The sequence below is a fragment of the Pleurodeles waltl genome, chromosome 11 (genome assembly GCF_031143425.1).
Source record: "Pleurodeles waltl isolate 20211129_DDA chromosome 11, aPleWal1.hap1.20221129, whole genome shotgun sequence".
NCBI classification, from domain to species: domain Eukaryota; kingdom Metazoa; phylum Chordata; class Amphibia; order Caudata; family Salamandridae; genus Pleurodeles; species Pleurodeles waltl.
The window spans coordinates 829,259,048-829,331,136 of NC_090450.1; positions in this window are offsets into that span (position 1 = coordinate 829,259,048).

The following is a 72,089-nucleotide window of genomic DNA, read 5'->3' on the forward strand; positions in this document are numbered from 1 at the left end:
CACTTGGCTATGTTGGGGTTGCCAGAGTGGACATGCATGACAGGGTGATCAGACAGACCTGGAGCCTGAAACAGTGGCCCAGGTGAGTGCCAAGAGAAAGGGCAAGGGACGCAGGAATCCCGCCCCAGAGGGTCCGAAGGTCTGGGAGGAGGCTGACCTCAAGTGGTATGCCTCAGCACCTACAAGGGAACAAGTGGCCGAACTGGGTGAACTACCTGAGCTGACCCATTGGCAGCAAAAAAGGGGTCCCACCAGGGAGGAGATCTGCGCAGAGCGGAAGGTGTGCCCTACTCTTGTGGGCCTTAGGCAGCAGGCCAAAGACCAGGCAGCTGGCGCTGAGCCCAAGGATCACCTGATCTTCTGGGAGAATGATCTCCTGTATAGCAAGCCTAAGGTTGCTGATCCTGGGGCAGCCCATGTGCTGGTAGTACCCCAGCACTTTAGAGCCTTCCTACTGGGTTTGGCTATTGATGTGCCTCTAGCAGGACATTTGGGGCAGGGCAAGACCTTTGAAAGGCTTCTCACCCACTTCTATTGGCCCCAAATGAGAAAGCATTCAGATGCGTTCTGTAGATTCTGCCAGACTTGCCAACCAAGTGGCAAAAGTGGTGGGAAATGTAAAGCCCCCTCCAACCCTTTCCTGTCATAGGCACCCCTTTTGAGCAGGTAGGCATCAACATAGTAGGGCCTCTGGATCCCAAGACAGCCCTAGGCAACAGGTCCATCCTGATCCTGGTGGACCATGCCACCCAATACCCGGAAGCTATCCCTCTGAGGACAGTGATGGTGCCCGTTGTGGCCTGGGCACAGATGGGGATCTTTACCAGTGTGGGTTTCCCCAAGGAGGTTGTATCTGACCGGGTTACCAGCTTTATGTCCGCAGACATAAAGGTTATGTGGAAGGAATGTGGAGTGAACTACAAATTCAACACTCCTTACCACCCCCAAAGTAACGGGTTGGTTGAGGGATTCAACCGAACCCTGAAAGGCATGATTGGGGTTTGTCAGACTCCATAAGGCGTAAGTGGGACGTCCTCTTACCATGCCTTCTTTTTGCCTACCGGAAAGTACCACAGAAGGGGATTGGCTTTAGCCCCTTTGAACTGTTGTATGGGCACCCGGTCAGAGGACCTCTGAGTCTGGTGAAAGAAGGCTGGGAGCAAGCTTCTTGGAAGCCACCCCGGCATGCTTTTAGCTACATGCTGGCCTTCAGAAACCAGACCGCACACTTCAGGAAGCTCGCACAAGAGAACCTAGAGGAAAGTCGGGAGGACATGAAACGCTGTTATGACCAGAATACCTCTCTGGTTGAATTTCAGTCTGGCCAAAAAGTGTGGGTCAAGGCACCAGTAGAGCATTGAGCTCTGCAGGACAGGTGGTCAGAGACATTTGAGGTGAAGGAGCGCAAGAGTGATGTCACCTATCTGGTAGCCTTGCAGACTCCAAGGAACCCCTTGAGGATTCTCCATGTGAACCGCCTAAAAACCCCACTTTGAGAGGTCTGAGTTAACCATGCTTCGGGCTACAGATGATGGGTCAGAAGAGGAGAGTGAACCTCTCCCTAACCTCCTGTCTGCCAAAAAGCAGGACGGGTCAGTAGAAGGCGCAGTCCTCTCTCCTTCTCTGACTCTAGAACAGCAGAGTGAGTGTTGCCAGTTACTGGCACACTTTGCCACTCTGTTCTCACTCACTCCAGGTGTCACCCATCTATGCACCAATGAGGTGGACACTGAGGACAGCCTGCCTGTGAAAAACAAGGTTTACAGGTTGGCTGACCGAGTGAATGCCAGCATCAAGGAGGAGATCTCCAAGAAATTGGCTTTAGGGGTGATTGAGCGCTTTAGCAGCCATTGGTCCAGCCGAGTGGTTTTGGTACCCAAGCCTGCTACACCTGGTGCCACACCCGAACTTCAGTTGTGTGTGGACTATCGGGGGCTCAATACCATCACCAAAACGGACAGATTGCCTTAACCGAGGGGGGCAAGGAGAGGTCAGCGTTCTCACCCCCAGAGGGGCATTTCCAGTTCCGGGTCATGCCCTTTGGGTTGAAGAATGCCCCTGCCACTTTCCAAGGGTTGGTCAATCAGGCCCTGGCTGGGCTTGAAAACTTCAGTTTTCAAGTCCACTCTGACAACATTGCGGTGTTCAGCTCCAGCTGGGAGGACCACATGCCCCAACTCTGGGAAGTGTTGAAGGGTCTGCAAGCCACAGGCCTCACTATCAAGGCAAGGAAGTGCCAGATAGGGCAGATAGGGCAGGGTCAGTGGTGTACTTGGGACACCAGATAGGGAGCGGCTGGGTGGCGCTCCTTCAACCCAATATTTATGCCATTCGGGCTTGGGCACCCCCAAGACCCAGGCAGAGCCTCCTTAGGTCTCATCGGGTACTACAGATTTGTCAAGGGGTATGGCACCTTTGTTGCCCCCTTGACAGAGCTAACTTCTAAGAAGCAGCCTAGTCAGGTGATCTAGACTGAGGCATGGCACACTGCGTTTGACACCCTGAAAGAGGCCATGTGCATGGCACCCGTGCTGCTGGCCCTGACTTCTTCAAGGAGTTTGTGGTACAGACAGGTGCTTCAGAGCATGGCGTGGGAGCAGTACTCTCACAGCTTAATGAAGAGGGCCTAGATCAACCCGTAGCCTTCTTTAGCAGGAGGTTACCACCAAGGGAACGTAGATGGAGCGCCATAGAACGGGAAGCCTTTGCTGTGGTCTGGGCACTGAAGAAGCCAAGACCCTACTTGTTTGGGACTCACTTCTGAGTTCAGACCAACCACAGGCCCCTCAGATGGTTAATGCAGATGAGGGGTGAGAACCCAAAACTGTTGAGGTGGTCCATTTCCCTACAGGGGATGGACTTTATGATGGAACACCGTCCTGGCACAAAACACACCAACGCGGATGTTCTGACCCGGTTCTTTCACCTTAGTGAGCAGGACTCCACAGAGGTTGGGTAGTTCCCCCTACTCTCAGCTGGAGGGGACATGTGTTAGAACTGGCAGCTTTTTGGCATGTCTCCCCTGTCTTTTTGCACTCTGATCTCCTGTTTTTATGGTTTACTGGACTCTGTGTTTGCTGGTTTATTGTCTCTGTGGACTTTACCACTGCTGATCAGTGCTGAAGTGCAAGTGTTCCCTAGGTAAATTGTACTGTTGACCTGTTTTTCAATGATTGGCATATTTGATTTACTGGTAAGTGCCTAGTAAAGTGCACTAGAGGTGCCCAGGGCCTGTAAATCAATCACTGATTGTGCCACCCACATAAGTAGCCCTGTAAACATGGCTCAAACCTGCCACTGCAGTGTCTGTGTGTGCAGTTTTAAACTGCCAATTCGACCTGGCAAGTGCACCCACTTACCTGGCCCAAACCTTCACTTTTTGTACATGTAAGGCACCCCTAATGTAGGCCCTGGGTAGTCCCATGAGCAGGGTGCAGTGTATTTAAAAGTAGGACATGTACTGGTATGTTTTACATGTCCTAACAGTGAAATACTGTCAAACTCGGGTTTCACTGTTGCAAGGCCTATCTCTCTCGTAGGTTAACGTGGGGGCTGCCTTTAAATCACTTTAAAGCACAGATTCCCTTTGAAAGCAGATAGAAATATGGAGTTTAGGGTCTCTGAATTCACAATTTCAAAATACAACTTTTAGTGAAGTTGTTTTTTGGATTGTGAGTTTGAAAAGGCCACTTTTAGAAAGTAGACATTTTCTTGCTTAAACCATTCTGTGACTCTGCATGTTTGTGGATTCCCCTTCTGGGTCAGTTTGACAGTTGCGCTCTTTACACCTCTCCTCTAGACAGTGACACAAAGTGAGCCATCTGAGCTAGAGTGGAGGGAGGAGTGGTCGCTTGCACCTGAAAGGACTGTGCCTGCCCTCACACAATGCATTCTCCAACCTCCTGGTGTGTGTCTGGGGCCTGGCCTGGACAAGGAAGGATCTTGCAAACACTTGAGACTTTGCTTTGAGGTTTGTTAACTTCAAAGGCAGAAAGGGGTTTAAGAAGAGGAACCAAAACCCCAGACTTTTAGAATCTTTCTGGAATCAAGAGGAATCTCTGTCCAGGAGAAGAGCTAAAGATCTGGAGGAGGACTACTGTCCCTTTGCTGTGTCGCTTTGTTGGACAGGCGCGCAGTTGCTGCTTCTGCCTGAAAAGAGTGCAAAGGGTGAACTTTTCTGTGTGTCCTGCTTGAGAAAGTTCTCCAAGGGCTTAGAGAAGACCTTGCCTTCTGTTGGAAGCCTCAGGGACACCAAAGACTTCAGCTTTCCTCGACCTACAGCACTGGGAACTGGGTGTTTTGTGCTGTTCAAGAGGAGAAACCACTGCGACGCTGCCAACGACGCCGCTGGCCTGCACCGGGACCTGCCGATGCCACATGAAGACACACTTCCCCGATTTGCACAGTGACCCTGGTCTCACAGATGCCGTCATCGGACCACTTCACCTAGCCGCTGCTGGCACCGCGTACTGTGGGCCCCGCACTCCAGCATCACCTGCTCACATTGCAGCCTGGGCATCCCCGATGACAATGTTCCTGCTGACACCAGCACCGCTGCCTGCACCGTGGCCTGTGGACACCGCTCATGACGTACACGAAACACCATTCCACACCGCAGCCCCAGTCCACCAACGCCAGCATCATCGACTCCAGTGTCGTCACCAGGCATCCTTCCCTGTCCCGTGAACTGTGGACCCCGCTCGTGAGGGTCACAAAGCATCATCCCGCACCGCTGGCTTGGGCCTACTGACAACAATCCTTCAGCAACAACGATGAAGCTGCCTACACTGTGACCTGGTGACACTGCACGTCGCACCACCCGCTTCACACCGCAGCCCTGGTCTCACTGACGCCGCTGGACGCCGTCACTGAGTCCCTGCCTGTACCGTGACCTGTGGGCACCGCACGTCGCATCGTCCTGCTTTGCACCGCAGCCATCCACGCCAGCTCTCCTGACTTCATCAGCCCGGAGTTCAATCCACACTGCGTGTGACTTCAAGGGCCCAACGACTCACGCACCGACTCCAGAACTGACACCGACACCGTGACGCCAGCGACGCTGCTCTCTGGAGCTTGCCGCGAGGATCACGACGCCCTGAAAATCCAAGGTACTGTTTGTGCATCTTCCCGACACTGTAGCTGGACCGCAACACCGCAGCCAGCCTGAACTGTTGGTTTTGTTGAATACAACGCCGTGATAGCCCCAGGTGGAGCTATCGACTTCACGGTACTGTATTTTGGAGTAAATTTTGCAGAATTCATATTTTTATTACTGTATGTTGGATTTTTATCATATTTGGTCTTGTTTTATATAGATAATTATTGGCTATTTTTCTAAAACCAGTGTGGTGTCCTTTTGTAGTGTTTTCATTTATTACTGTGTGTTATGTTTAAATGCTTTACACATTGCTTCTGAGATACGCCTGACTGCTTGTGCCAAGCTACCAAGGGAGTGAGAAGGGGTTATCTGAGCGAGTATCTCCCTTATCCTGAGTAAAGTGAGGGTCCCTACTTGGACAGGGTGAAAACCGACTGCCAACTAGAGATCCCATTTCTAACAAAATGACATATATGTTGGAAAACATTTAGTTGGGTTTATAATTGATACGCAGAATGCAAGTTGACTTAATGCGGATAGTGCTAAAACAAAGTAATTGAAAAATGTTTGATTAATAGGCAGGTGACAGCAACAAGGGGGGAAACCAAAGCCCTTGGCAGCAAATTAGGCACCTTTAGGTGCCAGGCCAGGAGAGACCACTTCACTCAGTTGCCTTACGGGAACTGTAAATATCCAAGAAAAAAATTAATGTGATCGTCAGCAGCGTAGAACAGTGCTAATTGTGCCTGGAGAATTGGAAACCAAACACTGGCTAACGGTGTCCCTCCTATTACATGGATAGTCTATAGTCAGTTGTTTCCCTCTCGCAGTTCATGCTCACTTGGGGAACAAAGGATGATGATTGTCACTGGTGAATGCAAGGTTCATTGTCATGGTAATTACAGCTTGGCCTTCGCACAGGATCGAACTGCCTGTATAGCAAGCAGGCAAGACCCTCAGGCATGGTCAAATAGATCACCGTGTGGGCCACGGCAGTTAGTGGGTCTGTTCTAAGTGCTGGTAGGTTGGCATGCACTGATGGTATTTTGGGTATTATCACAAGCATGACCTTCACCAACTACGAATGCATGCAGTCTCTTGCAAAACAGGTGCGTATCTCTACTAGTTTAAACCAACTGATTTGCGACATGGTTTCTGTTCCAAACCTAACCCAGTGTTAGGTAGAACAAAGAAGAAAGCAACCTTACCAAACTTTCAATTAAATAGGTCGGGAGCTTGATGTCTTTCCCTCCCAAACGGCCGGTCTGTGTGTTCTGTACTGTATAAGAGGTGGGGCCTCTCTCGGTCTTTTGTGGACTCTTGAGTTAAGTTCTCCAGCTACATAGAGAACTACCCACAATAATTGCTACGAAGAGCCTGTGTGATTATGACACCTTTTGTTCTGGCTCGTTGGCCACTTTACCTCGCTTTCTTGACATTTTTCTGTTACAGTATGCAAAACATAAATTATGAGAAACCTGAGTTAGTTAGGATCAAACAACAGTAATGTGAGGTAAAGCTAAACAAGCCTGGAGTGACATGGGTTGGTAGTCCTGCAGCTCTCACTGTCAAATTAATCTCCTCCAGGCATGTAGGAAAATTTGGATTCAGTATTTTGTGTAGGCTGCTGCATTACGCGTCCCGCCTTCAGACTGTTGGCTTTTATTTAGTCACAACATCACAACATTGATCCAACCACGGCTGGGGAGCTAAATAGAGCACAGCTCGGTTTAGCAGTTGAAATCTTCTCAGTGAAGCACAAGTTTAACTGGCATACATGGGGGTTAGTCTAAATCAATGATGAGTCTCGGCAGCAGCTCAACATAAATGTGATCCGGGCAAATCACATAGGCCCTCATTACAACCCTGGCGGAAAAAGACCGCCTGGGTTGAAGTGGCAATCATATCGCCAACAGGCTGGTGGTACAATTTGCCATATCTTCATATGCCTAAACATTGAAGCTAGCCTTGAGTAATATAACTAGCGTTCATGCGGTAGGTTGAAACACACCATTTAGAGCGGCCGGTTAACCTCATTGTGTTTGGGGCTCGCATTCCTCAGATGTTAATGTTCCAGTGTTACACTCTCGGGTCTGGGCGCACGGGGGAAGCCATCCTCCAGGTGACCTAAAGGCAGCTACTGGGAGACGGAGGTGGAACCTTAATTGTAGCCGCTTTAAATGTGTCAGGTAATAAGCCCACTTGCAGCTCATATTACTAGGCTCCAGCAATAGAATGGCTTGGTGTTCCAAATATCTGTTATTCAGATCATCTGCCTCTACAGATCTCCTAGTTATTTTTGGGTGCGCTCCCAAAGTGGTTGGAAACTGTCTTCCACTCCCATTGATGCTTCTAGATATGGTTGCATGGATGCATCCTTGTAAGGTTCCAAATTTGCAGCTTAAATACTGCATTGGATTTATAGCTCAGTGCTAGGGGCTTATGCCTATTGTGGGACAGGTCCTCCAGGACAAGGGTTCAGATCCCACCAATGCTGTTGAGGTGTTGAGCTGGCCAAATATCAAGCACTTTCACTACCCCCCACCCCAAAGCAGTTATTAATTACATGCTTGCACACAACACTGTTCTGGAGATCCCTTGATTTCGTAATCAGCCACTCATCTACAGTTGGATACTGCCACTGAGTACCACTGGTGGTGATAAGTTGTCACTTTGAGATCGCACATGTAAGGAACTCCTCCGGCTGCTTTCCCATGGCCGCCCACAAGGTAAATGGGGGTTTAAGGATAGGATCAGGAGTGTAGTGCATGGTAACCAGGCAATTTAGCAAAAGGATAGTGGAAAGGGTGGCTAGCCGATTGGCAGTTCTCAATCAGAGAGGCTGATTTGGCACCTGCCACATAACACATCTTTCCTAGCAAAAGTGGAAGTGCGTATGAAGTAGCTAAAATTGCAGCCTTCTGGGGCTGCGCAAGAGCATACCAGGGACAAAAGGCCCCTTGCTTTCCACTTATGGCTTGCAATAATCAGGATTATACTGGAACTAGCAAAAAAAACATTCATTCAGGACAGTGCCCTGTCAGAGGGGGGACCCTGTATGGCTGCTGAGTCATAGGCTCCATCTTGTCACATGTAATGCCATGAGGCGCATGGCTCCTGGGTTGAGCTTGCACAAGTGGAAGTACACATCACTCAACATCGCTAGAAGGATCAGAAACGTGTTAAGATCACCAAATGCAGTGACTGTCCTTCAGTTGTCCCATAGCTACAAGCAGAGGCAGGTAGACCTATGGATCTGGAAAGGAGTAACACACATAAGGGTGGCCAGTGGGCCATTAGAAGGAAAGAAATGTCATGACAGTGGTCCTTGGGAGGCCTGATGGCTGGGACACTGGGGGGCAAAAGAGACAACCAAAGGGATATCTGTAAAAGCAGACACAGCAGGTGCAGCGCAGGCATGGCCAGAAATGGCCTCCGATGTCACACATCGAAAAACAATTGACACTTATCTGAGGTAGGAGTGGACAGGTTCCTGCTAATCATAGTGGGGCACTGGAACTGCTCAGTTTTTTCGAAGGGAGCTGCAAAGGGAGGAGCTGCATGTGGCTGCAAAACCACAGGCAGCGTGACACAAAGCAAAAAACACATACGGCCAGAGACAATATAGCCTGAAAGAAGACTTGCTCAAACAATGTCCTTGGGATGCCTTACGGCAGTGGCATGGAAAGCAATCAGGAGCCAGCAAAGGGTCAGCAGGGGGCTGATATGGCACTTGCAGCCCAGGCTAAGCCGGGGCCCCCCACAGAGATTGGTAGCAAGGTGGAAGCCTAACCGCCAAACACTGGATACCTGACCAAGGGGACGGTGGCGAGGATGCACTGCATATACACTGGCTATACTATTTACTATTGATAAACAAACACAAAGGACAGGCAAGAACGATGAGAAACAAATAGTTCATACATGGAACGTGTTTGTGTCAACTAGTTTATATTTTTTATAGGCTCCATGTAATGTATAATGTAATAAAACTGTGGCCGTTAATACTCAAGCACGTCTCCCCTTTTGTTTGTTGAGGAAGAGGGAGGGGGTACTGGGAAACGGCTGTGGAGTACATGGACAACAGAATGGCCGGGAAGGGGTTGGTGGTCTCTTGCACATCTGGGAGGGGTTATGTTGCTCAGTGTTTGTGTTCTCTAATCAACTCTGTACAACGTGTACCATACAAGTCTATGCTATATTGGGAGGTAACTCTAAGCTATGTCCCCACTTTGAGTATGACAAACCCTACCAAGTCGAATTCCTTCCTAATCTGTCATGTAGGTTGAGGTCCAAAGCATTGCATGTATGCATGTACTATTACCAGTGACTGATCCCTTTTGAGTAGACCATGGATGTAGAACATATAGGGCACTAGTGGCACTAGTTAGTAATACCCTAGTACAGGATAGCAAGTTCACCCTTATGAATAATGCAAATAATTAAACGTGACCAAGAGAAACGCAGCAGGCACTGCACTGTGTGAGAAATGCGCACGCTTGACTCATCGCCCTCCCTGCAGCCGAGAGGAGAGTTAATGCACCAGTCCTGCAACATTATGAAAGTGGTGGAAAAATCAGCGTGCTGCACTCGGACCTCACAGAATGGAAGTATCAGATGTGGTCAGATCTGTGTATAAACAGCTGCAATTATGGGTTGCAGATGGATTACTAGCACAAGCTGGGTAAACAAGAGCCAAATTGTGTCCATGTGGTCTCGGACCCAGCGGAGTTTGTGAATGCTAAGAAACAGACTTGCTGTACATCTTTCTTGATCACATGAGCTACACTGAAGTGATGTAAGCTGCTAAGCATTATTTGACATTTTATGCAGTAGGGTGTTTTAGAGCAATCTAACTACAGTGTAGGCTACTGATATGAATTCGAAAATTGCCATTTCTTCGATTTACCTCGTCGATGTTCCTAGTGGGAATGTGCCAGGCAACATCCATCCTCTGCTTTAAAAAAAAGTGCTCAGAACTACACATCAAACAACAAATTATTAGTCTAAGGTCCAGATGAGCACCACCATTACCCTCGCCTTAGTCCCTTCTGGCACGGAGGCTGCCTGCCGTACACCCCCGCCATCCTACATGGCATGCATCCTGCCAAATCACACTAGGTAGCTCTTCAACTCTAGGCTGGCACATGACCCAACGCGCCCACCATGAACCTCCATTCTTCTTTTCTTTACCATATCCTGCTTTTATCCAAACACCCATTCTCACCCTCTGCAATACAGAGATGGCCTGTTTTGTAGCTACATTTGCACTTTCTAAGCCCACGTGACTCAAATATAACAAAGAGGGAGAACTGGACTCACGATAACGAAGATAACCAGCATGTAATCAAATCACACTTTCCTACATTTGTTGCTGCTCATACTCGTTGCACCAAATATATATGGACAGTTGGGTGAAAGAATTCTACTCTGACTAATGAAAGTTACTTTCGACCAATCAAGACATTGCAGAACTTATGCAACATATGTAGAAGACTATGGGTAGCAACAGAGTGATTAAGGGTTTGGCGTGGATTTCAATTTCATGTGGTCTTAAATATGTGTAATATTGACATTGCTTTTGATTGCTCTGAGTCTTTTGCTGTTATAATTCTATATCTTCAGAGCAGCAATGCTCTGTATTGACAATCCTTAGGCCATCGCTCCTCCAAAAGTCAATTCTGAGATGGAGTTCCTTCTGATTGGAGCATGTTTTTTTTGCATTTCATGAAATTACTGGGAATGTGCCTTCTAAGTCTGATTGACAATCTGATTGAAACTTTCAACTGATGGATACTTAGCACATTCGCAAACCCCTGAACTCTGTTACAGAGAAAGGTATGCAACATCCTCACAATATTTTTTACACTTACCCCATGGTGTTAAGATACAAGACAAATATTCTTCTAGCTTTTAATATCATGAATATTGTCCGGTCAGAAACATGAATCTGAGATGTAATTAAGGATAAATAAGTAAACGCCTATATATATATATATATATATAAATATATATATATATATATATATATGCACACACACACACACATATATATATATATGTGTATATATATATTTATATATATAAAATGCCACATGCACACAGATGATGTTTTCAAACCCACGTACGAAATAACATAGTAGTTATTGGGGAAGCCAGTGAGAGTCTGAACACAGTTCAATAGGAAAAACATACCAGCACCAAATTATCTGGCTCGAGTGGACCAGAGCTGCGCTCGTAAAACAATCCTTGAAGCACATATACTATAAAGCCTAACTTTCAAGCTGCTTCTTTAGATTTTCACTACAATCAACGTGATTGAAACAGATATAGTTATGTGTATCTCTGTTACAAAGCAGCTCTTTCCTGTGAGGACCCAGTTTTGTGTCCTTGAGATGTTTCAAAACATGGGGCGGTAAGCACTGGTTTCAGCAGCTAGAAAATGTAGTACTATTCAAACCAGCCAAGTTTGAAAACTAGGCCATGCTTCTGTACAGTGAGGCCTAAAGTGCAGCACAAGGACAATGAACTACAGTGCACAGTTTAGAAGGGTGCAAGGTGAAAGTTAGAATATGCCTTTACAGCAGGTTCATGGAAGTCTTCAACCATTTTTGCCCTGGTGATAAAAACCCTAAAGTACGCATTCTTAAAACTACATGTTCAAATTCAGACCTTATTGTTACTGTCCTTTTCATTAATTTGTACAATTAGCAATGTGGTAGAGTCTTTGTTTCTAATAGCTCTGACAGTGCAGGAACGCAGTTGAATGTCAGATCTCACCTTAGTTCTGAAGGAGTGATAGGAAGTTCACAACGTAAGTTCCCAACTTCACTCACCACCAAGTTAGCCTAACACAAATAAAAGCCAATCTAAAAAAGGTAGGAGAGGACTGTAAAAGCAAGAGACGAGGATGAAAGCCATAAGTGCAAAACAAAAATGGGAACACAAAATAGAAGACTGCATGCCATTATTGTAAGCAAATTCATCCACCCATAGATATGTGTCCCAATCAGAAGTAGAATGGAACAATTGGCACAGTAGATATTGTTCGATGCGTTGGTTCACCCTCTCAGTTTGGCCATCTGTTTGGGGGTGATGGCTAGAGGACAACCGAATATTAGTCTGCAATATGTTACCCACCCCATCCAGAACTTCAACACAAATTGGGAACCCTGCTCTGAAACAATAATAGACGGAAGACCATGTAAATGTACAATGTGCTGTAAAAACACAGTAGAAGGATCTTTAGAAGCAGGCAGACCTTTCATAGGTATGAAGTGGGACATTTTGGCCAACAAATCTACCACCACTAAAATAGTAGTAAACCCCTGTTTGGTTTCAGGCAGTTCCATGATAAAGTCCATAGAAATTGTGTGTCAGGAGAAGTGGGTAAAGGAGTCAGTAACCCAGCAGGTGCTTGATGCAAACTCTTGCTTAGCACACATGTGTGGCATTTTTGCATGTATTGTTTAGTGTGTGTGGAAAGAGTGGGCCACCAGAAATATTGTCTAAGAAGATCAATGGTTTTCTTTTCCCCCGGATTTCCAGGTAGCATATGGGAGCGACACCCCTCAAAAGCAAGTTGTTGCAATGGTACGGTGGGAATAATTAAACCTCCCTGGATGTATAGAAAATCTCGAACCTTGTGTGCATTATGTTTTTGTGAAATGTCCTAAACTTCTTTGGATTGCTGAGCCCGCAGGACATCCTTAATGATTTGTTCTTTGGAATACAAGGCTCCCAAAATATGCTCCTTAGATATTATGGGTGGATGTTCAGTAGGTGTTTCAAATGAGTCATACACAAATTATGAGAGAGCATCACCTTCCCATGCTGTCTAACTGCCTGGAACGGATAACAAAATCAAAGTGGCTAAAGAATTGGGTCTAGCTTCATTGCCTCAAATACAAGGCACGAGCCGACTTCAAGAACTGTATATTCCTATGACATATAAGGACTGCAACTGTATGCAGGGGACCAGTAGGAAATGTTGCCATTCCTCATAAGCCTTTTTAATGGCAAGCTGCTGTCTATCCCCAACGGAATAGCTTTATTCTGCAGGGCTCAGTTTGTGGGAAAATAAAGTGACAACCGGTAGACAAAGAGACTCCTTATCTCTCTGAGACAACCCCCCTCCCCAACCTCTACCTGGAATGCATCAGCCTCTTCAAGAAAGGGTTGAAACGGGTATGGGTGTTTTAGTATGGGGCCATTAGTAAAGGCTGACTTCAGCTGTTGGAAAGCCTGTTCTGCTCCTGAAGTCCAAAATAATGTCAGTCCCTTAAGCAAAAGCTTAGTAATGGGAGAAGCCAAAGCAGAAAACCCATCAATACAATGTCTATAAAAAATAGCAAAAACTAGAAAGCTTTGCACTCTTTGACTGAGGAGTCCCCCCCCTGCACTGTGTGATCAGAGATACTTTGCGTGGATCCATGCTTAGCCCCTCTGTGGTTAACACAAGCCCTAAGAACGAAACAGTAGGCACATGAAATTCACATTTTTCTAGCTTTACATAGAGCTTATTGTCCTTTAACCTTTTTAGGATGGCCCTGATGTGTGTCTTGTCTTTGTCTACAGAAGGGGGGTAAATTAGGATGTCATTGATATAGGAAATTGCACAGATTTCCAGGTATTCCCTCAGTACTTCATTAATGAAATACTGGAAGGTCGCTGGCGCATTGCAAAGGCCGAAGGGCATAACCAAGTACTCATATAACCTACATTTGGTACGAAAGTCGGTTTTCCATTCATCAGGTTCCTGTACTCGCACCTCATAAATCAAGTTTAGTAAATATTTTAGCATCCTTCACTTGGTTGAGTAAGGTATGAGTCATGGGCAAAGGGGACAGTTTTTAATGGTAACATTGTTAAAAGTCCTATAGGAATAAAGCTCTTCTTCTTTCCGGTGTACAAAGAATAGAAAAGATGAGGCTGGTGACCAAGAAAGCCTAATAAACCCAATACTGAGGATTTCATCAAGATAAGCCCTGAGATGTATGTTTTCTTTTTCCGTCAAAACATATATCCTGCTACACAGAATGTGACCTCTGGGTATTAAGTCAATTCGACCATCTTAGGGTCGATGAGGAGGCAGATCAGAGGCATTGGTCTTATCTAACGTTAGACTGGAGTTGCAGACCCAAAAAGAGTGACAGGAGAGAAGGTATTCCCAGAGACCTCCTGACTAGTCCCAGGAGTCTGGTTAGGGGTACTACCATGTTATAATCCATCTATTCTAAGAGTAAGAGCTTGTGTTTCTTTTTGTAAGTTGCATATCTGTAGGAGGCTGGCCTGGCTTTAAGTGGGTACCTTGTGGTACTTACACCTTGTGCCAGGACTAGTTATCCCTTATTAGTAGATTAGAAGTGTTCAAGCAGCTTAGGCTGATAGAGGTAGCTATAGCAGAGCAGCTTAGGCTGAACTAGGAGACATGCAAAGCTCCTACTAAACCACTTATATAATATAGTACTATATCATAAGAAACACAATGCTCAGAGTTACTAAAAATAAAGGTACTTCATTTTAGTGACAATATGCCAAAAGTATCTCAGAGGATGTACTCCCTTAGGAGGTAAGTAAAATACACAAAATATACACACAAACCAAAATCAGGTAAGTAAACAGTTAAAAAAGTAGTGCAAACACTGTAGAACACAATAAAATGCAATAGGAGACAATAGGCCTAGGGGCAACACAAACCATATACTCCAAAAGTGGAATGCGAACCACGAATGGACCCCAGGCCTAGTGTAGTGTGTAGAGGGTCACTGGGAGTGTAAGTAAACACTAAGGGTGTCCAAGATACCCAACCCCAAGACCCTGAAAAGTAGGAGTAAAGTTACCCTACTACCCCAGAAAGACAGTAAAGTTGAGATAGGGGATTCTGCAGAGACAACAACTGACTGAAAAGCACTGAAGACGGATTCCTGGACCTGAGGACCTGCAAAGGAAGGGGACCAAGTGCAAGAGTCACGCAAGTGTCCAGGGGGGGGAAGGAGCCCACTAAACCCCAAATGAAGGTGCAAAAGGGCTGCCTCTGGGTGGAAGAAGCCGAAGATTCTGCAACAACGGAAGGTGCCAGGCACTTCTCCTTTGGTCAGAAAATGTTCCATGGTGTGCTGGAGGATGCAGAGTTGCTTCCACGCAGAAAGACCACAAACAAGCCTTGCTAGCTGCAAGAGTCACAGTTGAAGGTTTTGGATGCTGCCAGGACCCAGGAAGGACCAGGAGGTCGCCCCTTGGAGGAGCAGACAGAGGGGGCGCTCAGCAAGAGAGAGAGCCCACGCAGAACCAGGCAGCACCCGCAGAAGCACCTGAACAGCACAGCGGCCATCTCAGCACAACAAAAGAGGGTCCGACGAAGTCGGAGTCCAACTCAGCAAGTTGGGCAATGCAGGATGGAGTGCTGGGGACCTGGGCTGTGCTGTGCATGAAGGAAGTCTTGCAAAAGTGCACAGGAGCCCTAGCAGCTGCAGTTCACGCAGTACACAGGATTACTGTCTGGCGTGGGGAGGCAAGGACTTACCTCCACCAAATTTGGACAGAAGGGCCACTGGACTGTCGGGGACACTTGGATCCAGCTCCTGTGTTCCAGGGACCACGCTCGTCAAGATGAGAGGGGACCCAGAGGACCAGTGATGCAGAAGTTTGGTGCCTGCGTTAGCAGGGGGAAGATTCCGTCGACCCACGGGAGATTTCTTCTTGGCTTCCAGTGCAGGGTAAAGGCAGACAGCCCTCAGCGCATGCACCACCAGGAAATAGTCGAGAAAGCTGGCAGGATTAGGCCCTACAATGTTGCTAGTAGTCTTCTTGCTACTTTGTTGTGGTTTTGCAGGCGTCCTGGAGCAGTCAGTGGTCGATCCTTGGCAGAAGTCGAAGAGAGAAGTGCAGAGGAACTCTGGTGAGCTCTTGCATTCGTGATCTGAAGAGAAACCCACAGGAGAGACCCTAAATAGCCCTCAGAGGAGGATTGCTACCTAACCATGTAAGAGCCTATCAGGAGGGGTCTCTGACGTCACCTGCTGGCAATGGCCACTCAGAGGTCTCCATTGTGCCCTCACACCTCTGCATTCAAGATGGCAGAGGTCTGGGACACACTGGAGGAGCTCTGGGCACCACCCCTGGGGTCGTGATGGAAAGGGGAGTGGTCACTCCCCTTTCCTTTGTCCAGTTTCGCACCAGAGCAGGGGCTGGGGGATCCCTGAACTGGTGTAGACTGGTTTATGCAAGGGGGGCACCATCTGTGCCCTTCAAAGCATTTCCAGAGGCCAGGAGAGGCTACTCCTCTCAGGCCCTTAACACCTATTTCCAAAAGGAGAGGGTGTAACACCCTCTCTCAGAGGAAATCCTTTGTTCTGCCTTCCTGGGACTGGGCTGCCCAGGCCCCAGGGTGGCAGAAACATGTCTGAGGGTTGGCAGCAGCTGTAGCTGCAGAGAAAACCCCAGAGAGCTAGTTTGGCAGTAACCGGGGTCAATGCTGGAGCCCCAGGGATGCATGGAATTGTCACCCCAATTCCAGAATGGTATTGGGGTGACAATTCCATGATCCTAGACATGTTACATGGCCATGTTTGGAGTTACCATTGTGAAGCTACACATAAGTATTGACCTATATGTAGTTCACGCGTGTAATGGTGTCCCCGCACTCACAAAGTCGGGGGAAATTGCCCTGAACAATGTGGGGGCACCTTGGCTAGTGCCAGGGTGCCCTCACACTTAGTAACTTTGCACCTAACCATTACTAAGTGAGGGTTAGACATATAGGTGACTTATAAGTTACTTAAGTGCAGTGTAAAATGGCTGTGAAATAATGTGGACGTTATTTCACTCAGGCTGCAGTGGCAGTCCTGTGTAAGAATTGTCTGAGCTCCCTATGGGTGGCAAAAGCAATGCTGCAGCCCATAGGGATCTCCTGGAACCCAATACCCTGGGTACCTAAGTACCATATACTAGGGAATTATAAGGGTGTCCCAGTGTGCCACTCAGAATTGGTAAAATTAGTCACTAGCCTGCAGTGACAATTTTAAAAGCAGAGAGAGCATAAACACTGAGGTTCTGGTTAGTAGAGCCTCAGTGGTACAGTTAGTCACCACACAGGGAACACATATAGGCCACAAACGTATGAGCACTGGGGTCCTGGCTAGCAGGATCCCAGTGACACATATCAAACACACTGACAACATAGGGTTTTCACTATGAGCACTGGGCCATGGCTAGCAGGATCCCAGTAAGACAGTAAGAACTCCCTGACATATACTCACAAACAGGCCAAAAGTGGGGGTAACAAAGCTAGAAAGAGGCTACCTTCCTACAATATCATGTTCGCAAAGTCAGCTAAAGTGACAGAGCGTACTTCCATATCGGTCAGGCAGAAATTTGAGATGGGCTTATTATTCTGTCAGATCTCACCTTAGTTTCTTCAGGAGTGATAGGAAGTTCACGTTGTAAGTTCCCAACTTCACTCACCACCGAGTCAGCCCAACACAAGTCAAAGCCAATCTAGGTTAAGTGAGAGAAGAGGGGATGGAAGAGAGAGAAAACAAAGGTCCCACGGAGTCAGTGCAGAAATGTGCATATACCCAGTTAAGCTCTGTATGTCTTCCTGAGTGAAATAGAAAAGAAAGAGGGAATCAGTGACTCTGCCTAGAAGATAGAAGCAGTACAGCATGTGTAGTTTAATAGATAACAACTACTTTTAGAACTCCCCAGTGAAACCCCTCTTCCATTCAGATAGACAAATGGTGGCATAAGATTGAACGTGTAATCTAAAGGAATATAACAGAGCGTAAGTGTTATATGATAAGAGACTTAAGGAACCCATCATCCTCATATACCCATCAGAGGGTTAAGCATACCTTACAGCTTTCTGTTCAGGGCAGTAGTAATGTAACTCAAACAAATATAGAAAAAAACTATATAGCCTTTCTTAGAGTCCATAGTACTTATGTCCTAATAAAAGTCCAGAACAAGTACTAATATGTCTTGTTTTGTTTTCACAGTATTATTATCTCCAATCACCAAATTAGAAGGTCCTAAAGGCAGGATGCCGACATCAGCTAAGTATATGCAGTCAATTATTCATAGAAGTGCAGCACGCTTTACTGCTATGTTAGGTGAAGGGTACAATGCTTTAAAGTCCTGTTTTGTCCTTTTAATTTCTTTACAGGGTTAAATTAGGGAGTTTAGCAGGAGCAGCCTTACCACAAGTCCCAGGATCCAAGAAGCAGGAGGAAAACCAGTGAAGGACCACCAAAAATGCAGAACACGGCGTGCTGTGACCCAGAAACGGAAAGGTAAGTGAGCCCCACAGCAAAAAACTGCAAACCTGTGCACTAGAATGGCAAGCAGTTTTCTGCAGGGCGAGAGTAGTTTTATTTCTGCCGCACCCCGCCCCTGCCACATCCGGTATACGGATTGCGGCAGGCACGATCGACATTGAGCGAGTACTTAACGTAAAAGTAGAATCACAATAACTGCAAGTTATGATTTCAATGATTTTCATTTCCCAAGGCCCCAAAGATGTCTGTGAGCCAGGACCACATTACTCCTACACTAAAATATAATTTCCTCTGTATGTAATGCAGTTTCCTAGCACTATTCATTATGTGGTCTATCTGATTGTATATGCTAAGGGAAGTGATGGAAGATGGGTGTGGCATTCAGTACCTACAATAGCACAACCCCCCTTTTTCCCACTAAAAGGTGGTCAAATGCAATCTGATTCTGTATCAGAATCTTGGCATTGCATCTAATTGACCTACCACCAACCCCAACGCTAATGTGGAGGAGTGGCCAATTTTCTCTATGACTTCTGCATTCTGTCTGGCTTCTTCTAAGGCTTTAGTGATATCATGCATTGGAATGAAAGCACAAAAGAACCTAGGGCCAGGTGAACGAACACATTTTCTGGTTGCAATCCGTGCAATTTTGTAAATTGCATTGTTTGTGGCAATAAAATGTGTTTTTCATATGTACTAAACTCATTTAGCGATTGAGTAACATGTTACCCAATCTCTAAGTGGGTTCAGGAAACTTTAGGAATCCCTATTTGGAGGAGGCATGCTGAGAGTGTCCTATCCAAACAGTGATTCTTTATGGTATGTGTCAATGTTTTGCAACCAAAATCCAGTTGCAAAACATTAATATTTAACAGACTACTGAAAGTACTAACCTGTTTGCAAACAAGAAGGGGTCCCCATTGGACCCCTTTCCCCTTGTGAATGGCCAAAAAAGCATTTTTCAGAAAAGGCAGTGGTCCATGGGACCTTAACCTTTCTTTTTTAATACTTGTAAGTCACCCCTTGGGTAGGCTCAAAATGCTCACAGACAGGGGGCATGGTAATTAAACATAGGACATGTATATGTAATGTTTTACATGTCCTGGCAGTGAAAAACCTTCAAAGTTTTTCCTCACTGTGACAAGACTGGCTGTCACATACTAAAACACTGGGCTACACTATAACAACATATAGTGCTACATTTCAGTTTAGGAGCAGCTAGAAACATGACTTAATGGTCAAGTCAGATTTTAAATTACTATTTTAGAAATGACTCTTTTAGAAAGTTGTCCTTTCTCTGTCTAAGCCAACAGGACCTTTTTTACAATGTCTAGTGTCACTTGACTGTTGAATGACTGCCCTATGAGGAAATGTGTGTTGCTCCCTGGCAGTGAACTGAAGGCTTGGGTGTAAATGTGTTTTTCCTCCTTGAGCAGAATTGCTTGGGACGGCTGTACCCACCCCCTTCCTGAGCTTCAAAGGATGCCTACCATGTCACTGACAGTTGTAACTCAAACCTAGACCCACCTACATTTGTCTTCCTAGACAGCTTGGCTCCAGACCCAGTAGGAATGGTGGAGCTGCCCCAGAACTGGTTTGGAGTGACTGCAAGGGAGAGTTTGCCCGTTATCATAGCCACACTCCTGGGTGACCAGTGGAAGAAGTGTCCAGCCATACTGATCTTAATTAGGGAGGGTCACTGTTGGATAGTTACTGTAAACCACACAGGAAGTGTAGCAAAAGTGGGTAGGGTCACCCCTGGTAGAAGAGAAGAGAGTGGCCATGCTGGCACTGGACATAGAAGTGGACCCCACTGATCTCTCCTGAGAACACTCCAAGACCTGTAAAGACCTGATTAGAAGGACTGTCCTGCTCTGTGAAGCACCTAGAGAAGGCTGTACCTGCTTACCTTGAACCCAGTACCCCAGAAGTGACTCAAAAGCTCAGTTGACTGACCTTCTGTCTGAACTCTTGGTGGCCCACCACCCTTGGACCACCCCTAACACCCACCACCCACGCATGCAATCTTGCCATCATACTGGACTCATCTTTCTCCATGACGCAGCAAATCAATGCCATATCATCCTCCTGCTTCCACACCCTTTACATGCTACGCAAGACTTTCAAATGGATTCCTTTAGAAACAAGAAGAACAGTCACCCACGCCCTCATAAGCAGCAGACTGGACTATGGCAACACCCTCTATGCAGGGACCACAGCCAAGCTTCAGAGAAAACTCCAGCGAATCCAAAACGCAGCCGTACATCTCATCCTCAACCTCCCTCGCAACAAACACATCTCCGCCCACCTCAGATCCCTAAACTGGCTCATCAACAGAACGATAATTTTCAGAATCCTAGTCCAGGCTCACAAAGCCCTCCAGGACACTGGACTGGCCTACCTCAACGAACTAATCAACTTCCACAAACCAACTCGTCAGCTCCGCTCCACCGACCTCACCCTCGCTACTGTCCCCTGCATCCAACGCACCGCCTCTGGTGGCAGATCCTTCTCGCACCTCGCCGCCAAAACCTGGAGCTCCCTCCCCACCAACCTTCGCAAGACCCAGGACCTCCTAACCTTCAGAAAGCACCTCAAAACATGGCTTCGGGTGAGTAGTGCACTTAAGAAATATATTTGATTGATTGATTGATTGAGCTACAGGGACACAACAAACTTCCAGAATTTTTTACCATAACTGCCCACTGACCGGCACCAACTGGACCTGCCCTGGACCCAGCTGCTGGTGTCTGTTGAAGTGAGTCCTCATCTCAAGTGGTGACCCACAGGTCTTTTACCCTTGGCTGATGTTAGTGTGCACTCCTCCTATCCACACTGCACACTGGGACTTAGAAGCATTTAGTCAACTCACTGACTAGAGACCACAGCCATCAATATTAAATCACTAGTCAGCCTCAGCTTGCTGGTTTGGCCTGCAGAAGGCAATCTGAATTCAAGTAAAAGGTCTAATTCTGAATATAGAGGGCTTCATCAAGACCACGAATGAACAACAATCCCTCAACTTTAAAGCCTTTGTGAGCATAGACTTCTAACTTCACCTGCTCTGAGCTTTTCTGACTTAATCAACCACTCCATAACAACTCTGCTCCTCAGCAGCCCACTGTCAGACAGCCCCACCTCAGATCCAGTTTGCAGCCTGCCCTGCAGACAAGTATTTAACTACCATTATTTCTCCATAAAAGTTTATAAATCAAAAAGTACATTTCCACCCAGATGAACGTGGTCCTGTATCAGACCTGTACTCCATCTCAGTTAGCTTTAATTTTTTACTTTGACCCAGTCTAGTGCTACCAGGTAACCACAGTTGGTGCTTTGTGCTATTTGATGATATTCTTAATTAGACATTTCAAAATTCCTATCTCCAGTTCTGCCTATTGGAATGTTGTCGTTTTGGCATCGTTTTATTTACTAACATTTACTCATTTTTCTTTTATTGTTTTGGGATTTTTCTTGTGTTTTGTTTTCACTTTATTACTGTTTGAGAGCTGCATAAATACTTTACACATTGCCCCTAGGTTAAGCCTGATTGCTTTGTGCCAAGCTACCAGAAGATTAATCCCAGGTTTATTTAGTGACTTTAATAGTTCACCATGGAAAGAACTGTGAATATTATTTGAGGTGGGCTTTCACCACCCTCAACTAATAACTCAATTTCTTACAAACATGATGTAGAAGGGACTCCAAGGGGATTTGGAGAGATGGCAAGGGGTGGGTGGTCACACCAACATTCCTGTTCTTGAACCTTGCCAGGATGTATCACGGAGTTGCCCATGTTGATAGGGACGTCATGCTACATGTTGCTGCAACCCATTTGTATGAACCCTTCTCTCTTTCTATAGCCTAGAATTATTGACCTTCCTCTGCCACCTATCAATCTCACAATGTAGGTAAGGGTGTAAAGACCACTCGCAATGCCCATCCACCCCCTTGAGGTTCATTGTTTTCCCTATATATGGATTTTATCCAGCTGCCCAAATGTGCTTTCTGTTCATGAGTTCTTGTTATTGTATACATTGTATGTATTGTATGAATGTATGCAGGTCGAAACACATAAACCTTATATGCACGTGCCTTTTTTCTTTAATACCATGCATCTTGCTGTATGAGCCTTTAGGGACTACCTTAAGGGTAACTTATATGTATTAAAAAAGGAAGGTTTAGCCCTGGCACAAATTATTAGTGACTTATAAGTAAATTAAATGTGCCAATTAGGTGTAAGCACAAGTATTTTACCACCAGTTAGCAGAGGTTAAGTGCACAGAGTTCTAATGCCAACAAAAACAAGGTAAGCAAAACAAGGGAGTGCAGGCAAAATGTTTTGGGGAGTACCATTCCAAGGGTATTAGGTTTAATACTACTTTAATCCAAGTCTGCTTTTCAGATTCAGAATCTTTCTCCTGCAGGAGAGGCAAATCATTAAGAATAGTTATAAGAAATACATCCGTTTTTTGCATCACCTACATAGTAACCTCACTGGTAGGAGATAAAGCAACTTCCTTTGCACCCCTATCCGCTACGACATTGCAGTTAGTCACAACACCAACAACTGCCTGGTATTATCAAGGCATAAAGCAAACAATGAACATATTGTCCATTTTTTATCAAAGTTTCTGCCAAAGTAAGAAAAACCCATTGCATGACCAAAAACCCAAAGTCATCTGCAACTCCAAAGGCATACTTTGAGTCAGTATAACTGGCCACAATTCGTTTGTCAGCCAAAATGCATGCTAAAGTAAGAGCATTGAGCTCAGCTACCTGAGCAGAATACATCTGGGGCAATTTACAGTTCTCATTGAGCTAAGAGACAGTGCAAAGAGCATATCCAGAAAAAAAGATCACGGAGAAACAATCTATCAACAAAGAACGCAATGTCACATTTTGCAATGGGAATGTAAGTTAGATCTATGCAGGGCTTCGTGACCCAGCCAGTGACCTCAAGGCAGTCATGAGGTTCCCCTTCCTGGGAGGTAGGCATGAGGGATGCAGGATTTAGAACAGGACACTGGATAAAGGTAATGCGTGCTGCAGACAGCAACAAAATATCATAGCAAGACAGGCATGCATCCGATAAATGCAGTGTTGTGGTGATGAGGAGAAGTGCTACAGCAGAGTGGGTACAGCTACTATCAGTGAAGAACCCAACACTATATTTTCAGTGGCCTCAACCAAATAGGTAGGAGCCCTGCCACAATGAGGTCTAAGAGGCCAGAATTATGAGCAATGAGCTTCTTCTGAGCCCTGTGATTTTGCAATATGCCGAAGGTAATCTCACTTCGTTCATGACAGTACAGCGTAAATGGTTTAATGCAATCATGCATCCCTAATGTTCGTGTAATAAGGCTTGCTTGATTTTCACAAAGGCTACTTCTGCTTAATCAGACCAAAGTGGACCCATCAGGGAAAAATACACTGTCTAAGTCACTTTTAAGAACTTGGCTGAAAATTAAGGGAGACTCAGCAAAACCTGGTGAAGTCAGGTCCACAAAAGGCGCCCCTCTTCAAGAAAGAGAATGCAAAAGGAAAACAGCATTCTTCAGTGATCAGGACCCAGAAGTAAGTTGAACTTAAGTCAACTACTGTAAACCACTGGGCTGAAATGGAGATATAAGTTAAGACTATGGCTGCATTGGGCACCTCCGGAAAACAGGAGATGATTATTTTATTGACCACACACACAGGTCCTGCACAAAATGATACACATTGTTTTTTCCTGGTTTAAGGACAGGCAACATTGGTGAGTTACATTGGCTCACAATGGGCACTAGAATCCCCTGCTGAAACAGATTCATAACAGGGCTTCTGCTTCTTTCTTCAGAAGTTACTATGGGGCACAAGGTCATTTCTTAGTTGGATTATTATTAATTGTGTCTGGTTCCACAGAGTGCATAAACTCTAGAACCTGGAGACCACAATTGTTCGGGTACCCTGGAGAGTAACGCTGTCAATTCGGCTGACTTGTCATGATTCGTTTGCACATCTTTACGTCTGCATCACACAGTAATGTGTCCTGTGGGACATTAAGGTAGACCCCGTCAAGGGTACAGAATACAGTGCAGCAAAGCTTATCAGGAGCTTCCTACCAATCAGGTTCATGGGAATGTAGGACTGAGGAGAAATGTTTAGCAACCAGCGATAAGACTTATTCGGACAGAAACAGGAACAGTGAGGGATGTGATGGGGAACTTTTATTAGACTTGCCAACTGCTTCAATGGAAATGTCTGAGCGAAGAATAAAAGGGGAATAGAGGGAATCTCTGAGTTTTTTTAAAGCAGAACGACTCGCTCCAGTGTCAATTAAACAATTGGTGGACTAAATGTTTATCACACAATCAACATACACACCCTGCGGTCTACAGGGATTGGAGTGTTCATTGCAGAGGGATCTCTTCCTGGACTGTCCTAGTAGTTGGGATTGGGATTTGCATGGTCAGGTCTTGCATAGGAGTGTGCAGAGACTTTGGCTCAACCTGGTTTACTTTCAGACACTCCCACCTCCAATGTCCCTGCTGCTCACATCAAATAAATGGGCTCTACGGGCCTCGCTGATCACCCATCTCTCTATTTAATGATCGTCTACCTTTACCCCGCATCCGCTCTCGCCAGTGCATGTTCCCTCCCCTTCCTTTTACATTTTGTTGCATCATCTGTATCTTCAAGAGCATCAGCTTCTGCTCCATCATTTTATTCTAGTGTTTCGGTGTGTAGTGGCAGTGTTTTGAAATGTCCACAAATTCAGCTGAATTCATGGTTTACCACCCAATACAAATGGTCATCAATTGGTTTTTGATATGAGGTATCAGAACCTGTACCAAAGCTGTACCAAGAGCCTTATAAGCAAGTTCCCTGCCGATCAGGTTAATGGGGAGGTAGGATCTAGGAGAAATGTGCAGCAATACGTAATAAGATCCCCTACTGACCGAAACAGGATCAGTGAGTGATGTGATGGGGAACTTGTATTAGTGATACGGACTGCTTCAGTGGAAATGCCTGAGAGAGGAACACAAGGAAACTCTGAGGTTTTCAAAGCAGAACGACTAGCTTCAGTGTCAATTAAACAAGTGAGTCACTTACTGTTTGTCACACAAGTCGTTCACAGTCGTCTCCTCTTGGAGTGTTCTAGTAGCTGGTAATGTGGGTTTTGCATGGTTGAGTCTTAATTAGGAGTGTGCAGAGCCTTTGGCTCAACCTGGCTAAATTTCGACAACTTCCGCCTCCAGTTTCCTAGTTGTGCATATGAAAAAAACATGCCCTGAGTGACTTGCTGACCAACCTTCCCTCTATTTAAGAATCGGCCACCTTTACCCCCCTCCTTGGCCTCATCTGCTCTCTCACCACCGCATATTCCCCTGACCCCTTCCTTTTACATTTCGATGCTTCATCTGTATCTTCAGGGACATCAAAGTCTGCTCCGTCATCTCCTTCTTGCATTTCTGTGTGTAGTGACAGTGTTTTGAGATGCTCAGAAATTCAGCTGAATTCCATAGGATGAGAGAAAACCTTTCAAACATACACTTCAACCTATATAAATAATCAGCTGGTGCTTCACCTTTATTCTGTTTACAATTCAATATATTTGTCCAACTTGTTTTAAAAAGGCAATTCTCCATTACAACATTCAATAGAGTATCGTTAGTGGTTTTGTTGTATCATAATGGTGCAGGCCAGCAATCAGCCACCCCATTGTCTTTCAATGGATATCTTACTTCACTTGGTACAACAAGTCTGGATAACTGATTTCCATCAGCCTAATTCACTCTATATATTTCAAACAGCATTTGCAATTCCTCACAAAATGTAGCTGAGTGCTTTTGATTATTTGGACGCCCTTTCATTATATTTGTTATCTCCAAAGGGGACCATGGAGCATGCACCATAATTCTACCCCAGGCTGGGGTATTCTCCATATATTAATAGTGTTTGGAATGAGGATGGGACCTTCTCATCTGATTGGTCTTCCCAACTCTCCACCTCCCCGCTGATAGGTGGGGTAGCCTCTCTGTGATTGCTGTGCATCGATTCTCTCGGAAGTCGGTCATCCTATGACTTCTTTTGGTTATGGTGAGACTAAGGGGCATATTTATACTCTGCTTGCATCAAATTAGTGTAATTTGTTTTTACTCTAATTCGGTGCAAAACTTACTCCATATTCATACTTTGGTGCTAGACCCGTCTAGCAACAAATTTATGGAGTTAAAGTCATTTTTTAGAAGTGGAAACCTACCTTACCTTAATGAGATGCAAGGTAGGCATTCCGGTGCAAAAAATGACTCTATGGCCTTAACGCCATATTTATACTCCAGTGCAAAAATAGTGCATAGGAAGGAGGAGGGGTCAAAAAATGGTGCAAAGCTTGCTTTGCCCCGTTTTTTAACTCCTGGGTCAGGGCAGACATTAGGGGACCTGTGGACCTATTTCCATGGTGGAACACCATGGAATAAGCTCACAGGTGTCCTCCCCAGCCCCCAGGGGCACCCCCACCCACACCAGATGAACTGCTGAGGATGGGGGACCCCATCCCAGGTAAGAACAGATAAGTACAGGTAAGTATTGCATTTTATTTTTTTAAGTGCCATAGGGGGGCCTTTAATGGGCCCCCATACATGGCACAGGGTGCAATGGCCATGCCCAGGGGACCCTTGCCCCCTGTGCAGGCCACTCGGGTGCTGGGCATGACGCCTGCCTTTTCTAAGGCAAGAGTCATGGGGATGGTAGGTTTAGCACCATAAAATGATGCTAATCTGGTTAGAGTCATTTTTTTACTCTAACCTGCCTAAAGTCATTTTTTGGTGCTAAACCTCCTCTTCTATACCACCAGCCCCACCCGACTAAAGAATTTTTTTTGACTCTAGCTTACCCTTTGCACCGGCTTGCACCATTCCATAAATATGGTGCCCGGTTGGTGCACAGAAATGGTGCAAGCCGGTGCTAAACCTTTTGGTGCAAAACTGCTTTAGTGCGAATTTGCACCAAAAAGTATAAATAAGGGCCTAAGTTTTTCCAACTTAAGGTAAACTACTTTTGCTGCAAGAGTGGAGTCAGCTTCCCTTAGAGTCATGTGTGCTGCTCTGTCTATCTCTCCTAGTGTCAGTCACTTGTGCTATCGCACTCACAACCTCTGGCTCATTACCTTGCAATACTGCTGCCTGAGGGTCCACTGGCATCATTCTGTTTCCAGGCACACCTGCTGGATCACCCACCTGCATGGGAAATATAAATGCATCCAACAAATCCTCCTCTAGCAAGAGGAAGTGGGATAACAAGAGGACGCAAGATGGCACCGGTGTAAGTGACCCGTTGTGGCTCAGCTCCTCCCTGCCTCTGTGAACTTGTGGAGACATATCATGGTTAACTGTGTTCGTCCTCTCATGCGAATGAGTGGATACTGCAACGAGAACCGGGACTATCAGCCCTGAGAGAGGAAGTGCAGATTCAGGGCAGTGATAATCACCACTGTCCTGCCCCGAATTCTAAACTTGTGCTTTGCTTGGTAGGCCCGGCAGCTTCGCTCCTCCCTGTGGTCTTTTGAAGCCTTGCCAGTCTCGCACGTTAATTATGGGAATTGGATGCCCTCTACAATGCTTCCAAACCACTATGCAGCTCCCGGAAGCAGGTGGAGGACGGCTCAGCTAGAACCAGGATGCTCGATGTCTCATACTTGAAACCGAAACTCAGAAGCAGCGGCCAGGGTTTGCTGAAACATGGTACAAGGAAGACAGACGTTCAGCAGGCTGGCAAAATATCTGAGAGGGTGAAAGGTATTGAGGTAACTGGTGCGAGCCATGGCTCAGCACCACAGCCCTCCATAGAAGACTTTTTGGCGGTGGCTGAAGGACAATGCCTACAACCCACTCCCTCTGGCACTCAGGAGCTGCAGCCCCCAACTGGCTCCTGTGCCCCTGGTGATGGATATATTGGTCAACCTGGCCCTGCAGCAACCCTTTTAGGGGATATTCACTCGAATCAATCAACAAACCTAACAACTCAGTTTCCATGTTCAGGTACAGCTGGTTCAGCAGGGCCACAGCAGAGGGGCCTAGCCTGCCTATTCTGTCCAGCAGTGAAGTCACAGGTTAGTGCGAACTCTATTGTAATGTGCAGCAGAGAGAGGCCCATTTCAGCAAATGCAGGCATGGTAATGGCAGACCTCAACCTGGCAGCTGCTTCTCCTGCTATACCTCTGGCTATCATCCCACAGTCATTGATACTGCTTTCAGTAGAGGAGCCCTCATTAAGCCTACTAGTGGTTCCCCCCTCATCATTAGTTCCCTCTAGGCCTAATTTAGCCAACTTGGGATTTGGGGGGGGGTAAAAATTCTTGAAAATTTGGGTCCACGTAGTAAGGGGAGGTCAAGCACAGGGGATAGCCTGACTGCTCCCTCTATGGACAATGATATTATTAACTCTGTTACAGATATGTAGATTAAACCTAGCCTTTGTGAAAGCAGCTTTAGGGGAGGTGCCCTTCATCACTTAATGCACATTCATGGGTTAACAGATGCCCGGCAGAAGCTGAAGGCCCCGTACCCTGGGTATACTTGTTTTTCAACACCCCATAATGCACATACACGGCTTGATTACTTTCTTATCTCTGTTGGTCACAGTAGTGAAATTTCAATTGAAAAATGTCCATGGATTATATTGAGTCACAATCCATTGGTAATTGGGATCTCTTCTGTGGGTATGGCTGCTACTTTCCAAAAGTGAACTTTTGGAAGAAGATTTCCAATAAATCTGAAGTATGCTGAGCACATGAATTGTTGGATCTATGAATTAGTTGGAAATAACATAGATCCTGCCAATATTGGGGGGTATGGGATGCGCTTAAGGCAGGAAAAAGAGTGGAAACCCTTAGTTTTTGCCTAAATCTTTAACCCCTTCTGGGCCCAGGAAGTAATGGTTACGTCCTGAGGCACAGTGCTCGTGTGCCCAGGACGTAACCATTACGTCCTGGGCACAGAGCCCAGAGGGAGCGCTAGCGCTCCCTCGGTGGGGTTCCCCCCACCCCTCCAAGGCAGGGTTGGAAGGGGAAGCCCTTCCCCCCCGTGACATCAACGCGCGATCGCGCGCTGATTGTCACAGAGGCCTCCTCCCATCGCGCTGGGAGCTCAGCTTCCAGTGCGATCGGAAGAGAAATGCTTTGCATTTCTCTCCCGATTACGTGGAGGAGGCTGGAGAGGCTTCAAAGGGAAGGAAATGAATTTCCTTCCCTTTGAAGTCTCTCTGAGAATTTCAAAAGCCAGATTATAAAGCAATCCGGCTTTTGAAATGCACACTAGACACCAGGGATTTATTTTCCAAAAGGAAACTGGCATGAGGGGAGCAACCCCTTGGGCAGGGGTCGCTCCCAGGGGGGGGGGGGCATTTTTTTAAGGCCTTTTCTGCCCCCCCTCAGGACAGATCAGCCTATTACTAGGCCAATCTGCCCCCAGTGGGGGCAGAAACCTCTACGCACCAGGGATATCTTTCTTTTTTTGTTTTGTTTTTGTTTTTAGAGGTGGGGAGTGACCCCTTAGGCAAGGGTCACTCCCATAGGGGGCAAATTATATTTAGGCCATTTCTGCCCCCCCGGGGGCAGATCGGCCTATTGTTATTAGGCCGATCTGCCCCCAAGAGGGGCAGAAACCTCTATGCACCAGGGCTCATTTTTTTTGGTGTTTTTTGTTTGTTTGTGTTTTTAGAGATGGGGAGCAACCCATTAGGCAAGGGTCGCTCCCCTGGGGGGCAAATTGTATTTAGACCATTTCTGTCCCCCTTGTGGGCAGATCGGCCGATTTTAGGTCAATCTGCCCCCAGAGGGGGCAGAAACAACTAGGCACCGGGGATCTTTTTTTTTTAGCCAATGTCACGCAAGGGGAGCGACCCCGTAGGCAAGGGTCGTTCCCCAGGGGGGCTGGGGATGTGGGGGGCAAATTTATTTTAGGCCATTTCTTCCCCCACTGGGGGCAGATCGGCCTATTGTTATTAGGCCGATCTGCCCCCGGGGGGGGCAGAAACCTCTAGGCACCAGGGCAAATCTTTTTTTGTGTTTTTTTTTCTTTGTTTGCTTTTTCAGAGATGGGGAGCGACCCATTAGGCAAGGGTCACTCCCCTGGGGGGCAAATTGTATTTAGACAATTTCTGCCCCCCTTGGGGGCAGATCGGGCGATTTTAGGTCAATGTGCCCCCAAGGGGGGCAGAAACAACTAGGCACCGGGGATCTTTTTTTTTGCGCCAATGTCACGCAAGGGGAGCGACCCCGTAGGCAAGGGTCGCTCCCCGGGGGGGTTGAGGGAGCGTGGGGCAAATTTATTTTAGACCATTTCTGCCCCCCCCCTGGGGGCAGATCGGCCTATTGTTATCATGCCGATCAGCCCCCAGGGGGGGCAGAAACCTCTAGGCACCAGGGCAAATTTCTTTTTGTGTTTTTTTTTGTTTGTTTGTTTTTTTAGAGATGGGGAGCCACCCATGGGGGGCAAATTGTATTTAGACCATTTCTGCCTCCCTTGGGGGCAAATCGGACGATATTAGGTCAATCTGCAGAAACAACTAGGCACCAGGGATTTTTTTTTTTGCGCCAATGTCATGCAGGGGGAGTGACCCCGTAGGCAGGGGTCGCTCCCTGGGGGGGGCTGGGGGGGCACATTTATTTCAGGCCATTTCTGCCCCCCCTGGGGCCGGCTGAGCTAGAGGCCAAAATCCTCTGTTTTCTGTGAAAAATTGTGATGTGTCCACGTTGTGTTTTGGGCCTTTTCCTTTCGTGGGCGCTAGGCCTACCCACACCAGTGAGGTACCATTTTTATCGGGAGACTTGGGGGAACGAACGCTGGGTGGAAGGAAATGTGTGGCTCCTCTCAGATTCTAGAACTTTCTGTCACGGAAATGAGAGGAAAAAGTGTATTTTGGGCCAAATTCTGAGGTTTGCAAAGGATTCTTGGTAACAGAACCCAGTCAGAGCCCCACAAGTCACCCCATCTTAGATTCCCCTAGATGTCTAGTTTTCAAAAATGCTCTGGTTTGCTAGGTTTCCCTAGGTGCCGGCTGAGCTAGAGGCCAAAATCCACAAGTAGGCACTTTGTAAAAAACATCTCTGTTTTCTGTGAAAAAATGTGATGTGTCCACATTGTGTTTTGGGCCATTTCCTTTCATGGGCGCTAGGCTTACCCACACCAGTGAGGTACCATTTTTATCGGGAGATTTGGGGGAACGCTGGGTGGAAGGAAATTTGTGGCTCCTCTCAGATTCCAGTACTTTCTGTCACCGAAATGTGAGGAAAAAGTGTTTTTTTGGTCACATTTTGAGGTTTGCAAAGGATTCTGGGTAACAGAACCTGGTCAGAGCCCCACAAGTCACCCCATCTTGGATTCCCCTAGGTGTCTAGTTTTCAAAAATGCGCTGGTTTGCTAGGTTTCCCTAGGTGCCGGCTGAGCTAGAGGCCACAATCCACAGGTAGGCACTTTGCAAAAAACACCTCTGTTTTCTGTGAAAAAATGTGATGTGTCCACGTTGTGTTTTGAGCCATTTCCTTTTGTGGGCGCTAGGCCTACCCACACAAGTGAGGTACCATTTTTATCGGGAGACTTGGGGGAACACAGAATAGCAAAACAAGTGTTATTGCCCCTTGTCTTTCTCTACATTTTTTCCTTCCAAATGTAAGGCAGTGTGTAAAAAAGACGTCTATTTGAGAAATGCCCTGTAATTCACATGCTAGTATGGGCACCCCAGAATTCAGATATGTGCAAATAACCACTGCTTCTCAACTCCTTATCTTGTGACCATTTTGGAAATACAAAGGTTTTCTTGATACCTATTTTTCACTTTTTATATTTCAGCAAATGAATTGCTGTATGCCCAGTATAGAATAAAAACCCATTGCAAGGTGCAGCTCATTTATTGGCTCTGCGTACATAGAGTTCTTGATGAACCTACAAGCCCTATATATCCCCGCAACCAGAAGAGTCCAGCTGACGTAACGGTATATTGCTTTCAAAAATCTGGCATCGCAGGAAAAAGTTACAGAGTTAAACGTCGAGAAAAATGGCTGTTTTTTCACCTCAATTTCAATATTTTTTTATTTCAGCTGTTATTTGCTGTAGGAAACAATTGTAGGATGTACACAAATGACCCCTTGCTGAATTCAGAATTTTGTCTACTTTTCTGAAACGTTTAGATTTCTCGGATCGAGCATTGGTTTCTTACCCATTTTGGTCACTAACTGGAAGGAGGCTGAAAGCACAAAAAATAGTAGAAATGGGGTATGTCCCAGTAAAATGACAACATTGTATTGAAAAATTGGGTTTTCCAATTCAAGTCTGCCTGTTCCTGAAAGCAGGGAAGATGGTGATCTTGGCACCACAAACCCTTTGTTGATGCCATTTTCAGGGAAAAAACCACGAGCTGCCTTCTGCAGCCCTTTTTTCCCATTTTTTAAAAAAAAACATAGGGGGTCATTCCGACCCCGGCGGTCAAGGACCGCCGGGGCCAGGGATGTGGGAGCACCGCCAACAGGCTGGCGGTGCCCCGCAGGGCATTCTGACCGCGGCGGTCTGCTTTGCAGACACTGGAATTCGCGACGGGTGCCACTGCACCCGTCGCACATCCTCCACTCCGCCGGCTCCATTCGGAGCCGGCTTCCTCGTGGGGAGGGGTTTCCCGCTGGGCTGGCGGGCGGCCTTCTGGCGGTCGCCCGCCAGCCCAGCGGGAAAGCCAGAATTGCCTCCGCGGTCTTTCGACCGCGGAGCGGCCATATGGCGGCTCCCTCCAGGCGGGCGGCTCCCGCCGCCCGCCGGGGTCAGAATTACCCCCATAATATTCACTGTATTTTGGCTAATTGTTTGGTCTCCTTCAGGGGAACCCACAAAGTCTGGGTACCTCTAGAATCCCTAGGATGTTGGAAAAAAAGGACGCAAATTTGGTGTGGGTAGGTTATGTGAACAAAAGGTTATGAGGGTTTAAGCACAAACTGCCCCAAATAGCCAAAAAAAGGCTCGGCACAGGAGGGGGAAAAGGCCTGGCAGCGAAGGGGTTATAAATCTCAGTCTAACTTTCTCAGGGATACATATAGGGAGTTGGCTGAGCTGGATTCCCAGCTTATTTTGGGTGTTACAAGGGGAGAACACTCAGCAAATCTAGCATAAAATGCTAATAGTCAAATCAGCTATCAATGAAAGGATCGCAAATAAGACAGCCGTGGAAACATGTCTTACTTATAAACAAGAATGCTATGAATATAGCGAGCAGATGGGTCATCTCTTGGCTTTGAGGATTAGACAGCGGTCCTATTTTGTGACTTCTGTGAGGAACTAGATGAGGCAGAGGAGCTGGATAATCAAGAGCAGAAAATCTGGCAATATTTGGCCTCCATTCCTGGAACAAGACTGAGTCCTGAGGAGCGGGAGGCTCTAGATGCCCCTAGTAATGGGGACAAAATCAGGGAAGCACTAATGGCACTGCCATAGGGCAAGGCGGTTACAATTGTATACCTCTTGAAATCTATCAGGTTGCTTTTCTAGCTTTAGAGACTACCTTGGTCAAGTACATTTTTGATGTGCAAAGGGGGTATCCCACTCCAGAATCCTTGGCATAATCCAATATCGTAGTGTTCAGAAAGAAAGGTATGTCTCCAATGGAACCAAGTTCATAAAGACCCATAACAAACACTATAGTGATGTGAAGATCTACACTAAAGATTTTAGCCACAAGGCTAAGCTGAGTCATAACTAAGTTAGTTTCCCCTAGGCAGCATCTGTTTGTTCCTGTGAGGGGGCGACAGACCACATTAAGTATGTTTTCACACTATTTGACAAGGTATGGGTATCAGATGCCCCCATGGCTCTCGTCTTATTAGATGCAGAAAGGCTATTGTCAGAGTGCCATGGGGTAATCTCTGGGCAGCAATGAAGGACAACAACACAGGGCAAGGGTTCATAAAAGCCATACATGCTGTTTATACTAGCACTACATCTACATTTCAAGTTTTGAGCTGGCAATTGGACCTAATTAGGGTCACAAGAGGAACAAGGCAGGGGTGTCCTTGCTCTCCCCTTTTGTTTGCCTTGTACACAGCCCACTGATTAGACAGATTAAAGCTAACCCATTGGTTAAACCTATGAGTACTCAGGGATGTGACACCATGATACTGGCTTATGCGGATGACATTCCCACAGTGACTCCTGACCCAGAAGGGGCTCTAATTGAGCTGGCAAGGGAAGCGGCCGAGTTCGGGGAATTCTCTGGGTGTAAGCTGAATCACAACAAGACTCAGCTGGTTGTTAATAGTAACATTCGAATGGCTGATGATTGTATTATGGGCCAGGTGATGTATTTGGAGGTTACTATCACCTCTGAACTTGACTAAGTGGTCGAAATGAATTTAGTTTCTGTAATAGAAAAAAAGAGAAAGGATTTTAGGCGGCTTGACAATGTCCATCTCTCCATTGTGGATTGGTGTAATGTTGTCAAAATGCTCTTTCTCCTCACGGTATTATGGCCCATATTTATCCTTTTTTAGCGCTGCATTTGCGTCATTTTTTTGCGCATATTTACAAGATACAATTAGGGCAATGCTACTCTTTTTCGAAAACAGATGGTTTAAGACAATGGAGGGGCTGGCCAGTAGTTTCATATGGTCTTATGCTAAGCCCATGAGAGCACTGAAGTTTGTGATGCTTTCAAGAGAGGGGGTTGGGCAGTTCCTAATTTTAGGTTTTATCAGTGGGCAGAGGTCATCATCAGACGTAAGACTGGCGTAGACGGATTAAATTATTATACTCCCCTGTGGAATTCTCGGCTTCTGCCTTCTATTTATTCAGATTTAAGCTGTTCTAGCTGGGAGTGTAGTTGGCTTGAGAAGTTAGGGGATTCCTATAAGGGAGCAAATGTAATCTCTTTTTCTGAATTACAATCCGAATATTATATAGATAAAAGGGATTTCTTTAAATATCTTCAAATACACATTTTTGTTGCTTAAAAACTGCTCGGGTACTATTGGCTGTTTAAACAATCATTGATTGAGTTTATTTTTAATAATGCTGGACGTGCTCTTAGTCAGATTTATAATTATATGAGAGAATTGATGCCTGCCGATTTAGAGAATGATTCGGCAAAATGGCAGGCATAACTAGGTTTCAGCTGTAACAATTTTTTTCAGTCACTTGCACTTGAGTGTACTCTATTACTGTCTGCAGGACTCCAGGCCCAGCACTTCAAAACAATTTTTCATTTGTATTATACTCCAGGAAAAAATGCTAGATGGGGTGGGGGGGCATGGCAGAAACCTCTTGCCCGAGTTGTCAAGAGAGAAAGGCTGACATAGAGTGCATACTTTATTGCTGTGCCATGCTTCATTCTTTCAAGTCAGATTTGGCTCGATTTCTGGGGAAGTACTTCATCGTGAAATTGCTCTCACCCCTCAATTGGTATTGTTGTGTGTGGATGATGGGTCTGAAATAGAGGATTCGGGGGGGTACACCAAATTTCTTTTCCTCTCAATGTTGTGTTGCTGCTGCTTGGCTTAATCCACTCCCACCTAATTTTGGTCATTTGCTTGCCCGACTTCTTTCTATAGATACTATGGAGAGCAGTTTATATACAGAGAAGGGTATGAAGATTAGAAAGAGAGGGAAGTGGATTGGGGGGGCCCTGAAACGTTGGGTTGGGGTATTCTCATCGGGAAACAGGGTAGCTCCAATCTGAAAGATATTGCTATTATATATATTTTTGTATAAATGGGAAGTACAATGAATTATGTATTGATGAGGAATTGTTATGTGGTATATTGATTGTAATTTTGAATATAAAAAAAAATCTCCTCTTATGTTTCTTGAGTCTACTATTCTTGCCCTGCTTCCACAATCTGTGAGACCAAATAAGGAGGAGGCGGAGAAGTGGGATCTCTCGCGATCAAAGGTACCATTCTGGAAAACACATCTTACCACATCAATAGTGAGTTCAACCCACTTTTTCAAGAACTGTTGTGTGCTTTTACCATACTGTTTATACAAAGCATTGGTAGGGGTCCCTTTTAAAGGGGCTCTTTAATTTTAGACTTGTGGCTCCCATTCTATCGCTGGCTCATTCACATACAGGATCACAGGGTGAAGGGGCATGATCTTCTCATGTTGAAGCTCATGCCCATGGTGGTATGAAGGAAAAGAAGCAGAAAATATGGGAAAGATTAATCAATTATTGCTCAAACTGGTAACCATGGAGGGAGATTGGATGGTATCTTACACTCAACCCAGAGCTGATTGGTGCGGCTGTTAGGGTCCTGGCACTCCTGCATATCTTCCCCTTCCTGAACTGTTTCTAGAGTCCAAACTGCTCTAAACCATAGACTTCTACACACAACCCAGGACTCCTTCCTCTCGACCTATCTTCCCAGCCTGACTTTTCCTGCCCAATCGACAATTGGGTAGGAAAACCCTTCGAGAAATCATATATACTTTGGTTAATTAATAGCATACCCACAGTGAGCATGCACGTTTTGTAACCATTATCCAAGCCATTAAAAAGCATTAAAAACACAGCTTAGAAAGCGCTCAGACTTAATTTTCTAACTCTGTATGCACACGTGTCCAGAAGGTGATCCAGTTCTCATGCCGGCCTGCCAGAGAAGACCTCTCATTTGGGTTTGATGTGCAAAGGATTCTGGTGTGGAGTTCGATCCAGTCTTCTGTTGGTACCTTCCAGGGCCGTGTTACTTCTCAGGGTCAATGCACCATAAGGTAGCCGGGAAGATGGTTTAATAGCAAAAACAGCATAGCAGCACCATTATTCTAAATCAGATATCTGGCTCGGAAGCACCAGAGTTTTCCTAGTAAAGCAATTGTTTGAGTGTATACGCTCCCTTTATAGGTGCTCCCTGCATTGGAAGCAACATGTAATTGAAAGTGATACTATTATGTATATCTCTGGTATAGGACAGCTTTCTCATAAGGACTCAGCTGCGGAAACATGGAGCAGTAAGCGCTTGCTTCCTCAACAATAAGGTGCCCTTTAAGCCAGCCAAGTTTGAAAACAAGGCCATGCTGTAGAACTTTGAGGCCAAACATGCAGCACAAAAAAACATGGAAAGTACAAGTTAAGAAGGGGCATCCCGATGGCGTCCCTTCCTAATCACGAGTCGCATAGGGATGTATGCTTGTGTTCTGACCGTAATTGCAGTCGCAAAACAATCACAGTTACCACCAATTTCAAGTTGGTGGTAACCCCTTCACAAATGGGACGAGGTCCCCATGGGACCCCTTCCCCTTTTGAATGGATGCAAAAATATTTTTTCAGAGCAGGCAGTGGTTTCACGAACCACTGCCTGCTCTGAAACAATGAAAAAAAAGCATTTTTCTTTTTTAAATGCATCCTGTTTTTCCTTTAAGAAAAACAAGCTGAATTAAAAAAATAATGCTTTATTTAAAAGCAGTCACAGACATGGTGGTCTGCTGTCCCCAGCAGGCCACCATCTCTGTGAGTGCAGCCATTCCCAATGGGGTCGCAAATTGTGACCTACCTCATGAATATTAAGGAGGTAGATCATTTACGATCACATTGGGAATCGCAGTGTCATTGACACTGTTGTGCATTTGGTTTTGCGACTCTTAATTTGAGACTTGCAAATGAGTTGCAAATTGTGAGTCACAGAAAATTTGGTTGTACATCTGGCCCAGGATAAATTGTGGTGAGGGGATACAGAGTGCACTGTGTTCTCCCATACATTTTCAGATATTGTTACTTTCCTTTCCACAGAAGGAAAGAGTTCTGGATCTTTGATACACACCCAGTCTGTCGTGGTCAGCTTCCCTCACAAGGGGCAGGGCGGGTGTGGTGCGCTGGGTTGGAATTGGGAGGGGGTAAAATTTAATTAAAAAAATAAATAAAAACTTACCTCCTCTGTTGCCGCAGTTCCGCTCCCCTTTCCCGCGTCGTCGCTCCAGGCTGCAGGCACAGGCTCCCAGCCTGCCCTGCAGCCAATCCTGACGCTGCTCAGAGCAGTGTTAGGATTGCCTGGGAGCGCCCAGCCAGGGTGCTCTCAAGAAGACTGGAAGCCTGTGCAGGCTCGCTCCAGCCCAGCAACTGTGTAACATGGCTGGAGAGACCCTACTGCGCATGTGTGTTTGGCTGGCCCGAGACAGCCGGCCAAACTAACATGCACACGGAGGGGAGTGCACAGTGCACTCCCCTCACTGCTCGTCACCCTCGAGGCCCCTCCCCTTTAACAAAGGAAACAATAATAAATGTGGTTTATTATCGTTTCGTTTGCTAAAGGTTTTTTAGCTTCTGCTGCTGGCGGGGGGGCGACGCTCCTCCGCCCTAACGGGGGAGCCGCTGCTACACCCAGTAAACAGTAGCTTACATCTATTTCTAGTAGTGATAGTTCGCTTGGTGGTAGCTATCCTTTATTTCTTCTGCAGTGATGCCTGCGAGCACCCTTGGCAAGGAGAGTCTTCCTCAAGTGATCAGACAACCCATGCCTCTTCTTCACTAAAGTTGTTGACGAAATTCCTTCCTGTGCCTGAAGGCCAACTATTGCCTGAAAATCTACCCCACTGTCAACCAAGCTTGCCAGCTTCACATCTTACTGAAAAAATTATAGCTCTTTATGACTCTGGTGGGACACTGCCAATGCGCTCTGATCACTTTTGAAATATTTCTGAAATGAATTAAAAGCTCTCGATGAAGCCTTTGGAGTGTTTGTTCTTAAACAATTAGCATATGTGGTCTACAAATCTAGCACGTAAAAATATCAGTTATTGTACAATGAATTATACAAAAAATCCCAACTACTAAATACCATGACGTTCATCTTATCGCATCCTGTGCTGACCTGCAAATGAGTTAAAATTCCCTTGATGTTCATCTGGTAAGCTGTTTTTTGTTTTCGACACACAAACCACAGCCTCCTAACAAACAGCCAACTCAATCAAACTGTGCAAATCAGCTGCTTCAATTCATTACCATAAATAGCATTTTAGTGCAACAAACACTTAATTATTTCCAGTAAAATGTGCTTGGAATTTCTAGTCAGCAAACTGTTTATAGCTTGAAAAGTCTAAGATTGATTACAAATCCCACACAGTTACAGCTTGGAGTAATAAACCACAGACCTTACTTGTTAATGGTATCTTTCGCCAGGTTCATGAAAAATATTCTCATCTTCTTCTTGTGATATAGCTTAACACTTAAAAATGTGTGTTTTCAAAGTGAGCATTTCTTCTTGAGCATCCCTAAGGGAACCTTGCATCTATGTCTGTGTTTTGCTTATAGGCATTTGTCAATTCATTGTTTGCAGTGTCCATCTTTTACATCACAGCTATATAGTGAATGGTGGGAGTTAAATGTTTGTTTTCCTGCTTCAAAGGTGGTTTAGGGCCCCATTCTGTTTGAATTATAATTTAATTTATATAGTACTTCCTACCCCTGACGAGACACTGACGTGCTTTACAGAGGGGAGTATGCTGTTCCTGGACGGGGGAGAGTTCTATTGGTTATTGTTTTTGTCATTTGTCTTGTGTGCTGAAGAAAAACATCCATATATTACTCCAGTTTCTTTGTGGTAGATTAAAATAATAACAGATCTGTTCATAAGTGGTGCCTATTATGCAAATGGTTGATGGGATGTATAGATATGGTAGATTAAAATAGGTATTGTTAAATTGAGGGGATATGGTTTCAAAGAAGAGGTTGTGATCTCTGAAACAAGGTCTGGTAATTAACAGAAATATAGGGTAATGAGCGGTTCATTCAATGGAAGACAAGCTAAAGAACAATCCTTAGTTGTAAGTGGAGAACAATTTTTCATGTAGTGTTTTGGAGACGTTGTGGCATGAGGCTTTTTGAGATAACATGGGCTCTGAACAGGTTTTGCTGGAGTAAGAAACATTATTTGCAAGTGACATACCATATTCTACTGTAATATTTGTATAGCGCTTCCCATTATGTGGTAGACAAACGTGCGCTGCAGAAAAAAACATAAATGCAAACCTGCACAAAATTCTTAATTAGAATTGCAAGGGAATGAAAGATTAAAAGTTTGGAACGCAGTGTTAAAATTTCCACAGTGTGGCACATCTTGTTTAAAGTACAACCTTTCCCTGTTCTTCTGGTAGCTGTTGGAGGGGACCATCTGTTTTTGTTTACCTTTGTAGTAAGGTAATGTACCTTTTATTATAAGAATGCAAATGTCTAACTTTGTTGGCTTTCGGAATCACACACGGGGTCTCCAGGCTGCACTTTGTTGCCAGGGAATGAATTCTATAAACTCACGAACGCTAAATGGCTATTCCGTTGACATTCCAGTTAACGTTACCATTCAAACATACCGCATTCATGCTGAAATTTAACTGCACTGATAAAAGCACCTTCTTTTCCACAAAGTCAATTTAATTATTAATTTTCATTTCATATTTAAAAATTACAATGCTAACATTGTATTTAATTTACATTACATGTTATATTTTACGTAATAAATTAAATATATATGTTTAATATACTTTAATTTTAACTTATCTTTCTGCAAACCCCAAAAATCCCTCACTACCCCTAAAACGTTACCCTTCCATGAACTCTAAAAATCCCTTGCTGCCCCTTAATGCTGCCAATCCCTGAGTCATAAAAAGCCCTAACTATCCCTCAATGCTAACGGCCTCTATACACTAAAAAACCATTACAACCCCTGAACTATAATCACCCCTGAAACTTGAAAAACCCTTACTACTCATTAACACTACTCTTCCCTGAATCCTAAAACCCCTTTACTACATCTTAATGTCATCCTTCCCTGCACACTAAAACCCCTTACTACTGATTAATACTACACTTCACTGAACCCTAAAACACTTGGGCCATATTTATACTTTTTTAGCGCCGCACTTGCGTAGTTTTTTAACGCAAAATCGGCGCAATCTTACAAAATACAATTGTATTTTGTAAGTTTGCGCTGCTTTTGCGTAAAAAAATGATGCAAATGCGGTGCTAAAAAAGTCTAAATATGGGCTTTACTATCCCTTAATGTTACCCATCCTGAAAAACCCTTTGTAACCCTGATCCTATGCTTCCCTGAGCCCTATAAAACCCTTACTACTCCTTAACTCTACTCATTCCTGAATCATCTGAATCATGAAAACTCCTTATAGCTGTTCATCCCTGATCTCTAAAAATCTCTTACTACTAATTAATACTACCTTTCCCTAAATCCAAAAATCCTTACTGCCCCTTAAGGCTACCCATTCCTTAGCCCTAAAAACCCTCTACACTTCCCTTCCCTGAAACCTAAAAGCTCCCTACCACCACTTAATCCTTTCCTAACCCTTAAAAACCCCTTAGTACTCCTCTACATTTTGCTTCCTTGATTGAACTCTAGAGACCCCCAACTACCACTTAATGCTACCCATCCCTACACCTTAAATACCCATGCTACCCCTTACTGCTACACATCCGAAGTCTGAAAAGCCTTTATTACCTCTTTATGCTTAGCTTACCTTCACCCTAAGAACTCCTTATGACCCCTTAATGTTATCCTTCTCTGCATCCTAAGAACCTCTTAGTACCCCTTAATGCTACTCTTCCTTCAACCATAAAAATCTAACTTCTAATTAGCACTATGCTTCCCTGAACCCAGAAGCTCTTTACCACCCTTTCATGCTCACTATGGTTGAGAACAATCGGAAACTGAATGAATGATTTCTGCACAAATTCCTAATTTCTAAGGGTACCCACAGGGTCCAATATGTGATCCCTTTTATTTCTATTACTTGTCCCCTTCCAACAGTAATCACTACCCCCAGTATCAGTGTTTGAAGTGTCCCTTTCTGCAGAGTAACCCTCAAACATTTTGCCTCTTACCCTCCACTTTTTGCTGAATTATTTCTGTTGGCTTTAGGACTCTGTGCACTTAACCACTGCTAGCCAGTACTAAAGTGCTTGTGCTCTCTCCTTAAAATGCAGCAATATTGGCTTACCCACAGTTGGCATATTTATATTACTTACAAGTCCTTAATAAAGTGCCCAGGGCCTGTAATTTAAATACTACTAGTAGGCCTGGAGCACTGATTGTTCCATCCACTGCAGGACCTTTGTGTACAGTTTGACTGCCATTTTGACTTGGCATTTAAAACGTCTTGCTAAACCTTAAACTCCCCTTTTTTACATATAAGTCACCCCTAAGGCAGGCACTAGGTAGCCCATAGGAGAGGGTGCTGTATAAGTAAAAGGTAGGACGTGTACTTTTACGTTTTGAATGTCCTGGTAGTACAAAACTCCCAAAGTCGTTTTTCACTACTGTGAGGCCTACCCCTCTTATAGGTTAACATTGGGAATTCCTTATTACACTTTTAACCTGTAATTCCTGCTGGAGAACGAGTAGCTATGTGATCTTTCATATCTTTGGAATGGTGATCACAAATCCTCTTTACTGGTAAAATCGGATTTAACAATACTATTTTAGAAATGGGTCTTTTAGAAGGAGGACATTTATCTGCTCTCACAGTTCTATGTGTCTGCAGCCTGTCTCCAATACCCGTCTGGATTAGCTGACAGCTACACTTTGTGCATTCCCTCTAGACCACCACAAACACAGGAAGATTAGGTAGTCTGAGTACTCATCTACCTTCTGATGACTCTTCCTGGGCAGAACAGGTGAGAGGGGCTGACACACCTGAATAGGCAGTGCCTGTCCCCACACAAAGGGCTGATTACCCCCTACTGATAATGTGGAGCCAGAAATATGAAAGAATGTATCACCAAATCAGAATCTTCTGGACGTACAGCTGGACTCTGTCAGAAGAACTGCTGGGCTGCGTCAAGGACTGTCACTCTGCTGGACTGCATTTCTGCTGTGCTTCCCTGTTGCCTGATTCTCTCTGACCTTGTTGAGAGAGAGCTGGACTCTGCTGTGCACCCCAAGTGATCTCCAAGGGATTGTTGGCTTGCCTTCTGTTGCTTGAGAATCAGGGATACCGAAGTCTCTACCCCTCCTCCTGTGCATGGTTCACTGAAAGTGGACCCAGATATTTGCACCAACAAAATTGATGCATCTCCTCCTTGCTGGAAGTGGCAACAGATGCATCGACCCTGTTAAGGGAGCAGAACTGGGCATTGCATCCAGAACCAACTCTTCACCACCACATCATCACCACATTGAAACCCCTTCATCACCCTCACTGCTGAAGGAAGATCGCAGCATCCCTTTACTCCATAGAGAAACCCAGAGCATTGGATTTGGAACCAATGCATCAACACCCATTGGAACCACCGCATCGCCACCAATCCTGAAGGAAGATCGATGCATCCCTTCACTCTGTGGAGAAACCTGGCGCATCGGCTTCGGAACTGACACATCGCAAAACCAGCGATTCGCCTACAGAACCATTGCATCGCCAGCACTGCGTGAGAAAAATGTACGCATCTCATGTTTGCGACCGGTCCAATGCGATCTCAAGTAACCCTCAAAGTGCTATTTGCTTCTAAGTGGTAGAGCTCTTTTTATTCTTTAAAAATTCATAACTTAACTTCTTCTGATTGGATTTTTGCCATTTGGTCTTTATTTATTTATACAATTATTGCCTATGTGTCTAAACCTGAATGGAGTCTTTTTGTGGTGTTTTCATTGTATTACTGTGTATGTTGCACAAATACTTTACACATTGTCTTTTTAGATAAGGCTGACTTCTGAGTGCCAAGCTACCAGAGGGTATGCAAAGTTTATCTTTTAGGGTGTATCTGACTTACCCTGACTAGAGAGGAGGTCCCTACCTGGACTGGGTGCTTACCCATGTGAAAAAGAGATCCCATTTCTAGCAATCGGTAACTCTCAGGAGTAGTTACCAGTTGATATCAGAGACATTATTATAAGGCATTATAAGGCACTTAGTGATGCTTAGCAACATGTAAAAAACTTACCTCTATAAAAAGTTAGAATGTATTTAGGGTATCACTGGAAGCACTTTCAAAAGTCTGATATGAAACATTCTACTATTTATGTACAGTGGAGATCTGCAGCATTGCCGTTTGGAAGAAATGAGCCTTGCACCACTAATTGAATCATTTACAGAATACAAATACCATGATTCGGTACTAGCGTTGCCATAACCAGCAATCATGACATTACTGCAAGCATTAAAATGAATGTGCAAGCGTAGTTTCTGTTTATTTTTCTGTAATTCTTGGTGTAAAATGAGCACCAGATTTTTGGTTTGTGCTTTGATACTAATAGTAGTAATGAAGACATATGCTACAGTAGCCTGCTAAATTATGTTACTATAGTCATTACTGACTATTCAAAAATCACCTGCGGGTACATTCCAGCTGAGACACTAGGCACGATCCGCAAAGATTCTGAGTTTTACTTCATAAAAAAATTAGTCAGAGCCTGACCATTAACAGCGGTCAAGTGGAGGTACTGCCAATGGAACTGTGTACTTCTTGTTTTACGTCTACCGTGTACAAAGAAGAAATAACAATGTGAACTACGCCTTTGGTCATCAGTACATCTTGAACCATGCCTAAGTGTATATACCTCAGAGAAGAAAAACTGTGTGGGTCTCAGCTCATAGGCTTATGCCTCAGGGGCAAGGCTGCCAATGGTGACTGTAATGCAGGGCCACTGTACGCCACTGGTGTTGAGAAGTATCCTGATGTGCTATTATGATTACATTCTATGACAATCACGTTTAGAAATATGAACCAGGAAATGAGCATGAAGATTGTGGTAGGTCAGACGATGGCGAAAGACTAAGGTGATGCATATCGATAAAGGTGAGCAAGTCAAGAAATTGCAGATCTGCAGTGAGGAATGAAGACACCAGAGGCAAGTGTTACCTCAGAGCTCAGGAGGTATGGTAGCCATTCTAAAAAACACATGCAATATATTTTCATATCCCGGAGTTTAATAGTTGAAGCAGTGACTACATGTTTCTGTAAGGAGGTGGTACAAAACATCACAGGTAAGTGATTGCAGATGAGAACATATATTATTTTCTACTTCAGTATGTCTGCAGATCATAAGTTTAGAGAACAATAGGCCATGTGCCCGCAGCATAATCTTTGATGTTTACTATTTTTCTCTTTTTGGAAGGACTATTGAGCCATACGGAAAAAAACAATGCGGGAGATCATAACAAGCACCAAAAAATATTTGCATGTTTCCCGTCATGTTCTGTTTATTGTTTGAAATTGCTTAGTTTTTAATTGTTTATTGGCTAAACCAACTGTTTAATCTAAATCAAGAGTTTCCCATTAAGATTAAGCTTTTCCTCATTATGCATGTTCTTGTTTTTGTATGTGCGCGTGTTGTACCTCCAGCAATGACAATTCGTTACATCAGTGAACAGAAATATGGGCTACTATGTCTTTTAAGGTAAGAAGAAAGTTAAGTGTTTGCCTTACAGTAAAGAGTGCTGTTGGGTTTGTAATTAGGTTTGAGGTAGGGCTGGCTTTAGGTTTAGAGTGCCTCTTTGCTAGTCTCAGTATTCTGTTGTAGTTCCTCCTTATCAAACGACTAGAGGCAGATATGTTCATCTTTTTTATGGGAGAGCACAAAGCGCTCTGTCCATTCTGTAATCTCTCTTTGGGCTTCAACCCACACCCATGTCACATCAGTCACTTACATTGGTTCTTGGGCTTGCCTTTTAATATCCACATGCTTTCATTTGTGAAAGGCATGCATTCGTCATGCCTTTTCTGGTGTTTAGCCCACCTACACAGCACCGGTAAACTACTAAAAACATACGAGGCTCGATGTTTTCCTCCTGGGGGCCGGAGTACTTTATCCGTTTATTTTCCACGCAGCGCGATCGCGCTGCATTTTACATAGTGTGATCGCACTGCGTTTTTTTTCCTTTACAACGCTAATAGTTCTAACTCGAGCAAATATGAGACCCGTTGCATTGAAAATACTTGTTAAGTCTTGTATCTGCTCTAAAGTTAGACGAGTGCAAAAGCGATTTTTTGAAGGGTAAGTGGCCAAAAGTCTATCTGTAAAAAGTGACCACTTAGCCATTGGATCGAACGTATCCTTTTCAAAACATTGCTTTACAAGAGTAGGAGCAGTGGCCCCAATTGATCTTACTGTGCAATCTGACCTACAGAGCTTCCTGTAGTTAGTTGTGGTTTTGCCCTCTGGTAAAAGATGTGCCTGCCTATGGAGAGGGCATTGAGCGCTTAGCTTCATAATTTGTTGCCCACTGTCAGTTAAGCCCATCTTGATAATCTAATAAGGTGAAATTGAGCTGAGTATTGGTAGAGTTACTACTGTGTAATCTATTGTGGAGCGTACCCCTGCTGTGGAGTGGAGTGTACCCCAGCTGAGTAATAAAACCTAACTGGGGGATTGGCTCGCCGGAATCTTCCATTCAGTAGTCTGAGCCTAAAGGACTCACTGTCTTTTACCAATGCCTCTGCATTTTCATCCTTGGGCCCATTACTTTGGATTCCACTATACTAGCTTGGGACAGCCCAGAGGAGATCCTGTTGTAATGTATGGTCTTCAGGTGAAAAAGGCCAAAGCGAATTCACGTTAAAGTCCCCTGTAATTAAAATGTCCGGGGTCGATAGTTCTTGTAGGCAGCTTAATAAGATGCTTACCTGTTCAAAGGACATCAACCTAAAAAAATCTGCATCTGGTTGAATATAAAGATTAATTATCAGGCGATGTCTCTTGATATCTTTATGCCACTTCTGTAGTTTGACTACCAGGATGTTAAGGTGATCTTAATCCAGGCACCGAAACCACTTTCATTTTCGTGCTGAGATAAAGTAACCATGCATCCCTTTCTTGTGAACATCTGCATTGCCCATGTTTCTTGCAATAGAACGATTTGGTATTCTCTCAGGAGGCCTTTCAAGTGCTTATTTTGGTTTTGGTACATACACCATTAATGTTCCACGAGCACAGTTTCAGAGATTTCGTTATGTTCCGCACTCACGGGGCTGTGTATTAGCGCATCTGGATCTTCTGCCATCATGTAAGGGTGATGTTAGCCAACCTACGTTTAACTCACCAAAACTGTAAAGTAGAGGAAGAAGAGGATATTGTTTTACCAATCAGGTTTCTAAGGACAGAAAAAGGTTGCTTGTTGTCTCTTGTGACTCCCTTCGGAGGTGATTCATTCTGGGTTATAGGAGGGGCTGGATAGTCTGACTAACGAGGTATTCTCATCCTAATTCCCCTTTCAAGGAAAGGCTCTTTCTCGTGAAAATCTTTTCTGGCTAACTGAAAGGTAGCCCAAGTCACAATGATTGACTCTTGGATCTTGTTGTACGTAAGAGGCAGGACCTCAATAGATTCAGGCCCTTATTACAACCCTTGTGGACGGTGTTAACTTGGTGGTAGCACTGCCAACAGGCTGGCAGTAACTACCGCCAAGTTATGACATTGGGGGTTTGGCTCATGCCAAACCGGAATGTACCACACCGTCCGCCACAGCGGTAACGACTGCCAGGCTGGAGACTGATGTCTCCAGCCCGGCGGCCGTCACTAGTCCACCTGCAGGATAATGACCCCACATACCGCCATGGTTTTTGTGGCGGCTGTACCACCACGAAAACCCTGGTGGTAGGCACTATCAGTGCCAGATAATTCCTTCCCTGGCACTGATAGGGGTCTGCCTGTAAAGGTTTTAAGATGTTAACATGATTAATTATGTCATGTCTCCCCTTGGAATGGTATTCTGGGGAAAAGACTGTTTGGTTGCCTTCGGTTCACAGAGCAGGAGGCTTGTCCCTGCTAGTTGCACCAAGGCTAGTGGGTCCTGAGCCAGTTTGTTTTTAATTCTGAGGAGGGTCTGGTAGCCTTGTCAGTTGGCTTGTATCAGCTATGGAGTCTAGGTGAGCAGGCGTGCTAGTAGAAGTTTTCAAGGCAGCCATTCTTTGTATGGTTATTGTGTTCTGTTTCTTAGGATCTGGGAGGGCCAAGATGTGGGTGGAATGCTGTAGGTGGAATGTTAGGTGAGAAGGTTGGTGTGGTTCTAAGGGAGATGCTTAGGATGTGGAGAAACCTTTATGATTGAAGATGGTTGTGGCTGCTCCTGTCGATATTGATTAAATCTTACCTGAATCAAACTGGGAGAGTGCCATCCGTTCTTACAGTTATGGATTGAGCCTGGCCTTTATTGCTTGTAAACATTCCTGGGCTGTCCTCATGGTTGGCTGCAAGATGTTAACATAATTGAGCTTCCTTCCTCTGACTCTCATCAAGCAGGGCGAAGTTCCCATGCGAGAAGGGTTTTTCAAGGCTGGGATTTCCTCCTTTGTCTGGAATGGCGCTGCTCTCAGTAGTTCTCCCCCACTTTTTATCAAATCGGGGGCTTCCTTCTCTTTTGCAGGCCTTTGTTGTTATAACTTACCTCTTTTGTTAGCCCTTCCGTTGGCTCTTCCCCATGCCCAGTTGCATTATTAGATTATTAGCTAGTATACTTTCTGTAGTACATGTAGTAGCTCTTGTGTTATCTTTATTTCTGGCCTTATATTGTTTTCCCTCGGTTCATCATGTTGCTGCAGTGGGAGAAGGTGTTGATTGAAGGGGAAGGCCTCTCTTGTAGTTATACTTTCTGAGACAGGGCCACTTATCTTCTCTGGTGGCCTTGCAGGTTGATGAGCACCCTCTGTCCCAATTATTCCAGTGCTTATGTTGTTAAGTTCGTAAAGTCTGCTACAATCCTGTATTGATTGCACTGATGAAGTTGAAACTTTATTGTAGCAAGGAATATCCAAATTGTTTTTTAAGTCTTCTATGAAGGTGGTGAGAGTCTCTGGAATTGTTGCAAGCTTGTTGATTAATGGTGCAGAGGTACAGTTGAAGTTACTCACTGCTGCGTAATTCTGAGCCCCGATTATCAGATTTTCTCTAATAAGTGATAACTTTGGATATGGAGCAGATAAGGATATGCTGTTTATACTCAAATTAATTATATTTTCAAACCCTCTTTAATGGTGAAGTCAGATTTCAAGGTACAATTCTGAAAATGCCACTTTTTAGAAAGTTCTGAAAAATGGTTCCTGCAGGAATTATTTATATTTTGCAGCAGTACAAATATATAATATGCAAACAAATGCCCCAGTCAACAGTAAAAGTCCAACATATCAATCAATAAGTAGCATATTTGTTTTGCAAAAATAATGTTCGTTTGTATATGTACAGAAATTATTTTTAATTGTACAAAAACAACTCAGTATCACATTAAACATACAACCAGCCTATACAAATAATTATGATTAACCGCACCAGTGCCTTCTACAATCCCCATCATAACATCCACTAGGGATTAATAGAGGTGCATCATCCTCCTGACCAACATAGTGTCCTTCTTAGAGTCCCATATAATTTTTCTTTTAGAATTACATTCTTTCGTGGAGGACTACAGTAAGCAATATAATGGAATATGTCAGAGACACAAAGGAGGCTTAGATGTGGACAGGGTGGGCCATTCTGGCAGGATTGCTGAGGCAGGAGCTGTACCCAGCTTCACTTACACTTCAAATCACTTTGCCCCTTGCACCCACAAAGGTATCTGATACCAGGCCTGTCTGCCTGCCTTTTGTCACCCCCACTCCAGATAGTTTGGAGTCTTGACAGGGAAAGGGGAAGAACTTTCTACAACCAGATATGAACAGTGAGTCCCCTCACACAATGAATGGCACCAGCTATAAATACTGGACCACCAGAGCCTATAATCAGAATACTCCTGGACATGTTGACATTACAGAAGAAGGACTGCCCTGCTGCCAGAGGTCTGCCTTTCTGCACGAGGACTGCCTTGCTCTCTGAGAAGTAAGACTGTACCTGCTTACCTTCATCCTAAGCTATTCCAAAGTGATTCCAAGGGTCTTGTTGTCTGGAGGAGATGAGCACCGCCCAGAGATATACAGGATAATAGAGATAGGGGAGTGGTCTGATAGAGCAGCTGCACCTATGTTCACATAACTGGTGGCTGCCATGAAGTGTGGAGATGTCAGAAAATAGTCTATCCAGGCAGAGGTGTGGTGGGCTGCTGCAACATAGGTATAGTATTTCATGGCAAGATTGCCTATCATCCACACATTTACTAGTCCCATTGCCCCCAGCCAATGGAGGCCTGCCGATGTGAATGTCCCTGTCTCCACCCACTCCTGTGTGCTGACCGGTCTGGGAGTGTATCTGGAACTAGATTGAACTCACCCCCAATGAGTGTGTCCATGTAAGAGGTGGCCAGCACCCGTCCTACGGCATCCAGGATGACGTGCTCCTAGCGATCATTCAGGGCATCTGAAGGACCTCATCCTGGAAGTGTGTTGCAAGTAGAATCTCTGCATCTGCCTTTTCTCTCGTCTAGAAGAGAAGTATGGGCGGTTAAACCAATGAGAGTGCATGTGTTTCCAGCCCCCCTTAAGGAGGTGAGTTTCTTGTATAAGGCAGATGTCGCAGTTGGAGTCTCTTAGCATAGAGAGACATTCAGGTCATTTAGGCTTAGTATTTTAACCATGTTCCATCGTAGGCAGTTGTGCCAATAGTGCGGGTGAGGGTCGGCTGTCAATGGCTATCCCCTGACAGGCAGGACTGCCCATCACTGTGCAAAGGAGGTCATCCAGTGGGTGAGCCGCCCAGAAAGGGGTGGGGGAATAGTAAATGTAACAGTGGAACTCAATCGCTCCCCTCTTGGGAGCACAAAATAGTAGGTGTTTGGGGCTCATGTCACTAGCGAGCAATTGCCTCCTCACTAGGTAGAGGGAGAGCTCAGAGCTCTGCCATTCATGCCAGATGATCAGTGGAGTTAGGGACTAAGATGTTAAGGCTCCCATTTGCTTATTTGGGAGGGGGCCATAGAAAGTGTGAGCTTCTCAGTCAGTCTCTCTACTGGTAAGTCACAGTCCCCAAGTCAGCTTCTCAAGTGGTTTCTTGATCCAATGCATGTCCCTGGTGTTTTAGCCGATGAAGACGGCCCTTCTGTCTCTGTAGCTCTCAGTTGCTGTGGGCTTGCCTGTCTTCCTCCTCGTTGATTGGTGAGTGTACCAGACAAGTCGGTGTGTCTCTGTGGCCCCAAGTCATGGACACCCTCCTCCTGTAGGGCTTCCAAGCCCAGAACTGATCAGGCCTCCTCCATGGTGTGAACCATGTGAGTCTCATCGTTCCAAGCAAAGATAACCCAGAAAGGGTGGCCCCATTTGTATCTGATCCCTTTCTCTCTTAGAAACATGATGGCCTGTTTAAGCACCCATTGGCATTGCAGCATGATGGCAGACAGGTCCTGGAACAACCACACCTTTGTTCTTTCAAATGTGATCTAGCTCCGGTTCCACATTGCCGACATGATGGCTTATTTTTTGCACAGTGATGCACGACAGGATCTATTGCGGCACCGCAGGAGACTTGGATGGGTAGCCTGCCCTGTGTGTGTAGTCTATATAATATGTCTACGCACACAGCATGATGTATTTCTCCATAAGCTTTGGTAGGGTATGTCAGGATAAGCGGATCACATAGGTGTCTGAGTTCTCTGAGTTGGCTTGGAGAGGAACTCCTTTAACTCTGATGTGTGATCGTTGTGATCTATTCTTTAGGTCTTAAAGATGAAATTGCAATTCTGCATTTTTGTCGGCTAGTTCCAGTAACTCGGGGTAGTGATCTTCAAGCTCCTCTTCCCCCTGTCACAAACATGTTCAAGAGTGGTCACTCTTTGACCTAAGGCCCTCAAGTCTCTCTTTAGGTCTTTGATATCTGCAGTCACTTCCTGCTTGAGGGCAGCTAGATCTTTCCGCAGTGCACTGAAGCGAGTCTCCATAAAGGTGTGGGTGATTGGGGCCTCTCCATCCTGTGGGTCCACATCTTCCACTCCGCAGGGGGTGTTCATGGTGGGTGAAGCGTCTTATTATTGGTCTGGTTTCTTGGTTGAGGGCTTGCTAAGCATGTCATTTAGGGTGGTATCTTTTTTGGTGTAGTGGGTAGCCATGATGGCTCTGGGTGAGCACTGTGTGCCTGTGTGCCATTGTCAGTGAATCAGGGGAAAATAGCTCACCAGCTCCAGTAAATGTCTACCTTTACCCCACCCTGGTGGGAGTAGCCCTTCTAGCTGCAGACGCAGCCTGCACAGGCCCTCAGGGTGAGAAGGAGAACGGAGGAGGTCAGCTCCACAAACCCTCAGAGCATGTGTCCAAGTGGCCTTCTTCTGTCACCTCCACTATCTTCCATGCAAAGCTCCATCGACCACTGTGCTAGACTGTCCCAAATCTCACAATGCAGACCTCACCATAGTCTCCAGTTGTGAAACCAGCACTACATCTGCAAGTATCATAGGCAGCAGGGGATCACTGCCCGGTTTCATCCACTGCAGTCGTGTTGTCAGCCTTTCCTCTTTGTTCCTACTGCTGGCTGAGAAGACTGCTGGTTCACCCATTTGGGTCGGCTGTGTGCACTCTTGCATCATGTCGGGGGAAGGGCCCAAGGTGTGCAGTGTCTTCTTTGGAGGGCCCCCGGGGTGTGTGATTGTCATGACCACGTGTGTGTTTGTCATGACCGCTGCTCACAGAGCTCTGAGCGAGGCACTGACTGCACTGTGTGCCACTTTGTGGGTTGCCTCCTCTGGGATGTCAGCATACAGGCCCCTTGGTAGCCACCATCATGGGTGTATTCTTCATCCTGCACCTTCGGAGCCTGCCTCACTGACCGCACCTACTGCTGACACTGTGGAGAGCTAATTTAACCCTTGGTAATGGCCCTGAGGTGTCCACGTGCAGTTCTGTGGACCCAGGAACCCACCGTACCTGCATGTGCCCAGTGTTGGGTAGTGTAGCTCTGTGGGTTCACTGTTACATTGGCACTATCTTGGACACGCCTTCCCAAATGTTCTTCTTTTAATGTTTTTCACACTTTGTTAATTTAGACACAATTCTTTTGTCTCTTAGTCATTTAATTAAAATAATACACACAGAAATCACACATTGTCTTAGGGAGATGACTCAAAGGATAATCAATATGCACAGTTGGTGTTACAGATAGCAGGGCAAAGAGGGCAAGAGAATTGAGAAGTAAAACAGACAAGTGGTATTGTAGACAAATTTAATCAAATGTATGTCAACACAGGATTTGCATTTTTATCTGTGCATTTTTTAATTTCCCCTTTGACATTTCTATATCTCTTTTCCTTTTTGCTAAATCATGTGCTCGGCATCTAATGCTAAATTGCAGATATTTGGGGCCAGATGTACGACAGATATGGGTTGTGACTCGCAATTTGCGAATTTTAGGGATTTGCAAATTGCTAGTCACAATCCCTAATGTATAACAGTGTCTTCAACACTGTCCGTGATTCGCAAATGAGTCGCAAGGGACCTGTCTCATCAAATATCATGAAGTAGGTCACAATTTGCAACCAAGTGTGAATGGCTACAAACACAGGGATGGTGGCTTGCTGGGGAAAGCAGACTACTATGTCTGTGATTAATTTTTAAATAAAACAATTTTTTTTTGCAGCCCATTTTTCCTAAGAAAAATAGGATACATTACAAAAAAAAATGAAAAGATTCCTTATCATTTTTTCAGAGTAGGCAGTGGTCCGTTGGTGCCCCCATTCACAAAGGGGAAGGGTACCTTGGGGAACCCTTCCCTTGTGCGAATGGGTTACCACCAATTTGAAATTGGTGGTAACTGAGATTGTTTTGTGACTGCATTCCCTGTTGCAAAACAATCATACATCTCCCTGCGAGTCGCTATTAGGAAGGGACGCCCTTGGCACACCCCTTCATAATAGCAAGTCACAAACCCTATTTTGCGAGTTGGTAACAGGTTACTGACTCGAAAAATAGGGTTGGTACATGGTACAAGACCATTTAGTGGTCGCAAACGGCAAATTTCACTGTTTGCGACCGCTACGTAGCATTGTACATCTAGCCCTTGGCCTATTATTAGTGTGGGACTAACAGCGGAATATCAAGTATAAAATGAAAACATTAAAAAAAGAAACCTGGACTATATGGCGGGTAAAGGTGATCTTAGAAAGTTGCTGGGAGAAATAGAGGCAGAAGAAAAGAAATATGAGGAGGAGGAAATGGAGAAAAACGGCAAGCACCTGAAGAAATTGTAAATTGCTTTTACAAAAGCAAATAGGATTGTGGCGACAGCTGAAATAAGCCTTCTCATTACACGGGCCAAATGCCCAGACTAGATGCCTCATTTCCTAGCAGTTCATGGTGTTCCTCATGTCACTCTCTTCTCCGTTCTCTCTGGCCTCCTGTATTTTACCTTGGAAAGCAGTCTTTTGCTAGTCTACTTCAGCCTAGCTGTCCCGCAGGGATCCTGACACATATCCCTGAGACAGACCCTCCAGGTAACCTCACTTTTATACTGGCTCACTGCATCAAGGAGATGCATCTGCCTGGCTACCACGCTGCTTCCTGCTACATCAGAGCACCGCTGAGCATAAGAAGAGTACCAGCCTTGCTAGGTTTAAGCCTGTGATATGGACCTTCCAAGGTAGATTGACAGCAGACCGTGTTTTCTCATCAGTCAATGTTAATGTTCGATATTTTTTAAGCAGTTTACTTATAGCGTATTTTTTTCTTCTGAGTTGGTAATGTTCACATATGACCATGTTTTTGCTCAACTTTAGGCAACTCTTCAATACAGAGACAACATCAAAGATGCAGTTGAATAGCTTTGCCTTTTTGGTAGTGAGACAAAGTTATTTCATGGCCAGAATAAGCCCCTCTGTCTGCCTTCCTATAATGATGTGATTCCTCTTCACATTTATTGAGGTTTGACCATTTGAACATATCTGGCACAATTCACTGCAGGCATGGTTATTAAGTGTTAATGAGAGTTATGTCATTCAGCAATATAAAATCAAATCTCCTCAAATTATTTTTTTCTGCTTTGCCCACAGTGGAAAGATCTCTTAGTCATATATAATTGTGTTCTAGGGAAACGCGTGTTTCCATTTAACTTCGAAATTGAATTCAGAAATGGTATATAAGCTTGGCGAGTTTTCTGAGCTTAAATCATCACGAACAAAATCTGTACATGATCATTTTGTTTAACAAACAAAACTGTTCCTTTTGTGAAATAATGTTTCTAAACATAGATGCTATTTTAGAAGATTTTCGCCAATTCCCATTCTATTTTTTCCATATCCAGATTCACGAAGAAAAAATCCTGGTAAGCCACAACTGTTTTTATTGTCTGCATAATCGTTGACATCAGTTGGAGTTAGTGATTGCAGACATGAATAAGTTCTATAATTTAATGGTGTATAATAATACATGAATGTTGTTTCTGTGCTTGGTGCAAATAGTCATTTTTTATCTATTTTATTATTTTATAAAAGTATACACTGAAAAGACAATAAATATCAAGGATAGTATACGATTGCCCAACATAATTCACTCATATACAGCTTTCGTAAACCCAGGTTTTATCCAAAGCTCTTGACAAATCCAATTGTAAAAACTTTATGGTAACAAATTAAGCTACAGAAGAACCACAGTTCAAATGAGAATGACTGAAAAGACACAAGAACTTCTATTAGCATGGTTTTGAAAGAAGAGTGAGTGGGAACAGATCTAACAGAGAGAGGTAGTTGTTACAATACAAAAGGACACGGAGTGTAAATAAGCCAGAAATGCAAGGAAGCAGACAAAAGGTACGAATAAAAACATAATGATTGGTATGAGAAGCTAACTAATACCTGAGCGAATGATAGAATTGAAAAATCAACGAAAAAGATAAATTTACATAGCAAAGGGAATTTCTGTCATTGTATCTGATGAACATAAGGCAAAGGGAGAGCAGGTGGGAGAGAAAAGAGACAACGAATGCAAACATTCTGAATAGACTACAGTGAAAGGGTGAAATATTTGTTTGTGGGCTGTACAATGCAGCACTCTGGCAAAGGTGGAAAAATAAAGAGAAATTAAAACATTTTGAGTCTTGGACACAGACAATAGTACCTTGCACTGGATAAGGTGGATCTCAACTGCCTTCATGAGGGTAAAATTCTGTATCCTTAGACATTGACAACTGCCAACAATACCCACAAACTAAGAATGTTCAACTGAACTTTTCCAGATGGTTTCTTATAAGCGACGCATTTACAAAGACAAGATAAACTTATTCAGTTTGGGGATGTGTGGGCACCATCCAGTGACACCTGGATCCCTGAACATTCTCACATAGGAGAGGGTGGGCACGTGAACTTCTGTCATCTTTCGTTTGCCCCAGAAGGGACCCGTGGTACAGAGGAGGGGGAGGTTCATTTTGTCCTAGGCCTGGAAAATAACACAGAACTGCCTTGGGGGAGAAACCATTGAAGTGACCTGGCTTATAGTGGCATGCCGGATTGTGCGGTAGCTGGTTTGTACCTCAACATTAGGAATGAGTATGGCTATTGGAGGTGAGTGACAATTGCCATCAGGATGTGGGAATAGGAGGAGTATAGCAAAGACTGCTTAGTTGTGTTCCAATGTAGCAGCACTCATATGTTTTCATGGCATTGTATTTGGTATCAGTATCAGCCTGATGTTCCTTTGGACATGTAAGATTTGACTATCCTGTTGGTCCTGTTTTATGTAGTAAAACAATAAAGAAGGGTTCCAAAATCTCTCCTCATTACACCTGCCTCGAGGAGGAGTAAGGTTTGGCCCAAATTCCTGTCTACAAATAGTAGAGAGGGATTTGTGTCCAAACCCATGGGTGGTTGCATGGGAACATCCATGTACTACACAAAGGCGCAAAGTAGTGCAAATCACGACTTTACATCACTTTAAGGTACTTTCCATCACAAATCCTGGTTCGCATTAGATAGTAAATCACAACTCAATACTTTGATGCAAACCCAGTGTAAAGTGTTAGTAAATCTAGGCTTGAGTGTGGGAAAGTGAGAGGCTCTCTCGAACTGGATGTCAGAAAGGCAGTCAGAGACATGTACCTCAAAAGAGAGAGAAAGATGAGGAGGGAAATAAAAGTTGGGAATCAGTTGCATAGGCATGCAACTCCAAGCCATGAGTTGAAATAATAAGGGAATAATGTAAAGAGAGAAGAGAAATGGTCCAGTGTCAGAGTACTGCGGTAGCCATAGTCGACAGCTTGGAGACAAGAGACAGCTTTAAATCTCACTGTTCAGTCAATAGTATTTGGGCAACTGCATGTGGTGAAGATATTTGAATGGAGCAAAGTAGTCTAGGAAAGGAGTAGGAGTATTGCATTGGCACTACCCTGCTCTCCTCTGAGTGCACTCATTGATGTGTACCATTGCACTACAAAATAGTAAACATCCTCCAAATCTCCTATAAGGCTCCCTCAAAGCCAGTACAGAACAACTGAAACTTCAGGACACTGTTCGCCATTGACCTCTCTATACTCCACAATTGTAACCTGGCAGCCTCTTCAGTTTGACAAGACAGGCTCATATCTCCTCCACGTGAATGTCCTAATGCTTCTGTGTTGATGAGAGGATTGCATTTTAGGTCCTCTGCCTAGAACACCAAAATACCTGGCATGGCTGATCACCTGCCCAACTCAAGAAGGTCTTCTTTTCCTTTCTTCATATTTATGGGTTCACATTTGGCCATGTCCAGTGCATAGTGTCTGCCATTTTTACTCCCACATATATCAAACCTGGTGCCTTAGATCTGTTTTTGTTTTTCCTAATCGTACAGAGGTTCCTCTCAAAGTCACAACAAAACAGTACAAACCTACCAATTTGTTAATTGGTTAAAAATTGTAAGAAATTGGGTTGTTGGGGTAACACTCTACTCATACAACAGCCACAATCCTTATCAGGGTGCACTGAGTTGTATCGCAAAGCATCAGTTCTAATGGAGACCACCGCTGGGCTTGCACATCACCTTTATCCCCACTTCCAAGGGTCCAGGACTGGGGAGGCACTACTTGGAGGGTTAGAACTCACAGTAGGCAGAGTCCAGGTGCATGGTTCAAGGATGTTGGAGCCCTTAGAATCAATCAACCACAATACAGAATTTTGGTTTAAGAAAACCATAAAAGTACAGCAATAAAACTACATATAAATATGTATACAAATATGAAACAGATATAAAAATGTATGTACATTAGAAAACCGAACTACATATTTCATAATGCATAAACGCAAGATTTAATTGAAACAAATAAAATAATCCACACAACTATGCCCAATAAGATGTATTGGCTGGGTATGTGCAATAGTGACAGTTGCCTTTACGAAACTTAGCTTAAAAAAGGAAAATTTGCATAAACTAAGGAAACAGCCCTCTTGCATACAATCGCAGGAACCTCACTACAAATACCACTATATCAGCTAATTCTCTTTTAGTATGTTGTTCCAGTTAAAATACCCACCCCCCAAAAAAAGATAAGACCATGCTCTTCCGAGACCAGGCAACACAATATGATAGGAGAAGATAATGGGGCTTAACTAAATTACCCTCCTAATTATGTATTACCTTAATTTAGGTATCTTGCTCTCACTTGACACAACCATAATAAAAATGTGGAGGTAGCAAAAATAATGAATTCAGTTGCGTCACTTTAAATGAGACCAGATGATGAAGCAAGCCACTACTAGAGTGGCTGAAGGTCTTTCAAAACTAATAATCTAATTTCTTGAGCAGACACGAGTAATTAGTGATGGCCAATGTAGGACAGTGGGTGAGGATACCTTTTTGTGCTTCTGCCTGAGATAGTTGGGAGAAGTATCCTATCACCTTATAACATTCTCTTGCCCCTCCCGTGGGAGACCCATTTGTGTACCTCCCTCTGTAGTTTGTATTTAAACCTCCACATATATGACACAAATCTGGCTTACTGGAGCACCTTTCTGCTCTGCAAGGGCTAGAGTATAAAAAATGTGCAGCGACTCATGGCATGCAAAATTGACTTTACATCTTCACAGCAAAAATGCTTACAAAATGATTCCAAGTTATTTTCCACTTGCTTTCGAAAATAAGTTTTAATGGTAAAAGTAGCTTTTTGATAACTCCAGTGGAAAGTAACTTGTTAGAGGGGTACTTTGTGCTGTGTGACAGAAAAAAGTGATTGAGGACTAGTTTGTCACACAACTCTTACTACATAAGCTCTAGACACACTCCTGACTGGTAATTTCAACTCTGTTCCCAGAGGACAATGACTTGGCCTCTGGCCTCAGGAAGGGTGGGGTGTTATCAACAACTGGTCACATGATGGATTAGCCATCTGGATGGAGGGCAGGAACTGCTGGCAGGAGGGAGGACTAGAACAGTAGGGGGGAAAAGAAAAGCCTTTACACTTCCTTTTTTGACTTGATGGCTAATGGATCTGTCATGATTGCTCCTATTCATTCTCTGGACCATCCTAGACTCTCTATCTCTACCTATCTAAACCCACCTAAAGTAAAATACTTATATTTATTCATTAGGTATTAACAGTTACAAAAAGTTATGTATGGAATTAATTAAAATTTATTTTGTTATTTTTCCAAACTTAAAATTACATTTTGTTATCAAAAAAGGTTATTAAAAGGTTATTAATAAATTGAATTGTAAAATAATATGTATTTTTAATTATATTTAATTTTTCACAACATTAAATTATCTTTATGTATATATATTTAAAAAGTTGAAACAAGGTAAGGTAATTTTGCATTATTTCCGAAGGGGCTCTATTTTAAGGCCTGCCTCAATTATTTTCTATGACAGGGTGTTGCAATAACAGTGGTTGCTCCTGTGTGGTACTGGAATTGCTACTGCTCCTTTTTGGCTGTAATGACTTACACAGACACCTTTTGACTCCACTATGTGTTTCGCTTTATGAACTTTTGAGTAACTTTTAGCTTGTGAATGGTGAAATACCAAAAATACTAAAAGTGTAAAAGTAAATTTAGGCCCAGATTTATGGGATTTTAGCACAGGGCAGTGCGGCAAGTCACCTTGCTGCACTGCCCTGCATCCCTGCATCAAATGGAAAGGACATGAATGTGCTGTATCTATGCAATACAGTGCAATCCTGTCCTTTCTCTCTGTGCTGGCACCCGTTTGGCTGCCTATTGCCAACATAATAACCCTTGCACAACGGTGCAAGGGTGTCTGTGTTGCATACAGGATTGCTTTTGTGCCAGAAGGGACACCTTACTGCACAAAAAGAATTCACATTGAAAGAGGAAAAAGCAAAAAGAAAAAGTGATATTTCTCCTCGTTGCACCTCTCCTGGGAAGGTGTAAGGTTTTGATGCATCCATGTGTTTACAAGGTCTTGTACTTCTGGGGATACGCAAAAATATGGGTGTTGCATGGCAAACTCCCATTGTAACGCCCATGGAATGTCTCCCTAGCGCAGAAGAAGCAACACACCGATTTGCACTGCCTTGCCTTACTCCACATTTATGAGGCCATTCAAAGCCATGCAAAGTGGCGTTGCATGGCTTCATAAATATAGTAGTTTGTGCTACCGTTGTGTCACAAAAAATTAAGCAATGGCAGCCACGGTCCTCATAACTTTGGGCCTGGCCTTAGATGTGTATCTTACTCACAAGTGTAAGTTACCTTTGTGAATAGTTCATTTAATTTAAAAAAACAGGCACAAAATAAAGCACCATCTAGCTGGCACCCAAAGTGCATGCAAAATAAATAGCCCTCATTTAAAGTTAATATGACAAATACCTCAAATTAAAAAGCCCAACTGGAACCAGGTTTACCACTGAAGAGAAAGGAACTATTTTAGGTGGATATGAACAATGTGCCAGTTGCGGCTCACACAATGCAGAAGGGGCAGTCCAGCGCGCGGGGGGAAGGAGGGTGGGATTAAATCAAAAATAATTTTAAAAAACACTCACCTCCTCCGCCACGCACCGCTTCCATCCGCTTCCGCTCCCAGCCTGCCCTGCGCCAATCCTGATGTTGCTCAGAGCAGTGTCAGGATTGGCTGGGAGCGCCCAGCCAGAGCGCTCCCAGGCAGACTAGGAGCCTGTGCAGGCTCTCTCCAGCCCAGCAGTTGTGTTGCTGGGCTGGAGAGAGCCCTATGCGCATGAGTGTTTGGCCGGCCCGAGACTCCCTCTCATTGCTTGTCACCCCTGTGGCCCTGCCCCTTTTCCACAAAAACGATAATAAACAAAGTTTATTATCATTTTTGGGGAAAAGGTTTGCAGCTGCCTCTGCTGGCTGTGCACAGGCTTTGTGCAGTCACTCAAAGTAAATGGAGTCTATGGGTTTAGTGGGCTGACTCGTTGCCCCACGGTGTATGCTGTGGTGAGCTTTGATTCCCTCCTTCGATTCCAGTTGCATGCGACTTGGTTAATCTAGGCCCCTCGCATTTTGGATCGAAACTTATTTTATGTGGCTAGATCACAAAACTAGGAGGAGGAGCGATATTTCTTGTCTGAACTGGTCGATTCTATCAATGTAAAATACAGCAAAAAACACGAGACAGCCTTTGAAGCAGTTCATCTACAAATCATTAGTTGAAACTCTTTGATGATTAATTTACAAGTTCTTTTTCATGAAATGAAACTATTTAATCTTAATTTCCCTCTGTAAATGTTGCTCTTCTCCTAAACCTTGGATAACACAATTTACTGAAGAATGAACGTTTGCCTTTATTAGGATTGTCTGAAAATTGATTTTCGGATAAAAATTGAAATGGGTAAATTCTTACGAAGACGTTTTTTAAGTTTGGCATGCAGGTAAGCAAAAGTCTGCCCATGTCAGTACTTGTTTCTTTGGAAGTGGGAACAACCATTAGTACCTGTATCGCGGTTATTGGTCCTTTACTGCCATCTACAGGACGATGGCATTCAGGCCAGGCAGTGAAAAACAGGCGCAAAAGTTTTCTTTCCATAAATAGGTGATTTGGGTTTTGGGAACAGATGTCCAAAGCATTTTTATAGACACTAATGCTCGGATTCGTAGTGCACGACTGCAATTATATTTTTACTAATGTACTAATATTTTTTTTAAAGTGAGTACATTTTTAAAGACTACAAAAATGGAATGGCACCCTATCACCTATTATTGGTAAGGGTAATATTGTCGGTGTCCTTTCCGAATATCGAACAGGTATGAGCTGCATCAATTTTTTACAACCAAAATCCAGAACATTGAAATGTTACTGGCTCCGAGGTTGGGGTGTAACCCATTGCGAAAGGTAAAGTGTTCCTTTGGGGTCACTTCCCCTTTGTGAATTTTAAAAAACGTTTGTTGGGAAGCTGACAATGGTTCAAGTGACCACGGCCAAACTCAAGCAAACTTTCCGTTTTTTTTAAAAAAAGCATGTTACCTTCAAGAAAAGTGAGTTGTAATTTAAAATAAAGTTTATTTAAAGGAAATAACAGTCATGGGGGTCTACTGACCGTATCAGGCCGCCATGCCTGTGAAGGCCAACAAAGAGGAGTGAGTCACACGTTGTGACCTACCTCATTTCTACCCCTGAGGTGCTTCGGATTGCACCAAGAAGAAGTACACTGCATCTAACAGACGCAACTGGAGACAACAAAGGCACAAGAACTCGATGGACAGAATGAAGTTATGGTACTGGACTTCTTTCGACTCGCTTAGTTGTGATTTCCTTCACCGATTCTGACAAGAATGAGCTTTGGCACACGCTGTTTATCACAAATAGACTTACTGTACAATCGCCCTCAAACTTGTACCTCGCTATGTGACACTATGAAAAGACCTCTCATGGAGTGAAATTCCTCTGATTATTCTAGGTTGAGTGAGCCCATTTAAGATGAGTTAGCTGCATTGCCTTCTCTATACCCTACTGTCTTATCCACATCCCATACCAAATAGCTTTATCCAGAAATTGAGGGTGAAACAAGGACCTTCTTATGGGAAAAGCTACCTAGAGTTGCTTTACTCAGTGCATGAGGGATGAATTGGGATGTCCGACATCTAACTATATTATAATTACTCACAGCTGGTTGTAATAAATGGGCCAGCATTGATAAGCGAGCCATAGATGAGATTCAACTACGGGGAATATTATATAGCAATAACCTTTCAGGAGTACTTATGTCCCCCTATAGGGTAACCCTAGAGTAGTGCAGAGTGCTGCTGAAAAGATCCCAATAAAATGAGAAACTCGCACAAAAACATAATTGAAGCTGGGAAACTGACGTCACGTGATGCAAACCATAGCATTTGGGGGTTGGAATACATCAGAATGTCCACTGGGTGTATTTGGAGGAAATCAAAAGCTTCACCACACAGCCAGTGTAATTCTAGTCGCACAAATCACAATTTTACATACATCTACAAATTAGGCATGCACTGGAAGCAAGCCACATAGGTCCCCAAAACACTCCCAGAATGCAGTTAATTCCTAGGTTTGGCAGCCATTGCTGACACAAAACACTAATAAACAATTTCAATTTTATATTAAGAAATCTGACGAATAAGTGGGAAGAAGACCTGGGTCAATTTGATGAAAAAGAGTGGAGGGAGGCATTATATAGCACCAAGAACACTGGATTTTTCGATCAGACTGCATTTGAGTCGGAGTAAATACTTCCACATGAATTATTACACCCCTGCTGGACTCAAGTACACGAGAAATACCCAATCGATGACGTTTATAAATGCCACTAAAAAAGGATGACTTTTTTCATGTGAGGTGGATCTGCCCATTCGTTAACGTTTATTGGTATGTTGTCCCCATCGCCCTCTCACGGGTACTAGGTACTTAGGTTGACCCCCAATCTATGCAGATACTAGGCCCGTATTTATACTTTTTTTAGCGCCGCATTTGCGCCGCTTTTTGGCGCAAAACGGCGCAAACCTACAAAATACAATGGCATTTTGCAAGTTTGCGCCGTTTTTGCATCAAAAAACGACGCAAATGCGGCGCAAAAAAAGTATAAATACGGGAATTCTAGGCATTATTAGCAGTACAAAAGGAGAAACAGAGTTGATTGGAATGGAGACTGTGCTGATCAAAGGGGCAAAGCCAAATACTGGAGATTAGAACATGAGCCCCAGAAAGAAGAATAGCTGAAAGGCATGGGCGGATACTCACACACAGAGGAACTGATGTGCAAACACTACACGACCTGGGACCATTGGCGGAAGTATTTCCATATTAAAACAAACCCGAATACGAAAAAGATGATGTTACCTGGAGAAAAGCTAAGCCATTAAATATATTGATTGTTTTATGTGGTGAGAATTAAGTAAATGCTAGAACAATTAATTGAATCCATCTGGTAATATGCTGGTGTATACATGTTTTCTTGTTTACATAATAAATAACAATTAAACAAAATCTATAAAAATCTAAAGACCATTCTGAAGTGGGGGTAAACAAGAGGAAATATGTTAATTTCTCTAAAAATCCACACATTGCATGTGTGCTGCAGAGCAAAACACTCACCCAATAAGTGGGACTCTTCTGTGTTTGTTTAGGTATAGGAACTCAAACTTGAAGAGTAAGCTCCCAGGACTAACGTTATGCCAGAGAGCACACAGTCAGATCTTCACCGTGGTGAGAGGCTGTACATGTGCAAGATAACCTTGCTAGAGCTCCTACACAGATGATGGCAGTATCAAGATAAAACACCTCTATGCTGTTTATACCATAAAATAACACATCACAGCAAATTTGTTTGATGTTCTGCACTGAGTGGGAAATTTGTAAATGTACGCCCTGATGGCATGTCTCTCATCACCACCATGCTCAATTTAACCTCCCCACGCCTGACCAAATATATATAAATAACCTTGAGTCTCTGCACCCACTCCCACTTCCGTCATCATTACCCTTACCTCCCCAATAAAATGAAAAAAGGAAATACATGACATTTTGCCACCCTCCACATCAATCCTCAACAATACCTTTCCCCACATACTTAAAATAAGTATTTGGCATTCTGCCCCCTTTTACACCACCCACTGTGCATTACCTCTGCCTTCCCAACATGCAGACTGTAGGTCTGTCAGAGCCACTCATCAGCATTGCCCTCATTCCTTGCCAGTGTGTCTACAGAGACCCACAACTGACAGGGGGAGATGGTGGTTGTGTAGTACAGGAGGGCAGCCCACATTCGCAACCATGCTTCAGGTGTCTAGTGGCCTGGAGGAGACAAAACTCTACAACCAGAGAAAGCACAGGTTTTGAACACGGTGCTCTAGCTCTTGACAGTACTTTGGTGCTCTGAAATCAGATCAATGAAAAAACAAAACTTGAATTTTACTCCTCTCATATCTAATTAATATTTCTCCTGTTAAACTACAGCAGATTATGGGGTGTATTAAGGCCTGGTCATAAACTGTGCACTGACTTTTTGTGACTGGAAAGGACTTTTGCACACTTGCCTGTACTAATAGGTTGGTTCACAAAATTGTGAATCACAGTGGGCTGCAATCCAACGTATCAGTCAATATTTGTGAGGCAGGGCATAAATTGTGACTCGCTATGACTAGGTGACATCACAAGGGTACTGGCCTACTCAGGTCAGCAGAACACCATGTCTACTTTTTTAATAGATCCTGATTGCGTTAAAGAAAACTGTGGGCATGTCACCTCCTAAATTAGGCTTAGGTTGCACATAATAGGGTGGTGACATCTACTACCCTCTGAGGTTGACTCTAATCTTTTGACTCAGACAGGAGTTATAAGATCATCAAACCAATCAACAAGAACCATTAGAAATAAACAACAACAATTTGCAATGAGGAGTCAGTAAAGTACACACACCATGACCTATGTGACCGTGAATCATCAAACCAATTTAGTAAAGTTCAAACAGTTATTGCCATTACATTAACAGTGCTACCATCACGTAAATAAGACGCAAAACTAGATGATTACAATACAGAAACAACACAGGTTATCCAAAATGTCTGAAGAATATTAGTCTGACAAGAGCAATCAGCACAAAACACTCCAAAAGTATTACACAGAATAGCAGCAGAATTATCTGAGAAATAGCAATAGATTTAATTAGTGTTGCAGTTGAATCAGTCATAATCAATTCATAAACAATCAATTCAATTATCAAAATTCGAATTCGAAAAGCATGTGTGAGGCATGGCTTTGTCACATGCAAAAATTAAAAATAAGGCAATCATCTAACTATGCGCTAACAAAAATGTTGTTGGATTTGTAAGGGAAAACCCCGCAAGAGAAAAACAAATGCACATTGGTAATACCTCTCCTAAGAGTGAAAATAGTTAGTAGTGTCTTCGTCAGTAGAGCGCAGGAATAGTAGGTCTTCAGCAATCGGCATGAGGAGCATGAAAGGGCAACAGTTCAGTATGGTTGGACCTAATGGTATCTGAACTGTTAGAATCATAGGTCACTCAATAAATAAATCTAACATCACATTATCTAAAACTGGCATCTGCTACCCTTCCTCTAAAACTGTACTTAATTAAAGTCCCAAAAATTACTAGCTAGACTATTATTGAACAAGACTGTGCAGTATGAGAGTGAGCAACCATTGGAATTTCATTATTTTCCAATTTGCATCTTTCCTCATGGTTTCTTGACATAGGCCCATGTTGACACTCTTCTCCAGATGACAGTTTCCGCAGAATATAACACTGTAGAAAACAGCACAGAGCATAACATTTTAGCTAACATTATTTCCTACCAGAAACTAAGACCCCATTGTTAAAACTTTCAATAGTTATCACCAGGATGTACAGAATGAACAGTGTGAAAAAGGCAGTAGATTTCCACTGTGAGCTTTCAATAGAATAGCTAATAAACAATGGAGCAGATATAAGAAAAGTGGCACTGCATCCAATGCAGCGCCACTTATATTGTGCCCCTTAGTGCCCCCTAACACCACCATGTGTGCGCCATATTTAAGCTAAAGCACACCATGGCGGTAGTTAGGGAACTAGCGTCAACATTTTTGACACCATTTTGGTGCTTTGCAGGATTAGCATAACAAATTTTCACTCTAATCCTGCAAAGCCCATTGAGGCCCATTGAAAACAAAGGCATGCCTTCTTTTAACGCTTGCTCAAAGTGCATAAAAAATGAGGCAAAGAAATCCTTTAGATTTCATGGCACCATTTTTTCAGCCCTCCTAATGGGGGAAAGCCCCCCTTGCACACATTATGTCGGCCGAAGGCATAATGTGGTGCAAGGGGTTACAAAGTGGCACAATGCATGCATTGCACCACTTTCTAATTCTTGCACAGCGATTTTTGAAGCCTAACGCCACATTAGCATAAATAAATGACGCTAATGCGGCACTAGAACTTCTTAAATCTGGGCCTATGTTTGCAAAATCATTTCTTTGAAGTCAGCAAAATATCTCAACACTGTGCTGTGGAAAAATATTAAAGCTTTGGCCTTTTGATTAAAGTTAATACTTGAAGAATAAAACTATTTTAATAGTCAATCCTGTTTAGTACATTATTTAACCAGTCAATAATAATTTCAAATCATTCATTTTATTCATCAATATTAACAATCTTACATCAGTACAAATGATTAAGATTCATCAAAATATGTTTAACGTTATTTATTATTTCACATAGAACTTGAGATGGTGGACACCATGTCAACCACATTTCAAACATGTGCGTTTTACATTTCTATCACATGTTTCTCTAATTAAGCTCTTTCAGTACATATCTTTTATACAATTTGTTTTTTCATATTTTATTAATAGTATTTGCTCTCTAACAATCCCTCCTCTGATGGCATTATGTGCCATCACAAAAGAACCCTTCATTAATGAGATAATTCAAAGCTTAGTTTGTTTGGTATATCTACAATTAGGTTTTCACAAATTTTCAAAATTTCTCAGATCACGAAAGTATCTGCTTCTCATCTTTTCCATTTCTATTTCTTCCTCTGTTTGTTTCTCACCTTTTGCAATTTTATGCATATGCATACGTACAGTTTGTAAAATTTGATTGTACAAATGAGACATACAACCACTATTAAAGAAGACTTCAGTATTGTTCCCACAAAACCCTGGGCAAGATTTCCCAACCAATTTCCCATTTTTGTAAAGCTTTTACCTATATTTTCTCACACACTTGTTTGTTTCAGGTCCTTTAAGTCAGAACTTACATTTATCAAATTTCTAATGTAGCTCTTAATTTCTTTATTGTTGTCTGGGATAAAAGTGCCATTATGTTGTACCTTAAGTATCTGACAGGCTTCGCCCTCTTTTGCCAAAATGATGTCTAATGTAAGACGGTTCTGAAGAACAGACCGCAGCCATTTCTGTATCCATGAGAAGCATTCCTCCACAAAAATAAGTTGACTTTTTGTCCACAATGGTTGACAATTTCCTAATTTTGTTGTCATTTAGCACAACTCCTATGAAAGGAATATTTGCTCCAAATACATCTCCAATTATTTCTGGAAAACGTGCCCTTTCTGATCATCTTCTTGATTTGTCATGAGTATCATTTATGTTGTCTATCTGATATATTTGAGGGAAAGCTAGTCCCAGAAAACAGGTCCAATATCATCCCTTATGGAGACGATAATAAGCATTTTTATCACAAATATAATACACACCTGGAATTGCAGGAACTTGTCCATTTAACATAAATTCCCATATATTATAAATAGAAATACATGTCTACATTCACCCATTCCCACAAACTTAGGGGCAAATAACGCCTCCTTGTACCACATTAGCGTCATCTTTTGAGGCTAATGTGGCCCAACGAGGCCAAAATCACTGCGCCAAATTTACAAAGTGGTGCAATCAATGTATTGCACCACTTTGTAACCTTTTGTGCTACATTACGCCTGCTCCGGGTCTAATGTATGCAAAGGGGGGGTTCCGCCATTAGGGGAACTGAAAAAGTGGTGCCATTGAGTCATTTTTTTCAGCGCATTTAACACCAGTGTCAAAAATTCTGACGCTAGTTCCCTAACTACTACCACAATATATAATATCTTAGATACAGCGCACATATGGTGGTGTTAGGGAGGCGCTAAGGGGCACAAGAAAAGTTGTACTGCACTTGGTACAGCACCACTTTTCTTAAATTTGGCCCTTATTATCAGTTCTGCATTGAGGCCTGTATTTCCAAAGCTTCCCTATGTGTTGAGAATCTAAAGCAAGCTTTCCTTGCGTGATAGTTATGCTATATGCTTGATGTTTCTTCTTATTGCATTTCAATGAGCCCTTCCCTATCTTATCTTTAATTGGATTCCATCTATCTTCAGCCTGATTCATGAACGTTTTCTCAACTGCTGATGGTATGCATGTCAAATTATTCTTGTGAGCATAAGCCGTACCAAATGTCAGTGTGGGCTCAAGAAATCCCCTACAATGTCTATTGTTCTAGTTTTAGCAATACTATTCAAATGTTGTTTAACTGGAACAAAAGAAAAGACCAGGTCAAAATGTGAATATAAATACTGTATGTATTCTTGCTTATAAAGCGTTGTTAATAAAAGACTACAACAGATCCCATAAGTTGGTGCTAAGCTATGATCTCTTCTTGCACCGAGGAGGGAATTTATATACACACATAACATCCTCTCACATCCATAGTCTCAAAATGTTCATATAAAAACATTAGAAGAACAATCTCCTTGTGAGTTGTCCAAGTGTAAGTAACTCTAATCTTTATAGAACTTATCTAACTCAAAAAGTGTAGTAACCTTTTGTATTGGAGGAGGTGTGTAAGTAATGTCAGCTTTATCAGAAATACTCCTACTTCTAACAAACAACAAACTTAACAATATACATACAACTGCCAATCTAACACACACATACCGGCACTTTCTCAGGGTAATATTTGGGAACCCAAAATCAGCAATTCATATCTTGTCAATCAAGCATTTTTAAGATATTGAGTTTTGGTCCTGATAAGCAAGACCTCACCTGCGTGAGGGACAAGAACAGTTAAAGCATGTCCCATCACAATGCTCTCCCTTTGGGCAGACTAACACCAACCACAGCCACCTGCTTTAGACAACCTGGTAAAGCACTGGCAACTGGATCCAATGTAGCTGAAAAATATGCTACAGGACGAATTATGCCACTGTGTATCTGTGTCAGGACAGAAAGAGCACTACAATCACATTCATGACAAAACAGTGAAAATGGTTTTGTGTAGTGATGCATTCCCAGAACTGGTGCTCTGCACTCTGCACATCATCATTCTCAGCTCTGTAAAAGCTTTCATACAAGCTTCATCAAAGGGCACTAGATCAATAATATCTTTGTGGGTCAATCTCTGCAAAGGCTTGGGAATTACAGAAAAAATGGGAATCTATTGGGGACAGTAACTCACAATTCCCAAAAACATCCTAACATCTCTTTGAGTAAGAGGAGGGTGCATGTGCAATAAAGCTGTAACCCTCTCTCTGGATTCTTTCCTTGCACCTTACTTCCCTTTTTTCTGACAGTATTGTAATTTTGCTTGAGACACTTTGGTGGTCATTATGACAATGGCAGTGGCTGTTAAAGTGGCAGTAATACCGCCAATAGGCTGGCGGTAATTACCACCAAATTATGACCATGGCGGTGATAACTCCCATAGACAGCCAATGTACCACACCAATCGCCAAGGCATTAACGTCACTGACCACAGCGGTAGCCACCTACATCCAGGCGGAAGCCAAGGTACCACCCACCATATTATGACATAGCAAACCACCAGGATTTCCGGGGCGGTATCAACACCATCAAAAGGGGACACAGAGAAGACCACCGCCACCATGGAACCCGAACTACAAGTTTTCCTGATGCTCTTCTACGCCATGCTCCACCTGGAACACCAATCCCGACGAAGACGACAATGGTGGATACAGCTGCCTAGCACACAAGGGAGGGAGGGAGGAAAAGGAGAGTGACACAACAAAAACACACCATTCACACACACGCCATACACACAACCAGCTGCAGAGGAAAACTAATGTCACAGGACCCACGTCATAATAATGCAAGGACTACATTTAGGTTTAACTGATATTGTAATTTGATGCCAACAGCTACCATATTGTCTATGTGAAAAAAAATAGGAGTAAATGTCCAGAAAAGGCCAATGGCCAGTCCAAAGTACAAAAGGCCCACATGGCCACAGGGCACAGTCCAAGCCCTAACTTGTTTCCTGACAATAACTGTACTACACTGTGCAGGGGCATCATGTTGGAAATGGGCAGGCACCTCAGGGGGCAGAGGGGTAGGGGGCACCTCAGCTGAAGTGAGGAACTTGCCCACTGGTTCTGGAGGGGGCCCCATTAACATTTCTCTTTGCTGTGAAGTGCAAGGTCACAGTCTCTGAGGTGGGGAACTTGCCCACTGGTTCTGAAGGGGGCTCCATGCCCATTTCTCTTTGCTGGGGAATGCAAGGTCACAGTCTCTGAGGTAGGGAACTTGCCCACTGGTTCTGGACGGGGCTCCATGCCCATTTTTTTCTTTGCTGGGGAGTGCAAGGTTGCAGTCTCTGAAGTGAGGAACTTGCCCACTGGTTCTGGCGGAGGCTCCTTGTACAACAGTCCCTGGAGAGTGGCCTACATGCCCCCTGCTGGAGGTGAGGGCTGCTGTGTCTCAGCTGGAGGTGAGGGTTCCTTGCTCACTGCTGGTTGAGTTGTTACCCTGTCTGCCTCTGCTGGAGGTAAGGGCTCCTTGCCCACTGCTGGTGGAGGTGTTACCCTGCCTGCCTCAGCTGGAGGTGAGGGCTCCTTGCCCACTGCTGGTTGAGGTGTTACCCTACCTGCCTTTGCTGGAGATGAGGGCTCCTTGCCCACTGCTGGTGTAGGGGGCCTCTTGCCTCTCTTTGTTTGTGGAGTGGAAACCTTCCCTTTTTTGGGTGGTGGATTGGGATCCTTCCCTTTTTTTGGTGGTGGAGTGGGAACCTTCCCTT